Consider the following 72089-nt stretch of genomic DNA (forward strand, 5'->3'; position numbering starts at 1 on the left):
TCACCTTAGGGCGCACCGGTCTTGTTTGTCCGAAAGAAGGATGGATTCTTGCGTATGTGTATAGACTACCGCTAGTTGAACAAGGTCACCATTAAAAATAAGTATCCTCTTCCCAGAATAGACGACCTATTTGATCAACTTCAGGGTGCTCAGTGTTATTCCAAGATTGACCTCAGATCAGGCTACCATCAGTTAAAGGTTAAGGAAGTTGACATTCCGAAGACCGCTTTCAGAACCCGTTATGGTCATTTTGAATTTCTTGTCATGTCGTTTGGGTTGACGAATGCACCAGCAGCTTTCATGGATCTTATGAACAGAGTATTAAAGCCTTATCTTGATTTATTCGTCATTGTGTTTATTGATGACATATTGGTGTATTCCTGTAGTGAGACAGATCATGCAGAGCATCTCAAAATAGTGTTGCAGACTCTCAAGGATCGTGAGCTTTATGCAAAATTCTCAAAGTGCGAGTTTTGGCTCAAATCAGTGGCCTTTCTAGGCCATGTAATATCAGGTGAAGGTGTTAAGGTGGACCTTCAGAAAATTGATGCTGTCAAGAATTGGCCTAGACCCACCTCAGCATCAGACATCAGAAGTTTCTTGGGTCTGGCAGGTTATTATAGGCGTTTTGTTGAGGGATTTTCCTCTATCTCAGCTCCGCTGACTAAGCTGACTCAGAAGAAAGTCAAATTCCAATGGTCAGAGGTATGTGAGCAGAGTTTCGAAGAGTTGAAGAAGAGATTAACTTCTGCTCCAGTTTTGATGCTGCCGGAGGGAACTGAAGGGTTCGTGGTTTATTGCGATGCTTCAGGAGTTGGTCTCGGATGTGTTTTAATAGAGCATGGTAAGGTTGTTGCTTATGCGTCCAGACAGCTTAAGACTCATGAGAAGAATTATCCAACCCATGACTTAGAGTTAGCAGCTGTGGTTTTTGCACTCAAGATATGGCGGCACTACTTATATGGAGTGCATGTGGATATTTTCACCGATCATAAAAGCCTGCAATATATTTTCAAGCAAAGAGAGTTGAATCTTAGGCAAAGGAGATGGCTTGAATTGCTTAAGGATTATGATGTGGATATTCTCTATCATCCGGGGAAAGCGAATGTTGTAGCTGATGCTCTTAGTCGGCTTTCCATGGGAAGTTTAGCCCACGTGGACGTAGGTAAGAGAGTTTTGATAAAGGAAGTACACCGTTTGGCCAATCTTGGAGTTCGACTGTTGGACTCCGAGGATGGGGGTGTAGTTGTCCAGAATAGAGTTCTTTCCTCTTTAGTCGTGGAAGTCAAGGAGAAACAGTTTAATGATCCCTACTTGTTGCATCTAAAAGAGAGAATCCACAAGCATAAGACAACGGCTTTCGAACAAGGGGGAGATGATGGTACCTTGAGGTACCGAGGTAGATTGTGTGTTCCAGATGTAGATGGGCTCAGAGAGCGAATCATGTCAGAAGCTCACAATTCCAGGTATTACATTCACCCAGGTTCCACTAAGATGTATCATGATCTTAAGGAGATTTACTGGTGGAACGATATGAAGAAGAATGTGGCAGATTTTGTAGCTAAGTGCCCGAATTGTCAGCAAGTGAAAGCCGAACACCAGAGGCCTGGTGGCTTAGCTCAGAACATTGATATTCCTGTCTGGAAATGGGAAATGATCAATATGGATTTTGTGTCAGGTTTACCTCGTTCAGCTAGGAGACATGACTCTATTTGGGTGATCGTTGACAGGCTTACTAAGTCAGCGCACTTTCTGCCAGTCAAGACCACAGATTCAGCAGAAGATTATGCCGAGCTATATGTTAACGAGATTGTCAGATTGCATGGGACACCAGTGTCCATTATTTCAGATCGTGGTGCTCAGTTTACAGCGAACTTCTGGAAATCCTTTCAAAAATGATTGGGTACCAAGGTGAACCTCAGCACAGCTTTCCATCCACAAACAGATGGTCAGGCAGAGCGCACTATTCAGACCCTTGAGGACATGTTGAGAGCATGTGTCCTAGATTTCAAGGGTAATTGGGATGACCATTTACCTCTCATCGAGTTTTCCTATAATAACAGTTATCATGCTAGCATTGGAATGGCACCGTTTGAAGCTCTATTTGGGCGAAGGTGCAGATCACCAATTGGTTGGTTCGAAGTAGGTGAAGCAGAGTTGTTAGGACCAGACTTGGTTTACCAGGCTATGGAGAAAGTCAAGTTAATACAGGAGCGTTTGAAAACTGCTCAGAGTCGCCAGAAGTCTTATACAGATGTGAGACGAAGGGACTTAGAATTTTCAGTTGACGATTGGGTGTTCCTTAAAGTTTCACCTATGAAGGGTGTTATGCGATTTGGCAAGAAAGGGAAGCTCAGTCCCAGATATATTGGACCTTACATAATTTTACGAAAGGTCGGTCTAGTAGCTTATGAACTTGAGTTGCCACAAGAGTTAGCTGCTGTTCATCCAGTGTTTCATGTATCCATGTTGAAGAAGTGTGTGGGAGACCCTTCGTTGGTTGTTCCTGCTGATGCTATAACAGTTAAAGATGGCCTTACCTATGAGGAGATCCCTGTAGCCATTCTTGATCGTCAAGTTCGCAAGTTGAGAACTAAGGAAGTAGCCTCAGTGAAAGTCCTGTGGAGGAGTCATAAAGTTGAGGAAGCTACATGGGAAGCCGAGGAGGATATGAAATCTAGGTACCCGCACTTGTTTCAGCCTGCAGAAGAGATTTATGATGAAGCACCAAGATTTTGAGGTATGTAAGCTTTATTTTCATGCTATTGGTCGTGTGTGGCCAATTTATAATGCTATTGTGATGTAGCCCTGTGAGGCAATGATATTATGGGTTGTTGTGACAGGTTGGTAGTGCCTTATTACAGGGGAAACTCTGGCGAAATTTTTGTAGAATCCCGAATGGTTATCATTCGAGGACGAATGATCCCAAGGGGGAGATATTTTAACACCTCGTAACGTCGGACGAAAGTTTGACTCATAAGATGATAATATAATGGAACCAATATGAGGGTTATAGGAAGTGTTTTGAAAACCAATTAAGTCATAAGAAATGTCTTTGGGCAAAGAAAAGTTGGAAGCCACTCTACGGGGCATGTTTGCAAGTGAGTTTATGGAAGGTCTTACTTCCAACGGCCATAACCCCTCAATTAATTTGGATTTTGGGAAAACTTCCTTGATGAATGTTGTATCCCCTTGAAATAGCTTTCCAACGGTATATTATGGGCCTCAAACGGACATCTGTGCAAAGAGTTATGCCCATTATACGACAGACTTTCCGAGCAGAAGAATTTTGACGGACCATTTGACGGTCCGTAGAACATTTTGACGGTCCGTAAAACATTTATACGGTCCGTCAAATGGTCACAGAGAATCATATTTTGTTGGTCAGTTTTACGGTTCATTTTGACGGTCCGTAAAACAATTATACGGTCCGTCAAATTGACTCAAGCCTGCGTAAAATGGTCACAGAAACTCAATTTTTGCTGGGTAGTTTTACGGACCATTTTGACGGTCCGTCAAACAGTTTGACGGTCCGTAAAAATGGGCGTAGAATGTCCCGATGGGTCAGATTTTAAGATATTAATAAGAGACCCAAACTCATTTTTTTCATTCCCATTTCTCCTACACGACTCAAGGGTTCTCTAAAGCCATCCAAACACTTCATATGCAAGAATCCAAGTGAAACTAAAGATCCACTTCATCAATCCACAAAACTAAGTGTGAGAAACACATCAAACCCATTCAAGTCAAGAAATTCCATGGAAGGTGGAACTAGAGTTTTGTTCAAGTGAAGCATTTCAACTCAAGGCTTATTCCTACAATAACTAAGGTAAGTTTTATGATGTTTCATGATGATTAAAGTGTTGATAAGTTCTTGGGAGAATAGTAACTGGGTTTGATAAAGAGAATTATATGAACTATGCTAGGGTTTTTGGATTGTTGACTTGGGATTGTTGTATTCATATGGGTGATGGAGAATGATGTTAATTACATCTAATTAAGATTGTAGAATCACCTAGGAGTAATAGAATGGGAATTGGGTGAAGAAATCACCATTAATGGAGACTGTGGAGCTTCATGCCCACTAAGTGTTTGATAAAATGCTTAGATGACCAAAGCATGAATATTATTGCTAATATAGAATCCCTTTGACTTGTATTGATATAGATCAAAGTTGAAAGGGTTGACGAACATTGTATTACGCTCAAAAGCTGGAGTTAAGGTATGTGAGGTTAACTATCTACGCTAGGGAATATTCATGATTCTCCCTACGCCTCATTCTTCATACTTGTCCGCAATTTGACTCGAATATAGTTTAGCCCTAGTTTCATGATATGATATAGAACTGTTATCTTCTAGGGTTGCAGTTACAGAATTCGTTCATGGTTGTCACTTTGAACATCATGAACTCAGCACGTAATCATTATAGACTTATGCATTGTTATCACATGAGTCTCAGTCAGTGTATCACCAGTTATTTGCATAAGTCCTATAATCAGAAACAATTATCATGCTATCAGCTATAGCCAGTCTCAGTCTTGGAAATTGTTAATGTTGAACACCTGTATCTGTATTTTTGGGCCCTAGGCCATAGTTTATGCATACGTATTGCTTGGGCCAGAGGCCACAGTTTTTGTGCACATTATTTGGGCCCCAGGCCACAGTTATATTTACAGTTTTACAGGTGATTCTTCATCCAGAATAGGGAGTACTTCAGCTTCTTGCTTTCCTGTTTAGTTCAGTTTCAGTTTCAGTTCCAGTATTTTATTGCTTTAGTTGCTTTATATACCAGTACAATTCAAATGTACTGATGTCCCTTTTTATTGCTTGGGGGCCTGCATCTCGCGATGCAGGTAACGATACACAGGTTGACGACTCAGCTAATTAGGAGTGCACGTATCAGCTACTGGTGAGCCCCACATTCCTTCGGGGCGTTGTCAGCTATCCGGTTATTTCAGTTTATAGACAGCTCTATTATTCAGTACTCTTAGAGGCTTCATAGACACAGTTCAGACAGTCAGACATTTATTATGTTAACCTTGTTGGCAGTTGTTCAATCGTTTTGGTTTAGCCGTGTTGGCTACAGTCAGATATATTTCAGATTGTCTAAGTATTTCCGCATTATGATTTCAGCCAGACCTTTAGTATATCATCATGTGTTTAGTTGTTTCCATATTCAGTCATGTTTTGATATCACATGTTGATTCAGTCAGCCAGTTGGTTCGCTCGGTCACATGCAGTCAGGCACCGGGTGCCGTGTTACGTCCAGGCCCAGGTTCGGGGCGTGACAAGTAAATTGTGTAAGAACTATTAGGTAAGAACTATTCTCAATCACAATTTGCGGGTTTTGTCCAATCACGTTGCTATTGTAACCTCTATAAAAACCAAAACTAGCTAAAATGGAAAATGGGATCTGAATGGGTTGTCTATGATTTATTAAGGGACAAGACTAATTAAGTGAGATCTAGAGTTGAAATCCCTTTTGTGAACCGTGGGCCCCACCCCACTAGCAATTACTTTCCAAAAGAAACATTTCTATACTAGCTGTAGGTGTCATTACAAGATATATATATATATATATATATATATATATATATTAGTCACTTGTTGCTGAAATTCCAAGGATCCAAGTGGATTGTGCTTACATAGTATCTTCCCATATAAAATCCTTGATTAAATATTAGTAAATGAAAAATATCTCATAATGATTTCATAAATATTGAGATATGTAGAAATTATATTTTATCAAATTCTAATTTTCTCTTATATCAAGAGGATAAATTTTTGTACTATTAATTTTCACAACGAAAGAAAATAACTCTTTTTATGAATAAACTATTCACACACATTAAATACATATATTCTAAAATTTACTCGTCAATTAAATAACCGAATCACCCATTATCGCAAGCTATAGACACCAAAATTAGACCACGAAAAAGGTGTTTTAGGGATATTAGGCAAAAAAAGTGCTAAACGACCAAATGGGTCGTTACAATTACTTTGCTTGGAAAAGAAAGTAGAGGTTAGGAAAAGAGTTAATAGCAACAATTTGGGTCATTAAATTAATCTAATAGCTTGAGCTACGAATAGGAAAGCTAGTTGAGGCTACATGGGAGTTCTCTTAAAGGAAACATTCTAGGGCTTGGAAAAGCCTAGGATGAAATTTGCTGATTTGGTTGAAAAACTTTTGGCAAGAATCACGTAACCTTTGGCTTAACGCACCTAGGCATATAAATAAGTTGAATTGATACCCAATCGTATTACTTTCCATTTGAACCACAACCTTAGTCCCATTTACCAATTGTTTACATTCTATAATCATTCTCAGTTTTTAATGAACAAACTACACTCAAACTTTTATTATATTTCCCTTCCCCTGAAAATATAGACTAACAGTCGGGTGTCACACTTATTACGTATTCTTCTTCATCGTATTCTCTGTGGGATTCGACCCCAAGCTTGTTGGGTTCTATATTTGACAACGACCGCTTACTCCTGATATTAAAGGTGTAATTTGGGTGTATCAGAGACATACCTTAATTCGTTAAACAAGGTTTAACAAATCACTTTTCTAATAAAGAACACCCAAACCCTAGCATGAATCACTTTGGGAAGAATTATGTTTCAAACCCTAAGTTTTGGTCACAAAAATCATGTTAAGAATCATGGGCTTGATGTTAGAATGAATTAGTAATGCTAAGGATGCCCTTACCTTTGATTTGAAGACTTGGGGGAATGATTTTAGTCCTTAGGGTTGTTTAGGAAGTGGAGGAATAAACAAAACAAGTGTCCTATTTATATTTTTCTGGTGAAAACGGGCCAAAGGACGCCCCCGAAGGACGGACCGTCCTTTAGTTAAAATTTCCAGAGAGTTACGGTATTTTTTGACACGTTACGGTGCCATGTTACGGTCTGTAACACGTGTTACGGTACGTAACGTCTCACCGTAACACAGGACAAATTTCCAGCGAAGACAGGCTTCAATAAAACGGGCATAACTTTTTGTACGTAACTTTTCTTGGGCTGGGCGACCTACCGTTGGAAGCTATTTCAAAGAGATACAACTTTCATGAAGGAAGTTTTTCCAAATTCGCAACACATTTTCATGAAAATCGCCCAGAAGACAGACCAACCAAAACTTAAGCGAATTTAAGAGGCCTTAAGAACTTCACCAGCTGGTTTGAGTTCAAAACGACCATCTTCCACTCGAATTCATCAAGAATGGATTCATATAGATATAATATCATCTTAATACTAGATTTTTACAAATTCACACCTAGTTCAAGTTTACAGGGTGTTACACCTTGTCTTTATTGTGGAGGACCACACTCATGGCAAAATTGTTTGAATTCTCCCGAGGGCGGATTGTGCTCACAATCCCAAACCTATGAGTGGAGTATTTGTGATAGGTGTGGTGGTCAAAATGGTCATTGGGATAATTGTGCTTATTTGTCCTTCCCTTCCCCGAACCCCCACTATGACTATTCTAGTTTTGATTTTGATGATAGTAGAGATATGGAAGTGGAAGAAGCCTCAAATGCTCAAAATGAGAGGATAATGTTCATGTTGGAGACCATCCTTGAAAAAGTGGAAAAACATAACTTAGCGGTTAAGGACTTGAGGCAACCACTTGATGACTTGAGGCAAGCAATTAATTGCAATGACAAAGTTATTCACACCTTGGAGGATCAAATGAGATTATTGGTTCAGACTCATAATGCTCAACAACTTGAAGGTGTTGAAAGTAGACAAGAAAGTGGCAAAACGTGAATTTCTCCAAGGGTGGATTTTTACAAGCTTTGAATGACTCTCAACTTGAAGAAGGCCTTGACAAAGTGGAAATTGTGAGCCAAGATTGGCTTACTCAACAACTTTCAGCCTATGGGGATCATCGTGAAGGCATTTCAAGGATGATGGAAGAATTTTTAAAAATCTATGTTGAGCAAAGTCAAGAGTTGAAGAAACTTGAAATTTCTATCCGTGACTTGAAAGCCGAATTGAATGCAAAAGTTGAGGTATGCAATACTCAACATCAAATAGTCATGGATAGTAGTTTTAAGTTGGGTTCCAATGAAAAAGTGGTCAAGATTGATTTTCAAGAGCTAATGATGAATTGCCAACCGACCAACCCAAAAATAATGCAAGATGCCGAAGTTGAAGAAATGATACTAGAGTTGAATAAAAAGATTCACAAAATAATTTTTGAGGACTCTAGTTCATTTGTGGGTGAGGATGTCAAAAATGGAGCGAATTTGAAAATGGAGTGCCTTAGACCACATTCCAACCATTTTTCAACATTATGCTTGGTTAGTGAAATGGAAGTTGAACTAACCGAGCCTATGGAGAATTTTAGAGATGAAGAAGAAAGCGTTTTCATTTTGAAGTTTGCTATGCCAAGAAGACAAAATGGCATGCCTCACTTACGGGCCAAGAAGTGTAAAATGCGACACCCGAGAGTTGGCCTCTTTGCTTTTCTACCACCGCCCCATGAGCGTCATCATAATCTTGATTCAAAGTTGGGGCAAAAATTCATATCCTCCAAGTGGAGGGAAAAGTGGTAAAGGTAACCGTCGTGCCGCGACGTTAACTTAAGAGCTTGGTGGGAGGCAACCCATCGTTTTCAAAATTTTAAGTCGTTTTTTTAATATATATTTTTTAGAATAGCTTAGTAGATTATTTTTGACTAATCCACAAAGTTTTAGAATTTTTGGAGTTGTTTTGAGCAGGTCGGGTTTTTAGAGCAGCCCCAAACCAGTAGATGCTGCTAAAAAAGGTTTTCAGGTGACATCACCTGCAATTCACAGGTCATGCCTGCGTTTCGTAAGTGCTGACAGTAAAAAAGAAAATTAGGTGACATCACCTGCGAACCGCAGGTCATGCCTGCGAGTCGCAGGTGCTGAAAAAAAAATTATTTGCCCTCAAACTATTTTATGTTTTGTTTTGATTATGTGTTGTGAGGACACTGCAATGTTTGTAGTTGGGGGTGGCATGTGGTAGCACATTATATTTTGGTTATGCATAAATTGTGCCTTTGCCGGGCTTTTGTCTTATATATGGATATTGTGTGCCCTTGTCGGGTTTGTTTTGTGACTGTTGGTGTGGCTGTGGATAGACGTTGTTGCAAATGGAACTTGCTCAAATTTTTGAAGATTTTGTTTTGTTGACGTGTTGTGGATTAGTTACTTTTATTATTTTATTTTCTTTCTTAGCTTCTTTAATTAGTCTTGTAGTTTAGGTGTAGGTGATCCTTTGAGGAAAAATTGTGGAAACTCTTGACTTGTTTGGTACTAATAGAGTTAGTCTCTTGCATGTGAAGCGTTTAATTGAACATACCCCTCCAAGTGGAATTTTAAGTGAAAAGAGAAGCAAGATGCATAGAAGGAATGATCTTTGTGACAACTTTTTGGCTCATTTTGTGACTCTTTACCTACTAGATGAGTTTTACTTGGGATGATGAGATATTGCTCTATTTGTTCTTGCTTAAGAAGTAAAATTGATCCATCTTGACTAGTTCATATGCCATGCGTGGTGAGTGTTTGTTGAATAATTCTTGTGTGTACTTTTATCATCTAGAACTTGCCCGGTTAGTCTTTCAATGCTAATTTTGATTATGTTGGTTGGAGAGATGACCTTGGGCTATCTTTGTGATTTTTGAAAAAGTCTCTTTAGCCTTTCTAGCCTATCATTGCATAAATAATATCACTAATAATCCCATTTGAGCCTATGACCTTTTCTTTGATTGGCACATTACAAGTCTTTACCCTTTTTGATGAAAAGTCTCTCTTTTGAACCTTTCCCTCCTTGAACATGAAATTGTGAATTTGAGGCCAAAAGCCTAAGTTGGGGGTGTTAGTGTTGCTTGAGAAGTGGTGAAGTTTGGTGTAGTGGAAAAGTCAAAAGAAAGGAAGAAAGTTTGAAAAATACAAAAAGGTTGCAAACTTTTTGTGCCAAAAAAAATAATAATTTAGAAATCAAGAAAATGGTTGCACAAAAAGAAGTTGGAATAATTGGGTAAATTAGTATGCAAAGGAAGGAGTGATGTTTTGAAATGAAGAGGAAAGTGGACAAAAGGTATTGTGTGGTGTTCAAGGAGGGCGTAGTCACTTGTATCCCAAATACTTATCTTACCCTTCCCTAAGCCTACATTACAAGCTTAAAAAGTACCTATGTGATCTCCAACCAAATGTTCTTGAGTTAGTGATGATTGAAAATAAGGGCAAGCTTATGGTGTGACATTTGTTAGCACTAGAATTTCTTTGTTGAGTGCGAGTGACTTTATGTATATGTCCCTTGTGTTGTTGTTGTTGTGAATATAGTGATTTTGGGACTTTCTTTCTTGTGAGGGCATATGGATTACGATAGATTGGTGATGTTCAAAAATTCCAAGTTGAGTTAAATGAGCATATCTAGTAAGCTAGTGGTTTTGAGTCACTTATTGAGACTTGAGTGTTGTCGCTTGATTGTTTTGAAACTCCATTGCATTCTTGAAATTGTATTTTGAAATGAGGGAGTTATATGGTTGAAGTTTCACATGCTTGTAGCTTAATTATTTGTACCAATCAAAGTCATGTTTTTGTGCTTAAAGTGGATCCTCATTGAGATTTTGGTTTTGATTTTCTTGAGGACAAGCAAATACTTTAAGTTGGGGGTGTTGATGTGCCGCGAAATTACGGGATATTCGATGCTAATTCCTTAAGCTTTTGTGACTCTTCAATCACTTTTGTTGTTACTTTTTGTGTAGTTATGTTGTTTTGTAGGATAAGATGCCCGGAGAGCATAACGGAGCAAAACGGAGCAAAATATAACAAGAAGCACTTTCTGGCAGCACATGCTAGTAGCACTTCCTACAGCATGTTGTGCATGCGAGCAACATCTTGTGCATGTGAGCAGCACTTGCTGCAGCATGTGCTGACAGAGATATTTACAACATGCTACGGTTTGGCACAACATGCGACTGGCATGTTGCACATGCGACCCAAGATGCGAGTAGCATGTTGTGCACGCAGGGCATTTTTGTCCAGATTTTGTTCCCGTTTTGGCACTTCTATAAATAGAATGCTAGGGTTTGTAAAACTCATCTTTGGCAGTTTTTTACAAGTTTTGGAGACTAGGTTCCTATACCACACTTTGGGGTTGAAGATTTGAAGATTTGGTTCAGCATTTCTTAAACCTTTACTTCCTTTCTTCAATTCCTTGCTTTGTATTGTATATCTAAGTGTGTAGAATTTTATTCCATAACTTTAATCTTGTTTATGAAAATATTCATTTGCAAAGTTGGATGAAACCTCTTGTTATGCTTATGTATTGAATGATTGTTATTTCTAATGAAGTGGGTTTATTGTTTCTCTATTTAACTCTTCAAGCTTTAATGTCATTTAATGGTGTACAACATTATTTGTGCCTAAATACCCATACTTTGCTTGGAAAAGAAAGTAGAGGTTAGGAAAAGAGTTAATAGCAAGAATTTGGGTCATTAAACCCATCTAATAATTTAAGCTCGGAAGAGGATAGTTACTTGAGGTTAAATTGATTGTGCCTAATATCACACTCTAAGGCTTGGAAAAGCTTAGAGTGAAATTCATTGATTTGGTTGGAAGCCTTTCAATGAGATTTTAGAAATTATTATCTATTAACATAAACCCGTTCTTAGTTGTAAAATCGTGAAATACATTGGATCGTTACTTGAGTGTAATTTCCTTTGTATCCAAACTTGTGGCCATTGATCATTTTACTCGCTTTCTAGGTTAGTTTTATCTTTGTTAGTTTTTTAATCAAAAACCAAATATTGAAAAAGTGTTTGGCTTAGCTTAGTTGGTGATAATTCCTTACTTGTTTAAATCGCCTGGTATATTGTTCCCTGTGGGATCGACCCCGACTCATAGTTGGGTAAATTATATTGCATACGACCGTGTACACTTTCTCTTTGAGGAGTGAATTTGGACGTTATCAGCCACTCAAAATGTCCCTGTAAGAACTAATATCTCCATACGTGTTAACTTGACTAGGTTGTTCTTGCGGGACCTCTCGGGGTATCTTGTCAACATACATCTCAAGAACATTAAGTACGACTAAATATTTTAATTCTTCTGGCGCATTCAAATAATCCCTCAAAGAATAATCATCATTGATATAATGCCTACCATAAAGCACTATACCATGGGAAACTAATTGTGGATATCTGCCTGTTATAGAGATTTTCACACTTATCTGGACTAACCTTCATTTTTTCATATATGTAAGTGACTAGTGATTCATAAGACATTTCAAGTGGATATTTAACATGAACATTTGGTCTTTTATTGTAACGAACTGTACTATTGTCATCAAGGATAATACCATCCCAATGTATTGAAACCTTAACTGGTGGAATATCTTAAGCCATTTTTTGTAGGAAGTTTGATTTTTTTTTTTTTGAATGACTTAAGAGAGGTTTTTTTTGAATGACTTAAGAGACTTAAACTTATGAAATGGATGAGTTTTTACCTCGTCCAACATTCTTCTTAAATAGATTCATATTGACCCCTATTGCGCATTGAAATGTTGCGTAATATGAATTTAATTCAAATAAACAGTCAAAAAATGCAGCATTGTATTGTCAAATCGATCCTTTATGTGTCATAAAAAAAGCTGAAATTGAAATGCATGATGTGTTGTCAAATCATGTTCTATTGCGCATTGAAATGTTGCGTAATATGAATTAAATTCAAATAAACGGTCAAAAAATGCAGCATTGTAGTGTCAAATCGGTCCTTTATGCGTCATAAAAAAGCTGAAATTGGCATGCATGATGTGTTGTCAAATCATGTTCTATTGCGCATTGAAATGTTGTGTAATATGAATTAAATTCAAATAAACAGTCAAAAAATGCAACATTGTATTGTCAAATCGGTCCTTTATGTGTCATAAAAAGGCTGAAATTAGCATGCATGATGTGTTGTCAAATCATATTCTATTGCGCATTGAAATGTTGGGTAATATGAATTAAATTCAAATAAACGGTCAAAAAATGCAGCATTGTATTGTCAAATCGGTCCTTTATGTGTCATAAAAAAGCTGAAATTGGCATGCATGATGTGTTGTCAAATCATATTCTATTGCGCATTGAAATGTTGTGTAATATGAATTAAATTCAAATAAACGGTCAAAAAATGCAGTACTATATATAACATGATTGACAAGCAACTAGTATTCACTTTAAAACGAGTTATCATGACATTCTACACCCAATTTGGTAATCTTGATTCTATTGCATGTTTTACCCCAGCAAACATATTTGAAGCAATGGGTAGGACATGGGAACTAGATGATGATGATTTTCATTACTCAAATAACCCTAATAAAGATTCAGTAGAGAATACAATAAATCAATGAGAGAGGAGTGAAATTGGCTTATTATGGAGGCTGAAGCACTGGAGCAAAAGTTAGTTTCGGTAGGGCTTAAACGCCCAAAATAACGTGTTATGTCAATGCCTCGTGGAACTCCACAAGAGTTTAATTTTGCTCTTAATCGTTTTCGCGAAGAGAACAATCAGATGCAAATACATTACCATAAGGTAGAATATGGTATACATGGTAGCACAAGATTTAGATCCAAGTGGGATTCGGACTATGAAATGTCCGATGAAGATTAATATTTTTCTTATAATAAGATAAGTAGGTAGGGTCATAAAGACCCCCCCCCCCCTCCCCGATGGTACTTGGGGGTTTGCAACTATATAAGTAGACTTTTTTTTGTTATTAGACTACAACGTATTCAATGTCGAGTAGTAGAAACTCAGCTTGGTCTTTACTCCTTCCAAAAGAACCAAATAGCAGTGATGATGAGAGTTCAAATCATAGCAATTTTTCGAGTGTACCAATGATTTCAAACTAGACGAGCTAAATCCCCACCTTCTTATAGAGCGTAATGATGATTTCTGCAGTGTGAAATATTCAGATCTGCGAGAATATTATTGCGGTTTACGCCGAGAATGGTCACATCGGATTGCCGAATCAGAACGTCTTGTTCGTGACTTGGAAAATCTCAATGCTCCAATCCTAACAAGGTACTCAATAATCATACCTCAAGTAGGTCCAGAAACTTTGCCGTACAAAGGATTAGAAAAGAAAACAACAGAATGCTGGCAAGACGTTGCAGATTTTACATGCTAAAGTTGGCCAAAGAACAAGCATCATCAACCGGTAAAGAACTAACATCTCCTGAAAAAAGATGTGTGTTAAGAGACCGCCAATATCGTTCTGAGGACGATATTGAGGACTTCTATTCTAATGACGATTAGGGTCTATTTAGGCTCATTGTCTTAGATTATGGGTCATTTAAGTTTCGGACTAAGGCTGTTAATTTGTATTTTTATTTTATGATGAAATCATCAATTTGAATTAGTTTGGCATATTTTTAATTTTCTTTTATTGTTAAAGTCTATTATTAATTGACAATTTAACAAAGAAACACAAATAAATTAGTACATAAAGGGTGCGGATTACATTATAGGAGAATAGGTACAACTAGTAAAAAACATAATCCATAGAAATATTAAATTTAATAAACAAAATACATATAAATAATGAACAACAACAAGATAGCACAAATAATCTTCCACAATTTAAGTTTTTCTTTCAAAGATATTTTCTCGTGTTGAGCGTCTCTAAGTTTAGCCTTTAGCAAAATTCGTTTTTTTTGGGAACCGGTGAGCAAGACCTCCAAAAGTTCAATTTTTTCTTCAGCTTCCACAAGCTTAAATTGCGAGTCCAACTTAGCGGTATCTCTAGAGATATGTGAAGTCGCGGTATCTCTATCAAAAAGTGAATTTTTAAACTTCGCCGCCACCGTTTTATCCACGTGAATGCTATCTTCCCACCGAAAGTGTTTGCAACCGCCCATATCCTATAAACATTATAAGAAAATCGTTTTTTAAAGTAAAATATGTGGATAACGTGAAAAAAAAAATACTAAAAAATGTAAAAACACTTACTTCAGGCACTTTACAACGCCAAAAACGACGACCCGGATTATCTTGGGTCTTTGATGTTTTTAGTTTACTGTAATAACCGCATTCACAAATATCGGGTTATATAGCAAACTTTGAAGTTTCAAAACTTTGAGACATGTTTTTGGGAGTGCAAAAGTGTGTTGAAAGGGTGAAAATAGAGGAAATGAAAGAGAAGAGTATGCTGGAAATGGGAGGGGTTTTTTTTAGGGGTTTCACGCACAGAATTTGTGCGTGAAAGGACCAAAGTGTAAATGTACACTTTGGCCCTTTCACACAGATTCTGTGCGTGAAGCCTACTTTGTTTTTTTTTTTTTTTAACGAGTTAGTTTGGTTCCATTTTTTTTTTTTTGGGGTTACAAAAGTGCCGGGCTCTAAAAAACATTGTTTACTTTGCATTATATTTTCCACAACGCTAACATATTGTATATGTATATATTATTTCCACATATGTGTCTCACTTTTCCCTTTTAAAATTCGCTTAAAATACCTTTCTAAGAGGGGTAAAATAAAAAAAATAGTCCCAAAGGATCACCAATAACTTTCCATATCATCAAGTAACCTCTATTCCATCTATTTGATCCTTTTTTTAAAGTCAGGTATATCGGAACGTACTGATAAGACTAATTCAGATTCGCATCGCGCAAAGGCGATAAAAAATGAAGCATTTTATACCAGAGGTTTTTCCTTTCTTAAAACTCGAATCCGAAATCTCTACTTAAAGATGGTGGGATCACATCTATCCCACTACACTCCTGGATAGTGATCCTTCCACTTCAAGGATCTTATGTTTGAATTTCCAATACAAATAATATAATATGAATCTTCTAAATTATTGTGGTCATTATCAACTAATAACTCTAGCAAGCCTACGGCGGGACAGGTTTGTGTCCGATGTTTGATTATGAAAAGTATGTTAAATAGTAATTAATTTTGATTATGCCATAGCTTGATTTTAGAGAAATAAGTTATATGCCAAAAAAAAATTGTGAGAGAATGATGATTTTATTAAATGCTCTTGTTAGTAAGGTATGTAATAAAATTATAATGTAGAATAATAAGTTTCTAAACAAAATGGTCTTTTAAGTTGCAGGGTTTGTTTATCTTCATTCTAATGTTTAAAATTTGGAAAAACTACGTGTATATATATATGTTAAGAAAAAATATTTACGAAACGTGACGATAGTTTTCCTTATTTACAAAACATAATAATATTTTACAAAACATGACGGATTTTCATATATTTTTCATTTTTTAATTTTATTTTCATAAAATAATTTTTTTTTTTTTAAAAAATATATTTAAAAAAACAATTTAATCTTTAAAAAATATATATATTTTTTAAAAAATATTTTTTTTGCTCAAAGGCTTAAAAAATTACCTCAATTTTTTGTGTATGAAAACTGTATGAAATATGTATGTGTAAGCGAAAATTTTAATATAGTTTTTCATACACAAAATGTGAATGAAATTCTAAGTCTTGAGCGAGATATACACATTTCATACCATTCTCATATATAAAATTTTGAGTGTAATGTTTAAGCCTTGATCGAGATATACACATTTCATACACAAAATTTGAGCGAATTTTTTAACCCTTGAGCAAGATATACACATTTTATACACAAAAATTTAAGCGATTATTTTAAATCTTGAATATTGTATCAAAGTTGTATACAATGTTGTTGTAGTTGTATTAATTGTAGAGAAATCTAACATGAACTTTATACACGAAAATGTGAGCGAAATTCTAAGCCTTGAGCGAGATACAAATTTCATACCGTTTTCATACATACAATTTTAAGGTGATTTTTTAAGTCTTGAACGAGATATACACGTTTCATACAGTTTTCATACACTAAATTTTGAGCGAACTTTTTAAGCTTTGAGCGAAATATACACATTTCATACATAAAATTTTGAGCAAACAAAAATTTAAAATATTTTTTTAAAATAAAAAATATATATATATATATATATATATTTTTAAAAAGTATGTTTGTTATAGAATTTGTAATGTTATGTTTTGTAAATAGAAAACTATCGTCACGTTTCGTAAATATTTCTTCTTAATATGTATATATACGTAATTCACTCTTAAAATTTAGCATACTAAATTTATAATTTTGGTCCAAGTTTGTGACTGAGACAAACGGAATTTCCCAAACTTAATTACACGTTGCCAACCAAATAGTGTATAAAATATATAAATCAGATTACTTACAAAATAGTTACCGCTAAAATCTGTATGAATATTAGTAGTACTTGACAATAACCTGATAAACTATAACTAACCAGTTGTTGCATAAGTGCTGAACTACACCAATAGTATTTGCTGTGTATATAACTTAAATACTTAAATCCGATGTTGATTATGTATTTATGGGATTTTTTTTTTATTATTAATAATCTGCTGGACACTTCTAATTCCTTCATGGTAGTAAATTTGTCGAACATTGAAATTCCTAATTTAAAGGATACTGATAGTCTAAAAGCGATCTGTTTTTTTATTTTATTTTTTCTTGAGCATCGTTTACTCTTCTTTAAAAGTAGAGTCTCCTATTACTTAGTAGCAGCATATCAAATACATTAAACTTCTAGATGAAAAAGGAATTATACTCCATGAATAACTAGTGCTTCTAAGAAGTCTCTGCTATGTAGTGTAGGACATCACACATAAAATAGATAAGTACTCATTTGCACCCTATTTAAATACCAAGATATTAATTTTAGTATTTAAAAATTAAAGTGAAAATGCGTATTATTTAATCATAATTAAGTAGTAAATATTTATATGAAATACACATATTTTGCATTATTCGCTTGGTATAAATATCGTCCCAAATTAAGTTTTTACTTCATGAATAGATTTGATACTTATCGACATCCAATGTTTACACCAGTTGCATATTTCTGTGGACATAAACTTCTATAATTTAACTATGGCTAATTATTATATATCTTGATCACTTCCTTAAATCATTTAACAGTGCTGAATTAATATGGTTCGATGTAAATATTGGATGAGCAATGTAAGTGTAAGTATTTAAGTATTCATCGAATAAACTAAATGCTCCTAAAATTCATTAAATTGATATATTCTATATCTATATCTATATCTATATATTATTAAAAAGAAGATAGTTTGTCCTAGGATTTTGACAAATGTCTGCGTAGGATCATGACACGTGGTAGTTTTAGTACAACAAATAGTTAATTAGTTAATAATTAGTTATTAGACATTGTTTTTGAATTTAAAAGTAATTAAGACAATGTTAAAATAATTTTAAAAAGGAAAACAGTTATTGAATATTTAGGTAACAATAAAATTTGATTAATAAAATCAGTTGTTTTGTTGTTAAGAGTTCCGTAAAATTTGCACCATTTTGTCCCCTATTCGTAGAGTTGTCCGATCTTTAAGCAGAGGCGGATCCAGGATTTGAAGTTTCCGGGTGCCATGCGTCATTCAATCAATTTGAGCTTCGGGTCGGATTATTCGTCTTTTCGAACTTTGATTCGGGTTATTCGTCTTTTCCGATGAAACATTTATTTATAGCAATATACAAGAAAAATTACAACTTTTATACATAAATGTACAAAACCCACAATCAAGATTACAACTTTTATACGTAAATGTACAAAACCCACAAGCAAAATGACAACTTTTATACATAAATGTACAAAATTCACAAGCAAGATTACAATTTTAACACAAAAAAGCATTTTTGTAAGAAAAAAAAAACTCAAAAGAAATCAAGAAAGAAAGACGAAAAGATCCTTACAATGGGTCAATGGAGGAAGCAGCCGAATGGGATTTTGGCTTTGGAGCAATGAAGAGGGTTTGTTTAGTTGATGAGAATTGAGAAGAGAGGGTTTGTTTCTTTGATGAGAATTGAGAAGAGAGAGGGTTGTGTCTTTTTTTAAATAAGAAGGAAGAGAGGGAAAGTTCTATTCTTAACTTTAAGAAATAAAAAAGTCAAAGATTAATAAATTAAATTAAGTCAACAAAGATTGCTACTGCTCATTGTTGTATGTTGAGCAGCAAGGGTTAAAAAAAAAGAATTTTGTGCAGCCGCTGGGGCTTGATCCCGCGATCAGAGAGCAGGAATCAAAGCCTCTGTCCACTGGCACCAGCAGGTTACTTTGTAGTGAGGGTGCCACTTTAAATATTTGTACATAGCTTCTGTATATATACATATATATACACAGGGTTTCGGGTGAGGCTTGCGGGTGGCGTGGCACCCCCCGACCCTTAATAGATCCGCCCCTGTCTTTAAGGTTTTAAATTTTTAAAAATTCTATAAAACATGCTTTTTTGGCTCCTTCTTTTTAGCAAAGGTATTTCCAGAAAAATATAGACAACAGATAACACGTTATGTGGCTCCTTCTTTGTAGCAACTAAAACCCAAGTTTTTGTTTTTTCTTTTCTTTTTACTTTATCTTTTAAATAATATGTACTAATCCAAATCAACTCAAAGCAGTTTAGTTTTTTGAATTTGAATTAATTACACCTGTTCTGAAAATTTATAATTATAAAGATATGACCTCAAATTTAGGGACGGGGTCTTCCTCCCATTTTTAACAATATAAAGAGTTTTGTAGTACTTAGTTATATTGTAACTATTTGGTTGGCTTGCCAACTAAAATTACTTGATCTTCCAAATATATGCCCTTGTATTTGTTATTTATGACTTCAATATCAAAGTATGTCTCCAATAACTCAATATATTTTAAACCCTTTTTGGTAATTCATGACCTCTTAACCAACTTTTTGGATATGAAGTGTGTACCATGACTATTTCTATGTCTTATTTTGCCCCTACTTTATTTCTTTTTTACGTAGGTTGACACATCCAACTTAGTAAATATAATAAACTTGGAGTCCTTTGAAAATGTTTGAAAAGTTGTTGATGGGGTTGATATCATCTAATAGAAATAGTTATGCACAAAGATAATTTAAAATGGTGATTTTGGAGAACTCATTTGGTACTGGCAGAGTACTCCGTTGAGCATATTTTCTTAGTAATTCTAAAATTACAATTAAATTCTCCTGATCTAATTTTTAATAAAAAATTTATTTTGAATATATTAATAGGTTTAATGATCTAACATAATTATACAGTAGAAAATAGATTTTAAAATGGATCCTTCGAATAAATATTAGTAAGAAGGACCAAAATTATTAGATACATCGTTGCACTGAGATATAATTTAATTATTTAAATTTAGCTAATTCTAATTTGCTTAGGCTGTAGCATAGTTATTATACCATAAATTTAAAAAATATTCCACTTGGATTAAGAAAAATGAAAGAAAATATCATTTCACATTTTTTGAAAGGAGAAAAAAATAATTAATTTTTCATATATCTTTTAAGTATTTTGAATTGTCAAGTATTGAGATTTATAGTACTTTTTATATAGTTTTTAAATATGTAAATTTTATTCCCAAAAAACTTATTAAAAATCTATGCCTAAGTTCACGATCAAAATTAAACTGTTTGACTTTGGAAATTCAAATCTTGTTACATAAATTGGTACTAAGAGAGTACTTTGTTACCTAGATCTTGAGCCCGGGCTCAGCACGGACTTCTTGAGACTAGTATATATATATATATATATATATATATATATTAAACCTATTTTATTTTTATTTTTATTTTAACTTCTTAATGGAAAAAAATAATGGGACAGTTTTAAAATCAGCAAATTGAAAGATAAATGCAGAGAAACCTACTGATAATGGGTCATGCTCGTTCTATTTGATAGAGTAGTTACAGTTTGAGTTTATCCCTTTTTTAATCTATTTAAATTTGAAAGGAGATATAAAAAAAAATTAAACAAAGAAAACTTAGAAACCATTTTCAATAACCTACACGTCTGGAGCAACAGTGGTGGTTGCATTATTGTTGCACCACGTCCCCATTTCCCTTTGCACGATCACACACACATCATTCTCTACACAAACACACACACATATGAGCAACACGCATGCACAACACACAAATGCAATTTTTTTTTTCTTTTTCATTTGTTGCCTTTTTTCCTTCCGATCTTTTTACTTAACCTATGTTTAAAAGCCAAGCTTTTATAGAGTTGTTTACTATTCAAAAATCTCCAATTTATTGTTGATTTATGTTGTAGAAATTGAAGAAGACTTCTTCAAAAGGCCGGTTTGTCAACGTAGCTATAGAAATGGAGAAATAAGATCATGATGGAAGAAGGAGATGTGCAAGATTAGAGCAGAAAATTGATCGAACGGGGTAAGCCAACAACACCTACACATGAAAGCAACAAGTTTTTAAATCATTTACTCTAATTTCTACTATCAAAATTGACCTTTTCTTTCTTTTTTACTGGAAAGTTTATAGATTTCTTGCCACCTTTGAAGGTGCTTTTGGTTTTGGAGGAACAATGAAACATGCAAGCCTGATCAGTGCGTGAGTGAGTTTTTTATTTCTCTATGTGAAGAAGCCAAATATAACTGCTTAACTTCTAACTTTTTGTACATACGGTATTTTTGCAATATTATTAATTTTTCAAAGTCTTTGGATATATGAAATATTTGCAACATCAAAATTTCCCGTCTTAGATCATGACATTTTTTCCATTGCAATGAGTTCTTACGCATTACTTCAAGTCTTTAATCCAATATCTTGATACGAGATTTACATGACAAGTTGGATTACCTATATCTTAACCTATTAAATTGACAATCATAAGGCTAAGATTGTTTTTAAAAATTAATGAAATCTTACAAGATAAGAGTATATTTTGTAAATACTAAAGAATTACACGCAGGGGCGGAGCCAAGTGTAACCGAGGGGGTTCCGAACCCCCTCGGCAGAAAATTACAGTGTATATTGAAGGTTAAAATTATTTTTGTATGTATATATGGTAGGTGTTGAACCCCCTTGGCTTCTTCGTATGTTTACCTCTTCATATTTTTGAACCCCTTACTGAAAATCCTGGTTCCGCCACTGATTACACGATATGATATTTAAAAATAAATAACTCAAAATAACTTAAGATGTGTGTTAATATATGGTTTAAAAACATAGCTATAAAAATGGAGAAATAAGATTTATTATGGAAGAATGAAATGTGAAAGATTAGAGCAAGAACTTGAACAGGGTAAGCCTACAACACCTACACATGAAAGCAACAAGTTTTTAAATTATTTACTCTGATTTTTACTATTACAACTGACTTAGGTGCTTTACGTTTTAGAGCAAGAATGAAATATGCAAGCCTGATCAGTGCGTGAATGATTTTTTTTATCTCTCTATGTGAAGAAGCCAAGTAAATCAGGTTAACTTCTAACTTTTAGTACATACGGTCTTTTTGCAATATTATTGGTTTTCCGAAGTCTTTGAATATATGAAATATTTGCGACATCAAAATTTCCCATCTTAGATCATGACGTTTTTTTCATTGCAATGAGTTTTTACGCATTACTTCAAGTCTTTCATTCAATATCTTGATACGATATTAACATGAGAAGTTGGATTACCTATATCTTAGCCTATTAAATTGATTATCATAAGGCTAAGAATTTTTTTGTAAAAATAAATGAAATCTTACAAGATAAGAGTATATTTTTTAAATACTAAAGAATTACACGATATGATATTTAAAAATAAATAACTTAAGATGTGTGTTAATATATGGTTTAAAAACAAATAAAATCAATTATGATGTGTACAAAAAGAACTTAAAGGTAGGTCTGTGTTACATACTTAATACTTTAAAACATAAATAATTTTAAGCATAGAACAGATTTCTCAAAAAAGCAAGTAAACTATATATGTGGTTACACTTAAAAAGTTGTTAACCATTGTAGATTAAATAAATGGGATTTAAATGTTGATTTTTGTTGTTCACTTTGTCAAATGCAGGATGAATACATGAAACAATTATTTGTTCAATGTGAATTTACAAAGAGGGTATGGCTAAACTGGTGGTATTGCTTCACAAACAAAATGTATGAGCTGCAAATTGGGAGCAGTATTTGCAATGTTCCATCAGTTGTGTTTGGATTGAGAAAAACTTTAGAATTTTGAAAAAAAAAAAGAGTAGACATTGGGAATGTATAGCAAAAGAGATAGTTTATGTTTGAGCCTCACCAAGTATAAGAACCCAAATGCAAAGACTTAGGTTCTAGGTGAGAAGTTACGATATGAGGTTTTCTAATCTTTCGTTGGTGCTCTATTTTAGATAGTTGGCTTTGATGGCCTTGCTATGGATTTGTAACTAATCCAATGGTGATTATACAACATGTTATATATATATATTATTAAAAGGGGAATAATACGCAAGAATGTTAAGTTCCATGATAAGCTAACAATAATCTGTCCATATTTATGTTATCTATATAAAGTTAGCTATAGTTAAAATGCACTTTCAAAAATCAAATTACTTATTTCTTTTTTTCATTTTTTGCTTTTTTCAGACCAAAAAATGTGATAAGCTAATAAAAACTCACACGTTAATGTAACAAAACTACATAATGAATAATGCAATAACCATGAATTTTGAACAAAATGATGAAACAATAAAAAAAAAAAATCAGGGTAATAATATAAAAAGATAAAGAAATTTGAATTTGAGATAAAAGAGAAAGAAAAATAAATACTAATTATACGGAATACTAATAATAATAATTATTAAATCAAAATAACGGTACATTTTATAACAATCACTTCACCAATTATTATTAGTATAATTGAACACCAAAAACTTATTAAGTTTACACAACTAAAAAGATAAATATAAATGTTTTTCATAATTTAATTTGAGTGATTATTAAACATATATTCTCTTAATTATAATGTATTTTTATTTGTTTTGAATCATGTTCTATATATGTTCGAGTTATTTGTATGAAAAAATATATATGCTCAGATTTACATGTGAACAGAATTAGAAAGAACTTGGACAATATATTTTTGGGATTTCTATTATCACTCTCCACTCTTTTTTTTTTTTTAAAACATCCGCGCAATGCGCGGGTACGTATACTAATTTGGTAAAATGTAGATAATTAGCATTCATGCCTATCATTAATTACGATATTTTATCCAAATTAAATATCTTTTTCCAAGACTCCTTAAACTCAAAAACTACTTCAACTTTATCCTTTATCCAATAACCGAATCATAACGCTTATAAGTATTTTATTCTTAGTAGAACTACATCCTATACAAAATCCCCATAAATAAATCCTCGATATCACTCAGATCACCATACTTTTAACACTTGATCAAATTTTTTTCTCCTAGCAAATATGGCTGATTTTGAACCATGCAATTTCATTTTGCAATTCCTTCGTGGACGTTGGTTCATGATGTTTGCTTCATTCTTGATCATGGCTGGTGCAGGTGCAACATATTTATTTGGTGTATATTCCAAAACTATAAAATCAACCCTTGGATATGACCAATCTACCCTCAATCTTCTTGGTACTTGCAAAGATTTGGGTGCTAATGTTGGTGTCCTTTCTGGTCTTTTAGCCGAGGTAACGCCAACTTGGTTCGTCCTTTTAGTTGGGTCAGTGATGAATTTTGCTGGGTATTTTCTTATTTGGCTAGCCGTGACAAAAAAAATTGCAACACCTAAAGTATGGCAAATGTGCATTTACATATGTATTGGTGCCAATTCACAGAATTTTGCTAATACTGGTTCACTTGTTACATGTGTTAAAAATTTCCCAGAAAGTAGAGGGATGATGTTGGGGTTGATGAAGGGTTTTGTAGGGTTAAGTGGTGCAATTTTCACACAACTTTATTTGGCTATTTATGGCAATGATTCTAAGTCTTTAATTCTTCTTATTGCTTGGCTCCCTGCATTGCTATCAATTCTTTTCATCTTTAACATTAGGGAGATGAAATGTTCTAGGCATCCTAATGAGATTAAAGTCTTTTATGAGAATCTTGTTATATCAATTACATTGGCTTTGTTGTTGATGGGGATAACAATTGCACAAAAGTACCTTCACTTCTCACACAATGCTTATGTTGCATGTGCCACTATAGTTTGTGTGGTGTTATTTTTGCCATGCTTAGTTGCAATAAGGGAGGAGTATTCATGTTATAAGTTGAAACAGAGAGAATTTTTGAAAAGCCCTTCTAAGGTTATTGTTGAAGAACCCCCTTTTCCGGAATCAAAGCCATCGGCCGGTCAACCGGTGTCGGAAATCGTGGAGTTGCCGGAATATTCTTCCATGGCAAAAACACAAGAAAAGAAGGAAGTTGGATGCTTTAGCGATATATTCAAGAAGCCAAAAAGGGGTGAGGATTATACCATACTACAAGCCCTATTGAGTATAGACATGTTGATTCTTTTTGTGGCAACTTTTTGTGGGCTAGGGTGCAGCTTAACAGCAATAGACAATTTGGGACAAATTGGTGAGTCCTTAGGGTATCCAGAACACACCATTAGCACGTTTGTGTCACTAGTGAGCATATGGAACTATTTCGGTAGAGTTTTCTCAGGGTTCGTCTCTGAAAAACTTCTCTTGAAGTGGAAAGTCCCTCGCACACTGATGATGACCTTTGCTCTCATCTTGCCAGCCATTGGCGATCTCCTCATTGCATTCCCATTCCCCTATTCAGTTTATGTGGCATCGTTGCTAATAGGCTTCTCGTTTGGCATTCAATTGACGCTTCTTTTCATCATAATATCAGAGCTCTTTGGACTGAAGTATTACTCAACATTATTCAATTGTGGACAGTTGGCTAGTCCTATTGGATCATACATTTTGAACGTGAAAATTGTGGGAAAACTTTATGATAATGAGGCATTGAAGCAACTAGCAAGCAAAGGGTTGACAAGATCAATGGTGAAAGAATTGATTTGCATTGGGAAGCAATGTTATAGGAGTTCTTTTATCATACTTGCTTGTGTGAATGCATTTGGAGCTCTTGTTTCTTTGATTTTGGTAATGAGGACTAAGGATTACTACAAGTGTGACATTTATAAAAGGTTTAGGGATGATATGGAAGCAAACGAGAAGGAGATGAAGATGGTTGCTGAAAGATGAGTAGGGGTTGTCTTGTGAAATTCAAGAATGATTTATAGCTTGGAAATTTCTCAAAAATTAGTTTTTTCTTTGTTCTTGTCAAATTAATTTTTAATTTGCTTTTGTTTGATTTCTAATGGTAGAATTATATATATATATATATGCTACAGTATCAAAGTTCTTGAATCCCACTGCATCCTCTAAATTTGTTTCTCTAACGTTTCTTCTTTGCAATTTTATTTAGGAGTATATAAAGAAAAAGTTACAATATTTGTAAATAATGTTTTTTTTAAGAAAAACACGAGAATGCAACAATATTTGATAACTGATGTACCATATCGGGCATTCACTGCCAGTCACTCCTAAATCTATTTGGTATGGACTGCTAAATCGATTCCTCTTGGCTTGAAACAAAAATCCTCTCAGAAGCCCGTGTATATTAGTCAAAGATGTGACTTTCACAGGGCCGATTTTTCGAGTTTTACGAGTTCTGATTTTATAAATTCTTATTATATAGTTATCTACTTTAATTTATATTGAGAGTCATCAGTACAATTGGCAAAACGAGGAGGATCAAGTTCAAGTTATTAATTAACACAAATTATTAAGTTTGCAGTACTTCATATATATGTAAACATGTCGGAAAAATTCAAGAGTTTAAGTTATATACACTAATTAATTTATGATTTTTTTTATACCGTTAGGTTATTTTTCACATATTTTAAGAAAATTTACGTGTAGATATCCTTTGGGTGATTGATAGTGTAAAAATTCTTACACAATGTGCATATAACTTAAACTCTTGAGAGAATTGATATTTCAATTTATAAAAATCTAAAATTGTGTTAATTTGTACTGAATAAACTGTTGTTTGGTGGTTTCCTTTTTCTGGAAATAATAACCAAGATAGCTGCTGCCTCGGTGTCTCTATCACAACATGAATTGTCAATGCATTACTTAATAGTTCAATATTGTTGGACTAGTACAAAGACGCAGCAATTTACCAATGAAACTATGAAATTACTCTATTTGGATTCTCCTCAGATGTATACATTTTTTACCTTTGAAGTATCGCTATCAATGTTTTCAACCTGGTTTCAGTAATTTGTGAAGTTTTTATCAATTATTCCATTAATGGACAGTTGAAATTCGACATGGTGTCAAATAATATATGATAAAAAATTATCCGCACTTAGCTTGGTGTTTACCTCAAATTAATGAATGTGTTTGTTTTGCATACATACTCATCACTTATTCATTTAAAATGTTAAAATTAAATTTATTGTATGTAAACACTCAATGAGGATATTATAGGATTTAACGCTTAGAATTACCGAAATTACCCAACCTCATTGTTTCAACTTTCAACCATTCAATGTACCGGCAAAAGGATTAAATTCACAAATGGCCTCATAAGGGGTTTTTTCAGGCAAAACTTTTGTTGCCCAACGGGCATAAGTTATGGACATAAATTAATTTTGTCTGTAAGGCAAATGTACAGGATATTTTAAAACAATGAACCTGTTTAATTGACCACAAGTTTTGCCTTTGAGTCAAAAGCTAGAACTTATGGCTGATGGGTAACAGAGGCAAAGCTTTTGTTGCCCATCAGGCATACGTTTTAACTTTTGCCTATAAGGCAGAAGTTAAGAATATTTCAAGTCAGTAAACCTGGTTAACCGACCTCAAGTTCTGTCTTAGAGACAAGAACTAGAATTTATGCTTGTTGCCTGCTGGGTAACTTAAGTTCTTCCCAGTTGAAATGTTTTCAAGTTAAAATCATTTTTTAAAATTTTTTATTAAGCGGAGCAAAAATTCAAGACCAAACATTTTAGGGGCATCACGCGTCATTTCCTGAAAATAAAATATCACCAACCAAACAACCCCTCATAGGCTATTTTAACTTTTTCCTCCCCTGCTGGCCCCAATTAAAAGTGCTGGGGAGTATCGAAACGTCTCATTTCAGTGATTTCGTCCTCCACTCTCTTCTCATACACTCTCTCTCTCATGCTGTGGAAGCAAAAGATGGGTAAAAAAGAGATTATGATTGACAAAATTATAATATAAGAATAAAATAACAATAGGATTATAATATGCGAATTAAATAAGAACGAAATTATTTAGTGGATATATTTTTATGATTCATTAAATTAAAAAAATGGACAGGAGATATAGCATAAAATACATCTTTGGTTTAAACGAAATAAATTGGAGTAAAACTCTTATTTCAAATGTTAACAGTATCTTTCTTAATTTTTTTTAAAGAAGGGCAAATATAGTATACAAATTTGTGATATAAATAATTTCAAATTAAATAAAATTATACACCAAATATAAATAAAATAAGGGCAAAAGTGTAAATATACCCCTTAACTTTATGGCTTAGAGCAGATATACCCCTCGTTAAAAAAATGGCGCATATATACCGATGCCGTTACACAAATGGTGTAAATATACCACTGTCGTTACACAACTGCCGAAAAATCATTTAGCTTATCTTTTAATTAAGAAAATACCACGTGCCTTTAAGAAAATAATAAGAAAATGTCACGTGGATTTAAGAAAAATAATAAGAAAATGTCACGTGACTTTAAGAAAATAAGTCTACCCATTTCTTTTAGTAGACTAATTTTTCAAAGGCGCGACACAATTTCTTTTTTTTTTAGTGGGTTATCTCATTCGTTTAAATAGAATATCTCCTTGGCTTTAAAAAATAAGTTTATCCATTTTTTAAGTGAACCAGACCCAAGCCACTCAGAAGAAAAATTAGCACGTTACTTTAAAAAAATAAGTCTATTAAAAAAATAGTTAGACTTATTTTTTTAAAGCCACATGACATTTTTTAATTAAAAAATAAGCTAAATGATTTGAAAAAAAAATTCTATCAATGAAAAGAATATTGTTGCATCATTTGTATAATGGCAGGAGAGAACGTATGCACTACTTTTTTAACCAAAGATATAATTGCTCTAACTCACAAAATTAATGGGTATATTTGCACATTTTCCCATAAAATAATTCTCAAATTATCTCATCTCACCAGCCAAACAAACCTTACGGGCTAAGCCCCAAATAAAAAGGTGTTGGGGGAATATCAAACGTGTCATTTTCATCGATACACTCACACTCTCTCTGTGACATGCTGTAGAGAACCAACAATGGGTAGAAAATCGGTGTTACCAAAAGGTAAAGATAAAGTTACCGACGGTAAATCCTCGTCGTCGGCAGGTAAAAGAAAACGTAACGACGATTACGATGAGGATAAAACCGGTGGTCGCAAAAGAAAAGATCGTAGCGTACTTCAGTTCGTTGATGACGTGGCTTACGATGTCGACGACGATGATGACGACGACGACGATTTCAACTTTAGCGACGACTCTGATTTCTTCGATGAAGGTATAAATAAATGCGTTACAGCTGTCACTCACTCAGTTTCCTTTAATTTTTGTTTGAAATTTTGAATGTTGACTGAGAAATTAGGGTATACGGACCTGCATTGTTGTAGATTGTTTTGACTATTTATTTGCATGTTTGAGAAATAGAGTTTTTTTTTTTTTTTGTTGAAGGATTAACCGTAAATTTTGAATTTCTACCGAAATTAGGGTTTGTATAATGAGCTATACAGGTCTGCATTGTTGTAGATTTTTCGATTACTTATTTGCATGTTTGAGATTTAAATAAAGGTTTTTAAGAATCGAGGTTTTTGAAGGATTAGCCGTAAAAAGTTGTTTGAAGGTATATGAGAATCCTTTTAGTTTTGTTTCAAATTTTGAATTTCTACCGAAATTGACTGAGAAATTAGGGTTAGTGTAATAACCTATACATTGTTGTAGATTATTTGACTACTTATTTGCATTTTTGAGGTTTAAATATCGAGGTTTATGAATGATTAGCCATAAACCTAATTCGGTTTTGCTTTGTTCTATATATTTGCGTTTCGGATAATTCAGAAAATTGACTGAGAAAAATTAGGGTTTTTGGGGTGTGTAATAGTCTATACCGGTCTGCATTGTTGTAGATTTTTTGACTACTTATTTGCATATTTGCATAGCCGTAAAACGTTGTTTGAAAAGTTATAGCTAATTCCTTTGTGCTTTGTTCTATATATTTGTGATTCGGATAAATGCGAAAATTGACCGAGAAATTAGGGTTTTTGGTAAATCTGTTTGTGTAATAGGCTATACCGGTCTGCATTGTCGTATAGTTTTTGACTACTTATTTGCATGTTTGAGAATCGAGGTTTTTGAAGGATTAACCGTAAAAAGTTGTTTGAAGGTGTACGAGACAGCGGTCACCTAAATTCCTTTTTGCTCTGTTCTATATATTCGGTTTGACTGAGAAATTATGGTTTTTGGTGAATCTGTTTCTGTAATAAGCTATTCTGGTCTGCATTGTTGTATTATTTTTGACTACTTATTTGCATTTTTGAGGTTTAAACAATAATGGTCTTAGGAATTGAGGCTTTTGAAGGATTAGCCGTAAAAAGTAGTTTGAAAAGGTATACGAGATAGCAGTCACGTGAATTCCTTTTTTGCTTTGTTCTATATTTTCGCGTTTTGGATAATTCGTTGTTGTTGAGAAATTAGGGTTTTTGGTTAGTCTGTTTGTGGTCGTTTGGTACGCAGACAAAATTATCCCAGGATTATAATCCTGGGACTAATTTATCCCATCTCTTGGCACTAATTTATCCCATCTAGGAGATGGGATAAAATAATCCCAGGATTAATGGGATAAGATGGGATATCCCATCTTTATGTTTGGGATGCACTTTATACTTTGTTTGGTACAAGGTATAAATTTATACCTTCTACCAAACATGGTACAAATTTAATCCCACAGTTAGTGCTGGGATATCCCAGCTAATACCGTGCACCAAATGACCCCTTTGTGTATTAGGCTAAGCCGGTATTTATTTTCACGGAAATGTGGTTTTCTTGCATATTTGAGGATTATATAAACTTTTTGAGAACTCAGGCTTTTAAAGCTAAAATTAGCTGCTGAAAAGTTGTTCTGAAATTGCAGCCATTGGTGTAATATTTTTGTTTGTGTAATAAGCTATACCGGTCTGCATTGTTGTAGATTTTTCGAGTACTTATTTGCATGTTTGAGGTTTAAATAAAGGTTTTAGTATCGAGGCTTTTGAAGGATTAGCCGTAAAATGTTGTTTGAAAAGGTATACGAGACAGCAGTCACCTAAATTCCATTTTGTTTTGTTCTATATATTTGCGATTTGGACAGTTCTGAAAATTGACGGAGAAATTAGGGGTTTTGGTGAATCTGTTTGTGTCATAGGCTATGCAGGTATTCATTTTCACATAAATGTGGTTTTCTTTTGCATGTTTAAGGTTTATATAATCTTTTTGAGTACTCAGGCTTTAAATTAAAATTTGTGTAATTTTTTGTTTTTGTTTTGCCAATTGGCTTAGCATGGGAGGTTTTGTATAAAATTTTCTTATTTTTTTTTACCTAATAGCAAATGAACAAAGAAGAAAGAATATATGTGGGGTTTCATTATGCAAACTTGGAAGTTATTTATTTTAACGGGATTCACTTTTCTGTAATAAATTTGGGTTTTAAAAGCTGAGGTTAAGCAAAACCAAAGTAGTACTGATTCTGGTTTGTATCCCTTTTAATTTGTACCTTTTTGATTGCAAGTCATTTTATGTTTCTCAGTGACTGTTGTATAGACGTTACCCTACATTTAATGGAAAAACTATACTTTGACGAATCTATTTGTATTTTACATTCCTTGAAAATGTTTGGTCTAAGGCGTGGTGAATCTGATTTCTTCTTGTCCTGCTGCTGCAACTCCTACCTTCCTTCTAGATTAAACAAACTACAAGCTGCTTATCTTATCAGAAAAAAGAAAAAAAAAAAAACTACAAGCAGTTTAAGCCTAATACATAGCAAATAAAAACATGTTTAACTCTGGTGCCGTGTTTATCTTACTGCTCTCGTAGTTGTGATTGCCTAAAAATGCAAGTTATGTGCTCCTATGTATATGCGTTTATATATGTATATATTATTTCAAGGCGGGATCGCGGAAAGGGAAAGGGGTTAGTGAGAATTGAATACATACGTATGTGTGGTAGACCCCCACTGATGTCACCAGACTATAAGCCTTTAGTGGTAGATATTCTGTATAATATTTACTATCCCAGAGTTATTTTATTTAATTATCTATTTTCCTGATAAGTACACTATGCCAGAGTTACTTTGACTTTGGATTATCTAATCATTGTGGTTCCTTTGGTGCAAAACAGATTTGCTTGAAGAGGAATTTGGAAGTAATGTTGAAATCAAGAATGAACCTGCGAGAACACCCCAACTCCCAGTGGTCAAAGAGGAGGAAATGGATGGAGAAGAGCTAGAGCAAATGTTAAGGGAGCGTTATAGACCAGGTTCTAGTTTTGTTTCCTATGCAGAAGATAATGATGAGAGGAAGAGACAATTTGAGCAGGACACAATTGTGCCTACTCTGAAGGATCCAACTATATGGAAAGTTAAATGCACGGTAAACAAATTGACAACAAAATGAAAAGTCATGGATGCATATATGTCAGATTGTTGTCATTAAATTCTTTCCTGCTGCCTTTCCAGTTTTACGGCTTATGTTTTCTTTTTTTTATTTGCATTGTGCTATAGGTTGGAAGAGAAAAGCACTCAGCTTTCTGTCTTATGCAGAAGTACATAGACTTGCTTGCTCTAGGAACAAAGCTGCAAATAATTTCCGCTTTTGCACTTGATCATGTGAAGGGAGCTATTTATATTGAGGCTGACAAACAATTTGATGTCTACGAGGTTCTACTTCCTTTTTTGTTGTTTTATTATGACATTCTTAGGTCTTGAACTTGCCTTGATGCTTCTGTGGAAGTCTGAGCATTCTTTGATGACATTTTCTTTTTGATGAAAGCATTCTTTAATGACTTCTTACACTCACTAAGCCAAACTCCTTGTATAGGCATGTAAAGGACTTTGTAGTATATATTCAAGTAGAGTGGCACCCGTTCCCATGAATGAAGTCGCTCATTTGATTGCCGTCCGGAAAAAGTCTAGTGGGATTTCTGAGGGCATGTGGGCACGTGTCAAAAGTGGAATATATAAGGGCGATCTGGCACAGGTGCTTTTTATTCCATCAGCTGGCTGCTATTAAATCTCTATTATCATACGTGTCAATGCAGTATAAATATTTCTGCTGGTTAATGCTGCTTATTGGCCTCGCTTTACTTGTCTAAGAAAGTAAACAACAATAGTAAATCGCCTTCTTTTTAGTGCTTGCTAACTGTTTCAACATGGTCATGTAGGTTGTGGCAGTGAATGATGCACGGAAGAAAGTTACGGTGAAGCTGATTCCAAGAATAGACTTACAAGCCATTGCCGACAAATTTGTAATAATTTATATTCGATTTTCAGAATTGTTTTGTGTTTTTGTTAAGGTGAATAACTCTGTAAATATGAAGATATGAAGCATAACACCCTACTCACTTCTTCTTTTCACTTCCCCATCGTGAAAAAAGAAAAAAAAAACACCGAAGTAAAAGGAAGAGCAAAAACCTATGTCAGGGAGAGAGGGAGGGAGGGACGGTGCTGCCTATGATTTCTGGATCATTGTGCTTTGGGTTATTTTGACCTCAAATTTATTAGAGTAAGAAATCCACATCTGTTTAGAGTTGTTAGTCTTGTGCATTTGTACGTAATTGGTGGTTGTGATTTAGTATTTCCTGCACTGCACGATGTAGGTTCTTTTAGTTGTTTATCTAATATTACAATTTAGATCAAAGCACTGTACTTTCTCCTCTTTGTTTTAAATTTTTGCTCCTATGCTCTATCAGTAGTTATGCTTGATTTTTGGCTAATATGCACTTAGCAATCCATGTTTAACATCTTATTAATCTACTTTCATCTAATTTAGGCTTATATACTTCTGCAGTCCACTGCAGAAATGCTGGTTATCATCCTCGCTGATAAAAAATGCGGGTTATAAACCTCAATACAACTGTAATATGACTAGTCTTCTTAGAATGCATTTTTTCAAGGGCTATGGATTTCCTCTTTGCAAGAGCTCAACATCTTTTTGATGTAGTAACATATTTCATTACTGGCATCAAGGAGATGCAAAATTACAGAAGTAGCAGATGTTAGCTCCAATACAATGCATTTCTATTCAGGCCAGGGAGCTAAACAAAAAAACAAAAATTATGGGGTTAAGCTAAAGTAAGTAAACTGATAACGTCATAAGGTTGGGGACAACATTATGTACAGGGGTGAGATCTCTCCAACTAGAGAGACACAGTAGGATTTTAGCTTTCAGAAAGTGGGTAGGAGCTGAAATGCCATCAAAACATTGTTATTCCTCTCTTGCCAAAGACACCAAAAAATGCATGCAGGGCTCACCTTCCAGACTTTCTTGATGGCTTGTCAACTTTCCACTTGCTCCATCCTTCAACTGCTTCCTTGGGTGCGCACTGGGTAAACCCTGCTTTTGTGCAACAGCTCGCAAACCACACAGGAGAGATAACCCGCACTAGGCAAGCTCCGTGCGACGAGCTCGACTCATAAGGCAAATCCCCTGCTGTTGTAGGCAAGGGGTTTCGAACCTGAGACCCTCATTATGGAAGCCCCAGGTGAGTCCAGCCTATTCCCAGAATAGGTAGAAACATAGATCTCATAGTCATGCCAGCAGCTACTGGGCAGTGAAGGAATAGGTGGTTGATAGACTCAGCTTTGCTGACACATATAACATCTCTACTAGCTGGAAATTCCTCTTAGAAAAGTTGTCTTGAGTTAGCTCTTCTGATAGCATGTGAAGGTCTCAAACGTCAGAGTGCAAAAATGCAGGGATATTATAGGGTTGATATCAGCGTCGTCTGCTCTAGCGGGGAATTGTTGTAATCACATTTCACCTGGGTTTATGGTTTTTATTTGACGAGGGGAGATTTCAATTCCTAATTTTTAGTCACGGTTTAAGTTTATCCTAAAACAACTCTATACTTGAGTATTCATAGACTTCTAAAGTTGTACAGTCATTTGTTTGAGACCTTTCAAAGAATATTGAACTGACTATTCGCATGCTGATCTATCCATACCTTTCCATTTTTTTTTCCCTTACAACTTACTCAGATAGCTGAATTTTAAAATCACTTGTAGGGTGGAGGAGTTGCTGCCAAGAAGGGAGTTATTCCAGCACCAAGACTAATTAGCTCTACAGAGCTTGAGTAATATGTTTACTCCATTTGTTACGATTCTTATATAATAGGTTACAAGTACGTGATTTTCTTCCTTTAATTAAACTGCAGAGACTTTCGGCCTCTCATCCAATACCGGAAGGATCGGGATACGAACCTAATGTTTGAAATTCTTGACGGAAAGATGCTGAAGGATGGTTATTTATACAAAAAAGTGGGGACTGATTCATTGAGCTATTGGGGTGTAGTGCCTACTGAAGCTGAACTCCTAAAGTTTGAACCTTCTAGTAATGATGAACCCCAGGATGTAGAGTGGCTTACCCAGCTTTACGGTAATCGGAAGAAAAAGAAAATCACAAATGATTTCAAGGTTGGTCAGAAAGGAGGTGAGAAAGGAGAGTGTTCTTCAAGCTCTAGCATGGAAAACAATTTTGAAGTGGATGATCTTGTATTTTTTGGGTAGGTTTGTCTCTTACTGTTTACCAATGTGGAATTTGCACCCTGTATTTGTCATTCTTGCTTAATCGTTCTTATATGCTATTACAGTAGGAATGATTTTGGCATTATTATTGGCAAGGAGAAAGATGATAGCTTTAAGGTATATGCGTTTCTATTGGCTTTGTTTTGCTTTGGGTGAATGATATCTTATATAAAGTGATTATTTCTCAGATCATGAAATATGGTTCAGATAGACCTGTGGTAGTGAGCATTCAACTGCGTGAGTTGAAGCGTGCATCTTTTGATAAGAAGCTATTCACTGTGAAAGATCAGCTAACTAATGCCATTTCAATCGGTGATGTGGTTAAAGTTTTGGATGGTTCCTTGAAGGTTTGACTGTTTTTCATCTTTTGTTTTTATCTTTTGATGATTATGGTAGTGTCTGGGTCAGCTTTTGTGTACCTTAACTAATTCACAGCTTACTTGCTATCTCCCCAACTGCCCACTAAATGTTAGGTAGATAAGAATAATTCACTAGTGCTACTACAGGCATTCGAAACCTTGGGTCCAAGGCTGTTACTAGGTTACCCCTTGGAAAGGTTACCCCTTTGTTATTAGTCTTCTGAAATGATGCAATGGAGGGTTAATAAATGCAGGATAGACAAGGAACTGTGAAGCAGATCTACAAAGGTGTCGTCTTTCTATATGACCAAAGTGAACAGGATAATAATGGTTATCTCTGTGTCAAAGGTCAGATTTGTGAAAGAATTACAGGAAGTGGTGGTGTATTGAATGAAAAGGTTTGTACATTTGGGGCTTATTCGAGCTAATCGTATTTATATGTTACCCATATTTGTTCCCTAACTTTTTTGTGCATATTTTATTTAATCAGGGAAGTGAGCCTGGTTCCTCAGGTTTTGCAGATTTCTCATCATCCCCTAAATCCCCTCTTTCGCCTGAGAAATCTTGGAGAGTGAAGGATGATAACAACAGCTGTATGTTTTTTATGAGTCTGCTCTTTTTCTATTTGATGCCTCGAATCAACGGACTGGCTCCCAATTAAAATATTGATTCCTTTAACTTCTTTTTTTTTTCTCTCAACAGTCAAGCGCGAGGATACAAATGAAATGTTTTCAGTTGGGCAGGCACTGAGAATCCGAGTGGGGCCTCTGAAGGGATATCTTTGTCGTGTAATAGCCATACGACGTTCTGATGTTACAGTAAAGCTTGATTCCCAGCAAAAAATTCTTACAGGTTTATACATTTCCTTACTTCTACTTCTAATATTATATGGGAAAATGTCGCTAAACTTTCTGTCTTTGTAGTCAAATCCGAACATCTTGCTGAAGTTCAAGGAAATAGATCTGTCATGTCTCTTGGGTACAATTTCTTTACCTGAACAAATTCGAGGAGAAACTTTTCATTTACTTTTTGACACTTTGATTTCTTTTTACACTCTCTTTACTTTCTACAATAGGGGCGATGGTGATGCGGCAAAACCTTTTGACCTGCTTGGAACACAGGATGGTTCTCAAGGTAGGAAGCATTTTGCTCCTTTTCTTGGATGAGTAAAAGTGCTTTTTTATTCCAGATAAAAAGCACCAAATAGGTGCAGCTACATATAAAAAAGGCTCTATCAAAGAGTTGAACATCATACATCTGTCATCTTATACCAAAAGCCAAAAGATATAAGCATGAGTATCTAAGTTTGTGTATAGAGTTAACTAAGCCTTCAAAGTATCTTTATTCCTTTTCCACCCAACTGGTCCAAAAAATGCATGCTGGGATGGTCATCCATGTTCTCCTATTCTGTTCTGCAATTCTCTTTCTTCGTGCAAGCAGATCCTCCACTGTCTTTGGCATTGCCCATTTTAGATTGTATAAGCTGAGAAACATGCACTACAGATTTGTGGCTGTCTGCCAGTGTACAAAGAGGTGATTCACTTCTTCCTCATTTTCCTCACACTTGAGCTTCTGCTACACAACGGTATTCCCATCCCTTGTAACTTTGATTTTGTCAAACACGCTTCATTTGCAGTTATCCAACAAAAACTAGCAACCTTAACTGGTGCTTTGGCTTCCAGCTTATCTTCCAAGGCCACTGTGTGATAGTAATCTTCATGTTGCACAAAGTTCTGTACCCAGACTTAACAGTGTATTTCTTATTCTTTTGATGTTCTGGCCCCTTCTAATTATCCAGAAGATTAGTGACTCCCCTAATTTCCCGGTCTTCACAGTTTCTCCTAAAAGATAATTCCCGGTATCTTTGTGATGTTGTGCTGCTGTTGCTTTAGATTTACTTCCAAATTATATTGGGGGGATATCTCCTGCCAAAATATGTCCGCATGTTACCCATTGAGAAGTGTGTGGTTTTTTATATAATCATCTCTGAGTTTTCAGATGTTCTTCAACATGCCCACGTCATGACGTACTGTGACGGTTTTACAGGACCAACTGTCCCGCCCATGTCTGGCAATTATAACCTGTTTCTGCGTGCGGAATTTATTACTGCCTTTGAACATATCTTTCTACATGGATGTATCTGACTGCAGAGCCTTCTTTTGTTTGTTTATTTGTATTTTTGCCGTTTATTTTTCTTTCTTAGCTTTTGGTTGTCTTGTCTCGTTATTTGATGTCAAATTTTCTATATATCCGTACTTCTCCTTTGATAAGTATAGTCTGTACTTTTATCCTTTTTCTTTCTTTTCTTCGTTGCAGTTACTCTTTACTTAAAAGACAGTACTAGCTAACAAATTTATCAAGGTTTCTAACTTATCGTGTATGTATTTGCTGGTTCTTTCTTTTATCTTTTTGGCAGATTGGATGGTTCAAGGGGCCACAGCCACTGAGGGTAGCACCGGAAATGCAGGAGCATCATCCTCTGCTGAAAGGTTAAATTTTTTTGCTAATATTTATTGTTTGTTACCTGTTCATACATCTCAAAGTAGTATCTATGTGGACAGGTATTTTTATTTCTTTCTTATGTAAACGTTGATTCATGTATCTGCTGGTCATATGTGGAAAGGTTTTTTTATTTCTTGCTTATATAAAAGTTGATTCATGTATCTGCTAGTCACTATGTGGTAAAGGGCCTGCAGATGGAGATGCTTGCATCTGCTTTCCATACTTGAAACAAAAAAGGAGCTCAAATAATGCCTTTTTTTTTTTTTTGAGGAAGAGTTAATTGTCTAAGTATTTTTCTTGATATGATAAAAGAGTTGTTATGAAAAGATCTAGTTCAAAGTTTAAAAGTCGTTGCTAATGTTTACTGTCTGTAATGAAAGGTTTAAAGTTTTTGCTAACATTTACTTTTTGTTTTCTTGCTCATACATCTCTCGGTAGTATCTATGTAGAATGGTATATCTATTTCTTGCATTTCTAAATCTTGATTCATGTTGTTCACCCCTGGGTAAAGTGTGTAAAGATTGAAATGCTTGCATCTGTTTTCCATACTTGTAATAAAATTAAAAGAAGCTAAAATCATGTGTGATTTTGAGAAGGAATTATTTGCTGCCGCTTCTTCTTCTTACGCTAAAAGAGTTGTTATGAAGAGATTGACTTTAAATCTTCTCTAGTTTCTGTCCAATGAAATTCTTAAACTATCTTTTGTCTACTTATGTTCAAAGTTTGGAAGTTGGAACTGACCTGCTAAGGAGCTGATGTTTTCTCTCACTTTGTAAAACTTTTGCAAACTCATATTTATCAGTTCACATACTTTTGAACATACTCACAGGACAGGGCTTGATAGGTTTCGGATTTCTTTGCTTTGGGGGAGGGGAGGGATTGAGGTTAGGAAGGAATGGGGGAAGAGATATAAGACTAACTAAGAAATAGGCATAAGAGGCTTGAGTATGAGTGAAGGCACTAATATCAAAGGATGAAATTACACAGTTACTTGGATATCCAAATTTACAATACTAGTTTTAAACTTGCCTCTGCGATTTTTGGTTAAAACTGTATGTCTTCTGTTCAACTATCTCCATTCGGCTTCTTAAGAAAAGTTTTAATTCATGCGGTTTTACATATTATGCAACTAATCTTCAGACTTTTACACGACATTCGCGGTATGAATTTTAGTGATTCGTTGTTGCTTTTAAGGCACTATAGATTTTACTTAATTTGATTTCATTTGACACTGAGAAGATGGAGCTTTTCCCTTTTTTCCCTCTACATTATTATTCGCGGTATGAATTTTGTTGATTCGTTGTTGTTTTTAAGGTACTATAGATTTTACTTGGTTTGATTTCATTTGACACTGAGAAGATGGAGCTTTTCCTTTTTTTCCCTCTGCATTATTATTGAAAATCAATGATATTTAATATGAACTGATAAAGGCAGAGCCTTTGTGCAGGAGTTCTTGGCCTGCCTTTCCTTCTTCAAGCTTATCGGTCAGTATGCAATCTCTTCTTGAAAATGCCCAAGTCTGGACCTCGGTCTTATGACTGTTGTTATGTCCCATTTTTCTGCCATGAGCTCACATCAGAATCTACTGGATTATTGCAGGTTCAGCTGGATTCTGCTGATGATTCAAAAACTGGTATGATAATTGTGTCATATTGTGAAGGTTACGAGCCAGGCAAATGCTGCCTTAGCCCTTGTCTTCTGGATTTTCTTTTACTAATAATGAGGAGCAGTCTCAGCTTTAGTATATGCTGACAAGCTGGTTGTACTTTTTGTCAGTCTCCCTGCAATAGCCCTTGTCTTCTGGCTTTGGTTGGACTATAACCAGGAGCCATCTCAGCTGTGGTATATGCTGACCAGTTGGTCTTCTAAGAAGTTGGCTTGTTTAGTATTCTAGTATTGAAGGACAAACCCTTTCTCTTTGCTATAGGACTCCTCTTTTCACAGAGTCACTGCACGTTCATGAGCTCATGACTTCCTGGTGATTCATATAAGTTAATTCAGGCCTGCAATATTTCTCTCTTTTGACTTTTTAAACAGAACTACAAAATTCGACGAAATCAAAATAGATTTTCCTGAAATGGCAGATAGTAGGTTAGAAGTGCATCTTATGCATCAGTCTGTAAAAAGTCTAGAAAGCTATGGAAGTAAGTGGTCAAGAATTGTATTAGCTTGAGGATTTGTAGTTTTCCCGTCGGTTGGTAGTTTTTTCTTTGGACAGTCATAATTGAATCCAGTTGCCTTTTACTTGTTTATTTTGGACCTTACTTTGACTTACTTCAGGTTATCCAGAGAAGTGGATGCTTTTCTTTGTTTTTTGAGCTTAAAGTGAAGCTCTGTCATGCAATAGTGAACTGCCAACTGAAATTACTTTTCCTGTGTGCATTATGTTTTCTTTCAAATTAATGCTTCTCATACCATATATGTAGGTAATTCGATATGGGAGACTAAAGCAACTCAAACTCAGAATACATCATGGGGTGCATCTGGAGTCAGTGAAGGAACTGTTGCTGGCTCTGGGCAAGATGATGGTTGGGCGAAAGCTACTTCTACTGCTGGTGCCACTAGTGGTGCGTCCGATGGCTGGGGCAAAAAGGTTGAATCACATCAAGAGAGCACCAAGAAGGTTATGGATAATTCCTGGGGCAGATCTGTGCAAAAACAAGGGAATAATGATGATTCTGGCAAAACCTCATGGGGCAAGCAGGATGGTGGATCTTCTTGGGGTAAGCAGTCTGATGCTAATACAGAATCTGACTGGAAAAAACAAGATGGTGGATCGGACAAGACAGATAAAACCTCGTGGAGCCAGCAGGGTGCCGGATCTTCTTGGAATAAAAGTGATGGTAGATCGTCTTGGAGTAAGCAAGCGGGTGGATCTTCTTGGGGTAAGCAATCTGATGCAAATGCAGAAACTGGATGGAAAAAGCAAGACGGTGGATCAAATAAGACAGAGAGCAAAACCTCTTGGAGTCAGCAGGATGGTGGATCTTCTTGGAAGAAGAGTGAAGGTGAAGGTGGATCCTCCTGGGGTAAGCAATCTGATGCAAAGGCAGAGAATAGCTGGAAAAAGCAAGATGGTGGATCTAGCTGGAGTAAGCCAGACAACAAAACCTCTTCTAGCCAGCAGGACTCTGGATCCTCTTGGAATAAAAACAATGGTGGATCTTCTTGGGGTAAGCAATCTGATGCAAATGCGGAGACTGACGGGAAAAAACAAGATGGTGGATCTAGTTGGAGCAAGCCTGACGACAGCAAAACCTCTTGGAGCAAGCAGGATGATGGTTCTTCTTGGAACAAAAAGGAGGATGTATCATTCACCAAGCAAGCTGGAGGTACTTCATGGGACAAGGGAAGTGGTGGATCTGCTTGGATCAAGAAGGAAGCCGAATCTGGTGGGGGCAAAAAGGATGGTGGGTCTTCTTGGGGTAAACAAGCTGCAGGGGGATCGTCTTGGAAAAGAGGTCATGATAAAAATCTTGATGAAGACACCGGTGTTCCAGTTAATCAGTCTTCTGATTCTCAGAGCGGTGGTGGTTGGAATGCTTCCAAACGGTCAAATGATGGATGGTCTTCTAGTTGGAATAAAAATTCTGCCACAAAGGAGGTAGGAGGTTCTAGTGGAAATCAGTCTGATTGGGACAAAAAATCTGGTCAAGTGGGTGGAGCCGCTGGTTGGGACAACAAGATCACTCATAAAGAGTCAGAAGGAAACTCCTCTGCATGGAATAGCAAATCTGCAGTCGAACAAGATGGAAATGGAAAAAATCAAAATGATCCATGGAGTGCCAAAAAGACTTCTGATGGAGGTTCATCTACAGGATGGGGTCAAAGTAATTCGTGGAAGAGTGGAACGAATGATGCAGTTGGACAAGATTCTTGGAGCAGCAAAAGTAACTGGAATTCTGGAAGTGACTTTGGTGGCAACAACCAGCAGTCTGATTCTTACAGTGACAGGGGAAGAGGTGGTGGTTGGAGGGGAGGCCGTGGTGGATCAGATAGGGGTGAATATGGAGGTGGGGGTGGTTCAGATCGTGGTGGCTTTGGAGGCAGGGGAGGTTTTCGAGGTAGAGGGGACAGAGGAGGTTCTAGAGGTAGAGGATCAGAAGGAGGAGGCAGCAGCTGTTTCAAGTGTGGCGAGTCTGGACACTTTGCTAGGGACTGTGACCAGGGTGGAAGCGGCGGTGGTGGTGGCGGTAGATATTCTGGTGGTGGAGGTGGCGGCGGCGGTTGCTACAAGTGTGGGGAGGACGGTCACTTTGCCCGTGAATGCCCCAGCAGTGGTGGAGGAGGTGGTGGCGGTGGCGGCAGCGGCGGCGGTTGCTACAAGTGTGGGGAGAACGGTCACTTTGCCCGTGAATGCCCCAGCGGTGGCGGAGGCAGTAAGTTTTCTGCTGGTGGAGGTGGCGGCGGCGGTTGCTACAAGTGTGGGGAGGATGGTCACTTTGCCCGTGAATGCCCCAGCGGTGGCGGAGGCGGTAAGTCTTCTGGTGGTGGAGGTGGCGGCGGCGGTTGCTACAAGTGTGGGGAGGACGGTCACTTTGCCCGTGAATGCCCCAGCGGTGGCGGAGGCGGTAAGTATTCTGGTGGTGGAGGTGGCGGCGGCAGCAGTTGCTACAAGTGTGGGGAGGCGGGTCACTTTGCCCGTGAATGCCCCAGCAGTGGCATGGGAACTGGTTCAGGAAACGCAAGCACAGCTTGGACTGCAAACAAATTCAACACTGAGGATTGGAACAAATCAAAAGAAACAAGTGACGGACCGAGTGATACGTGGGGTAAAACATCCAGCTCTTGGGGCAAAGGAAATAGTTCTGGCAGCCAGGGAGGCACAGCTTGGACTGCAAACAAATCCAACACTCAGGATTGGAACAAATCAAAAGAAACAAGTGACGGACCGAGTGATGCGTGGGGTAAAACAACCAGCTCTTGGGGCAAAGGAAACAGTTCTGGCAGCCAGGGAGGTACAGCTTGGACTGCAAACAAATCCAACACTGAGGATGTGAACAAATCAAAAGAAACAAGTGACGGACCGAGTGATGCGTGGGGTAAAACAACCAGCTCTTGGGGCAATGGAAACAGTTCTAGCAGCCAGGGAGGCTGGTGACAGCTTTGAATGGTAATTATATGTACATAAACTTGGTTGATTTTTATATCCTGCTCATCTAGGTCTTTATACTCTAGAAATTTGCGCTATACGATGCACAGATTCTACTTGCAAATATCTGGGATGACAGTCTCAATATTTTATTCAAGATGAACTATTTGAAACTTCATAAATTATTACATGCTTAGTTGATTTTGTTATGTTATACATTTTGCTTTTCTGTTTATCTTTACTTTTTCTTTGGATTCTGAACCAGCTCCTGTGCAAATTGATCTGTTTAATTTGAAACAGGCAAATTTTTTAAATGTATAGGTCATTTTGTTGCATACTTGCTGCTCCCATTTCCACCAACTTTTCTTGTTGAACATTGTAGTAATAGTTTTGTCCTAAATATCTGCAGGTTATTTTGCTATGGAAGGTCGATTGAGCTATCCGTCTAATTATCTGGTTTTTAGTTTGTAAAAAGAACAAAGGACAGACTTTCTTGGGGAGCATGAATTGGGACTTTAGATGCTAAGATTTGTCGTAAGTTATTACTCTTGAATTGCAGAACATAAACTATTTGAATGTTGGATATTTGTGCTTGCTTTATTTTCACTTCGGAGACTGATATTTGTGTGGTGCTTGCTTTTGTAATGACTTTAACATGTGGCTTTGGCATATAGATTAGTGCTAACCAAGGATAAAGCTGAAAATAATTTTATTCAAGGATAGACGTATAACCTAGGCACGTCGGTTATCAGGTTGTGTTTTAGTCAACTGCTTATCTTGTCCAGTTGTGTTTACATTTTGTTTATACATATTTTGTGGTGTCTTCATAATAAAATTACCTTTATGTAAGTGCATGAATGCTTAGAGCCTAATCTGCAGAGAGCAAAAACATGTTATGAATTGGACCTGAAAGTAGCAATCTTCATTTACTTGAACTTTTAGGAAGTCAACCTTCAGTAACTGGGGTGTTTTAGCAATAGAGGATTATGTTTTCACGGACTTGCAAACTTTGTTTGTTTTTGAAAATATAAGGATTCTTAATAAATATTGAAAATGTAATGCTCTGGCATAATTAAGTTTTAACCCCAGCTAGCTCTTATAGTGCTTATATGGATTTTCTCTTTATTCAGGTCTTTTTTCCAATTTCTGTGATCCACTTTTGTTCTAAGAAAACTCATCTCTTTATATTTAAAATAGTTTAACTTTAAAATTGTGTTTCTCTTAATGAGATGATTTATAGGCTAGGTACATGAATATTGAAGGTTTGTTTTATATTACAAGTTCCAGAAAATTTTCTTTTAAATGGTGCCAAATAAATTGACACGAAGCTTATAACTGCATACATATTCTAGTAATTATGTATGAGTAGAGTAGAGATTAGAGATAGCAAAGTCTCATACAATTTTTAACTGTGAGAGGAGGAAATGTATGTAAACTTTTGACAACTTGAGGTGAATTGGTTCTCTTAAAGGACTATTCTTGCCCATCTCGCGATTCACAAAAGCCTACCAAAAGTCTACCTTCAAACCCTCAAGTCAAAAGTAACTTATCAAAATTTAAACACAAACACGTGACCTTGTATTCTCAAGTTTGGGTACATCTAACTGTACGAAGAAAGCTAGATTTATGAAGAAATACACACTTCTAATGTAATATATATTCATGGAGAATTCTGAGTAATGATGGCTGCATAATCAAAGTTGGAGGCTTTAGATTAGACGTTATGTTGATATTTGATGGGGCTACTTGGAAGTGACGCCTCTTGTAATCTTTGTCTCTTCATTAGGTAATATATTTGGCATGTGACCAACACTTAGTTTAATGCCCCCAACAATTGAAATGATAGAAGATGTGGATGTCTTTGAAAGTAATTAGAAAGCCTATTACTGAGGTGGAGGGTTCAAAACTCATTAGCGGCGTATTGTTCTTTTTCAAATTTCCACCCCGTCTCTTGATGATTTTTTTTTTTTTTTTTTAAATATGAAATGACTAAACATGTAAAGGAAAATTTCACAAGTAGCCACTTCTCAGCTCCTATAGATGAAAAATAGCACTCTCTTGGAATTTTAAAATTCACAAAGAAAACTCCAGCATAATAATGTGGAGCCTAATTTGTGCAATTTGAAGCTTTAGGACAATGACTTCTTTTAAAGACTGGTCTGAAATATTGGCCATAAGTATTATTTTTACGTTTTTTTTTTCCTATGGGACGTCTGGTTATGACTCTTTTTTACTGATTGCTTTCTCCTATTCATCAATGTCACTTTTTCTTAATTTGTTGATCGCGAAACCAAACCCCAAAATTCATGGTGGAGCAACAAGTAAAATGTATCTTGCATTATTAACTTGAAATTTTGAATTATAGTGAAAGAGAGCTTTAAAATTTCCTCAAATCACTCGCACATGGAGATCAATTCTCTTGAAATAGAGTAGACGATCCCATTTTAGTGATGCAATTATTAGGCCTAGAAAACAAAGAACATATCGTATCAAAGCGTTTGTTGAATGGGAAAAGGCTAAAAAGTCACATAGGCTCCGAAATTGATGTATGATCCAAAACATGAAACCATGGCCAACCATACCCTATCTTTTTAGAGATTTAATAGATTTTCCACACTTTAATTCATCATCATCGAACACAAAAAGTCAAAATATCACACAGACGCCAATTCCAAGTCATATTCAAGAACCCCACGAGACGAAAAAATAAGTGAAAAACAAAGTGCTGACGCAATTGTTAACAACTCATAATTCCTCTTAGACATTCCTATCAATGAATTATGTATTCCCTCCATCTCAATTTATATGGCATTATTTGATTGAACATAAATTCTTTTAAAACGGATTTTCTTGAAATTTATATTTAAAACAAGTTTTAGATATTTGCCTAAATTTCTCGTGGAGTACATCCTGCATCCAATCAAATCTTTGACCAAGGAATGAGGGAATTCCTACTATTGCTGGCAGGCTAGCCTGGCTGTGAGCGCGATGGGAACATACTTCCCAAGAAGCTTGCTGTTCTTCAGTAGATCCCTCTTAGTTCTGTTTAGTCCCCCTTCATTTCGAAAGCAGCTTCTATTCCTACGTCTCTTTCTTCTTCACTTTCCATTGTTTCTTCTGTTTTGGAGCTTCTTTTAATTTCTTAGTAAGAATGGGTGAGAATATTCTGCCTAAATCTTGTCATTAAGTTAGAATTGAAATTTAAAAAATTAAGTTATTTTTAAATATAAAAAAAACATACTCTTTTTAGAACAAATTAAAAAAGGAAAATAAGCTACATAAATTGTACAAAATAAAATAATAAATAAGTGAAAACAAAGTGCTGACACAATATTTAACAGCCAATAAATACCTCTTTGACATTCCTATCAATCAATTATGTACAAAGAAAAATTGGGACCCTTGTGATTGAACTTTGTCAAATTGCAAATTTTTCTTATACTTTTGATTTCTTTCTTGAATAAATATAACAATATTCTTCTCTCTTAAAAAAATAATGCTATAGTAAGAGTAATAATAATTGCAATGAAAATTGCCCACCATGGTTGGTGGTAATGTACAAAACAAAAATAATTAAAAGAGACAATAACATAGTAGTGGTTGGTGATAATTTCGGTGATGCGCCGTTCCCAAATATCATTCCAAAGAAGTCACTATCATCTCTGCCGCCACCGCCTCCGCTCCCGCTACCTCCGGTGGTGGTCCCTCCTCCATATGATATGCTGATACCATTATCCCTGTTTTTTTTTTTTTTAAATTTATTTTTTTATATAATGAAATACATAATAAGACGCGGATGTAGTATTAATAATGAGTTCAATTGAATCTAATACTTTGGACATGGAAAATATACATATACAACAACAATAACATGCCCAGAATATTCCAACACATGGAGAGAAAATAGACAGATAGACGTGAAGAAATCACTAAAATTTTGACATATATATAAAGAGATGGATTTAAGATTTGAAATTTATGGCATTTGGATTTTAGTTCTTTTGAGTTATTGAGTTCTAAATTAATAATTTGTACATATTAAAGAAGTTTGTGACGACAAATATAGGATTTGGCCTAAAGTCATTGGTTTCTGACCTACATGTACCTTCTACTCTACCTCTGCCTCTATATGTGTATGTGTGTGTGTTGTGTTTGTTAAAATCTGTCTATAGCCAACCCTTAGGACCAAACAGCGCCATAGACATTCAGGAATAATAAGTATGTCACTGTATCTTTCTCCTCTTAAATATAGGTTTAGTATGCATAACGCAAAGACTCATAATAATGACTTACGCCACAAGTCCCTCAATCAGTCACATGAACTAAAACTCACCAATTTAACAAATACTAAACTTAAATATTGAACCCATATTTCATGCCATTCAGTAATTTCATTCTTTAAATAAAGGGACTAAGAGAGACGGATACCTAAAATAATGGCTTTTTATTTTGTAATAGAAAATATAATAGTTTCTTGGAGTCTTGGAGAAAATGCCTGTGGGCAAATAGTGGATCTTTACAAACAGCTTTAACTTTACTTCCATTACAAAAGCTTTCTGAAAGACTTTCAAACACGTTAATAAGCTGTTCATATCACAGACGAGTCAGCATGATAAAAGGCCCATAATGGATCTCATTTTTCTTGGATAATGACAAGATCAAAATTATTTCATGAAACAGTGAGAGGGTGAGATTTTTCTAATACTGTAGTAATTAATCGATTCTAATAGGTTAAAGAATTGGATAGGTCTTTTTGACCTGACATTTTCTAGGAGTGTTTTATGTCCAAAAAAAAAAAAAAAGGAAATTTGTTCATTTAAACAAGGAATTATATTATCTATATTTTTGCCTATTACAAGTATAAAAATGAATTATATGCCTACATTGAACAATAGACCTTTCACATTTATGTGTAAAATGATTAATGTATAAATTGACAAATCTAACTTATGCAATCACAAGAAGAGTAAGTCTAATATGTACTAGTACTTGCATTTTTTCTATTACTTCAACACTATGCTACTCCTACTACGGAAAAAAAGAAACTTAGGATAGGAATATGGGCCCGTTCTACTACCTTTCTTCACTTAAATATAAATTTTTCTAGTGTAATAAGATTTAAGCTCATAATGTGGGCCTAACACCCATATTTTATGTTGTGTTCTTATCACTAAACTAAATCCTCGGAGCTTAAATGGTGGACCCACCTTGTACCTCTCATATTTAAATTTTTATTAAGTGTTTCGCATGATCAAACTTTAGTACGGTGACCCCTTACCAATTCTTCTTATTCTTTTCACTTACACCTACCAACTAAATATCTAGTCCAAAATCAAGTTGCTCACTCTTGGGGGTGAAGATTTACGTGATAGAATATCCATTCATGAAGACCTCATGTGATGTGAGGGTGGAAATGGTAATGGCTAATAAATACAAATAAGAGAGAGAAGGGATGTATGGACAAAAAATATTAAAGTCATACACATTGTCGGTGTAAAGAACTTTTTATACTATCAGGTTTTTAAAAAATATGTATACGTAAAAAAATTTTAAATGTGAGATTTATAATTTTGAAAATGAGACAGATTAACTGTCATAATAAATTAAAGTGGCTCGATGGTCTAAAAAGATCATTATATTAACAATATATATAATATAACTTAGACTCATTACAAAAAAGATTTAACTTACAGAAAATGCATTTGGGCAAATAGTGGATCTTTACAAAGAGCTTTAACTTTAGTTCCATTACATACGCTTTCTGGAAGACTTTCGAACACGTTAATAAGCTGTTCATATCACAGACGAGTCAGCAGAAAAAAAGGCCCATAATGGGTCTCATTTTTCTCCGATAATAACAAGATCAAAATTATTTAATGAAACAGTGAGTGGGTGAGATATTTTTAGAAAAAATAATGAATTAATTAACCGATTCTGATAGGTAATAGGTCTTTTTGACATGACATTTTCTAGAAGTCTAAGAACCCGTTTGATCATAAAAATTATTCACTTTTTTCCGGAGTATTTTTTCACTTTTAAAACTTTAGTACTGTGACCCATTACCAGTTCTTCTCATTCTTTTCACTTACACCTACCAACTATAAATCTAGTCCAAAATCAAGTTGCTCACTCTTGGGGGTGAACATTTACGTGATAGAATATCCATATCTCATGAAGACTTCATGTGAGAGTGGAAATGGTATTGGTTAATAAGTACAAATAAGAGAGAGAAGGGATGTATGGACAAAAAATATTAAAGTTATATATTTGTTGGTGTAAAGAACTTTTTACACTATCAGGTTTTTAAAAAGTATGTATAGATAAAAAAATTTAAAAATGTGAGATTTGTAATTTTGAAAATGAGACAGGTTAACTGTCATAATAAATAAAAGTGGCTCTATGGTGTAAAAAAATCATTATACTAACATTATATATAACTTAAAGATTCATTAAAAAAAAGATTTAACTTACATATAAATTTGGCAGTGTACATAATTTTACACATTCGGTGCGTTTTAAGCAATTTGTAGCTAATAACCTATCCTATTTATTTGGTTAACAATTTCACTTTTTGGGAATGGTTACATAAAAATTCTTTTACACATTCAATGTATAAAGCATTATTAAGTCTAACTAAAATCTCACTTAACTTCAGTTTTTGAGATGAAACACATAATAAAGTTGATCGGTCAGTTACTACTTACTCCTCGTCCTATATTACTTGTCTATTTTGCCATTTACACGCCCTTTAAGAATTTATTAATAAAAATGTATTTTTACTACATTACCCTTATCTCTCTCTAATTAATTGCACTCTAATCAATATTGGTTACTTAAAAAAATAATTAATGTTAAGGACAAAGTAAAAAAAAAAAAAAAATTCTATTTTGATTTTATAAATAGATAAATATTTTGAAATGAATATTTATAGTAATTTGGACAATTAATATGAGACGGAGAGAGTACTAAACATGGAGGCTGCAACCCATAGATTTACCTAATAGGGAAAATCTTGAATACCAAATTGAGCAGCTAGGCCATATGGGCCCTACCTTTGTCTTAAGTAAAAGTAGCCCAAAACCCAGTTAAATATCAGAAGTGGGGTCCAAAATCTTTAAAGCATTTTGGGCCCCATGTTTTTCATGGGCTGGAAAGCATGAACAAGAGAATCTAAACTTCACATCTCACACGCTCTCACATTAAATAAACGGAAGAGGGCCAGCTATGCCACTGTACTGTTAAAAAATGGCTAAATATACCCTATGTTATGCTTTGGGTTCAAATATATCCTTATTGTTATATTTTGAATTCAAATATAACCTCCTCCGTTAAAATTGTCCAAGGTCTATTCCAAATCTGACGTGACACTAATAACTCAGTGAGGTGGATACTACGTAGCATGCCACCTCACCACCCAACTCATTTACCCTTCTCTTCTCCTTCTTTCACCTGCCACTACCATCTCCTCTCCCTTCACAATCACTGCCGCCGTTAGCACCACCACATCAGCGTCTCCGCCTACAACGATGCGAAAAAGCTTTGCAACCATTTTGAAACTGTGGAATATTAGAATAACTCTGTTTTCCATTTTCTAATCAGTACCAAAATCGAAAGCATCCATTTGAAGAGCAATGAAAATAAGCTCTATTGAAGGCTGATTTTTCTGGGAAAATTCAAAAAGGAAATATATGTAGAGGAAGCAGTGACTATTTGGCTTATTAGTGAGAGGAGAAAAGCACTGAGGAATTTGGATTTAATGCAGCAATTGAACCGGTGTGGTGGTGCTAACGGCGGCAGTGGTTGTGAAGGGAGAGGAGGTGACAGTGGTTGTGAAGGGAGAGGAGATGGTATTGGTTGGTGAAGAAGGGGAAGAATGAGTTGGGTGGTAAGGTAACATGGCACGTGGTGTCTATCTCACTGAATTGTTAGTGTCACGTTAGATTTGGTGTCCACCTTGAACAATTTTAACGGAAGAGGGTATATTTAAACCCAAAGTATAACAATAGGGGTATATTTGGACCTAAAGTATAACGAAGGGTATATTTAGCCCTTTTTCAATAGTACAGGGGTATATTTGGCCGTTTTCCGTTAAATAAACACCTCACATGACCTAATATTCCCTTTTTGCCCTTCCCTACAATTAATTAATTGTTACGAATAAATTATATAAAGATAAAATACAAAAATTCTAGACGAGTTAATTAATTATGTAAATTGGATAACAATAAAATAAAAAGATTCTAGCCGCATCCAACTTATTAGTTACAAAGTTATTCACCGTCAAGAACTCATGACCCATACTTAGAACGGAAAAGGGTCAAAATTACCCCTGAACTTTGGATTGGGTCCGTATCACTTTGACTGGAAAAAAAAATCAGGTCGGTTTGGATTATTTTAGTGGGTAAAAAATTATTTGAGGGGAAAATAATTTTGAAGGGCTGGAATGATGTCACGTGGCAGCTGTTAGACATAAGGGTATAATTGACCCCATAGTATAACGGTAAGTGTATAATTGACCCTAAAGTATAACGAAAGATATGAATGAACTATTTCCTAAAGTTCGGGGGTAATTTTGGCCCTTTTTCGTACTTAGAACAATTCCACTCCAAGGACAATCAACCCTATGGATTAATTATGATTACTTATATTTTATTTTCGCTCAAATTTATCGATTCTTAAGATTAATTATTATTAATGAAATATAAATATTAGATGCGAGTAAGTATTAATCAACGTAACTGTCACCAAGGAGATTAGCTATATAAACTCGCTGCATAAAGTATATTACTAAAAAGTGACTTTAATTAAATCTATGAGCACTCAACTAGAGAAAGATAACGCAAAGCCTACACAAGGCTCTATTTTGCGGTTGCGCTTAGCTTTTAGGTGCTCAATGTCCGTATGATCACATGGATCTATGTATGATGTATCATAGCGTTGTACTTATTCTACCCTTTCTACTAAAGTACACATTCTTTAGTCTTTAACAAATCCACCCTACCTTCTATTATTCTTTAGGCAATAGAAAGAACAAAGAGAAGCAAGTGGGTTCGATAGAAAGATGAATAAGAAGTTTAAAGATGATAAAAGCCCTCGTGATTCTTTTTCTTTAGAGACAAATAGTGGTATTCGATCCAATCTCAATTATTTTGTCGATGTGAAAATTGCATAAAATGTCACATACACACACCCTCCCCCTTTAGAAACTCAATGTTCTTGCTGAGGTTCAATGATGTGAGATTTCGCCTAAAATTAATTAATTGAACCTAAGTTAGTCCTACTGCGGCCGATGTGATACTCGAAGCAGCTTTAGTACCACCTATAACAACCCAATACCCTAATAATATATTTCACTTTGTGTTTAGCTCTGCACGACTTCAAAATACACCATTAGGGTCGTATCTATGCTTTGTTTCCTTATACACTCAACATCCCTTTCATATTTCGTCGATGAGGGATTTTTCCTAGGGTATCATAGTATAGATGTCAGATAACCTTGCCATCTAAAACATAAGCAAATGAGAAAAAATCACCTGACATTTTTTATGTTCACTAATCTCCTATTTTCACCTATTTAGACCACTTGGTCACTTAATTTGTTTCATTAGTACTCTACTTGTACATACACTTGTCTCAATCTTTTTTATTTCAATATTTTCGACAGAAAAAAAAAAGGTTCAATTGATTTTTCTTTTCTTTTCGTGTAATGTTTAATCATCAAAGTGTTGAGCATCTTAAAATTATGAAAATATCTAGACAATGTGGGATTAAAAAGTGACAATATATGAGAAATGTCAGGGGGTGTGCACCTTGGGGCACCAAAAACACCAGCATTAAGAGTAAGTTGGTCAATAATAACAGCGGATTTGGGCTCCACGCTCGAGGCTTTCGCGTATTGGCTGCTCAATCCTTGACCTGATGGCACAAAAAATGCTCCATTTACCATTACATCCCCATCTGTTCTCCAGTTCCACCCACTCCACTCACCCTCGTCTGTATCCACGCGCTTTGTTACCTATTAAATAGACAAACAAATTTCACCAATATTAGTATTTGAAGATGTCAATGTTATAATCAAGTATCCTAATTATGGATAATTTTGCATTCTGACAACAGTATTGTAAGCTAATACACAACCAAGTATTAAGGGCGTGACCTTCAATCAAATGAATCATTTAGCCTTCTTATAGTATGCGTTCCATCAGATAAAATTATACACAATTTAAAAAATACATACATAAAATACCTAATTTTACAAAGTGATCATGGATTCACGTGCTCCAAAATTAGTACACAAATTTGCCCATGACTACAGGGACACTCAAATATGAATGTGACACTGAAGCTTTGTATAATTAGTCATGTATTTAGTCTTTTCTTTACTATAGCAATGTATGGGTCAATTTGTGCGCATCTTGATTAATTTTACGGAGTACAAGCACCGACTAACTCTTTACGAAGTAAAAAAAATTACCTAATATTTTTACCTTCACTGAAATTTAAAACGACTTCCTTTTTTATTTGTTACCAAAAAATGATAATATTTTCTATTTAAAAATTTATTCTTAATAAAAATGTTCATTGACAAGGAAAATGGAAAGACATCTTCACATCAAACATTATTGGAAAGGCATCCAGCTGACAAATTAAAACCAGTAGAACTGGCAGGGCGTCTCACCCACGAGCAGCTGTCGCGTGATTCTATCAAGTCAAATTTCGGGGGACATTGGTCCAATAAGTTTACTAGATTCGTAAAGAAGAAGCTCCAACATCATTAACCCAATGATTTTCCATGTTTACCAAAATAACACAAAAAATAAACTAAACATAATATCCCACTAATTCTAAACCATCTTGATTTGTTTGGGGGGGTGGGGGGGGGGGTGGGGGGGAGGAGTCTATCTGCCAGATACTCAAATTAATCAAACTAGTAAATTGTGAATATCAAATGTCTAAAGCTTTCAATGAAAGAAAAGAAATTTGAGTCTTCTGAAAATTAACCTTTTAATAGGGAGCGTTCTACCTGCTTAGTGAATCTTTTTGATGGATATTCAAATTAATTGAATGAATGTCAAATATCTAAAGTTAAAAAGAGAGTGAGAGAAATACCTCTTTTGCATTTGCATCAACTGGCGCAGTATAGCGATTGCCTTGACTGTTAATAGTAGGATTAGCACTTCCTCCAATTGCATACATTTGCCATTCTGTAAAATCATTGTTCACTACATGTATGTAACCTCTTCTACACCTTGGCATTCTCTGTACTAACCCTACTCCAAAATGATTGAATGCTATTGTCACCTATTTTTTCCACAAATTACAAATCAAACCCCCAAAACTTTAATATTCCTCAAAATGAGCGAAATAGTACAGTAAAAGAAAAATTCTTTTTCTACCATACAAAGTCCTCTGTTTATCCGAAAAAGTCATATTTTAATATTTAAATATAATTTAACGTTAAATTCTCATTTTACCCTTAATTAGAAAAAAAAAATTGTAACCACAGGAATGTTCCCGACTTGTTTAGCCAATAATTTCCAAAAGTATTTATTTCTTTCTTAAATTCCGACCTTTCAAACACTGCCATACAAATTGGAACTGAGGGAGTCTATATACTTTATCCCCTATTATATTTTTGACTCATTCATATCATGAACTAGTTGAAGTATAAAGAATGGTTTTGTCGGAGCATATTGACGCCTGAACTTTATTAGGGTCAGGAATAAATACGAGACGATTTGCTAACAATGATCCCAAAATAAAGGAGAGGATAAATTAAGATATTTCGTTGAAAATATGAACATTGTCTAACCTGCATTCCGGTGTCAGGCGTGTATTTATCATCATGTCCCAAGAGCATAACTTCATCATGATGAGTAAAATAACTATTCGAAATAGTAATAGCCGTAGATCCCATTATAGCATCAATTAAGCCATCAGTACAGTGAGACAAAGCACAATGATCAATCCATATATTCCTTGAATCAAATATCGATATCCCATCACCGTCCGATATTCCTCTATGTCCAACATGTGTTGGACTAGACCGTATCTCAGTATTCCCCGAAGGCTTACAATCGTATATATGAATATTATGTATGATCACGTTACTAATAGACTGCAACGTTATACAACCGTTACCAGTAATATGAACTTTTGCTCCACGACCATCAATTGTTTTGTAACTATTTACTATAAGTTCGTGTTTTAATGTAATGGACATGTCTGCTGCAAATATGATCCAAAGTGGTTCTTCTTGGATAACAGCGTGTCTGAGGGTGCCTGGAGTGGGGTCCACAGTGTCTCGGTCCGAGGAATCCGTTACGACGTAGTACTTTCCATTTTTACCCCCGATTGCGCCCTGGCCAAAGCCTATGGCGCAATCTGCTAGGCTCTGTCGATTTTTTGACCAATTTGGGTCGCAGCGCCAGCAATCGTCTATCGGGTTGCCTGTTTGACATTGTGCATTTGTGGTGGTGTCTAAGAGTTCTCTTCTTGAAATCGATTCGTTCACCTTCCTGCAAACATACAAAGCAGAATTGGTTATATGAATATCACTAGCTGCATAATTTAGGACGGAATCGTACCAGCACTAACGTATCGAATTCTATCATAACTTTAAATGAAGCGTGTTTGGACACAGAGTCCTAGAATGGATTAATGTGACAGTTTTTAAGTATTATGGTGAGTTGATTTATCAAATGATTACTCAACTAAATAGTTATTATCTCAGAAAACCACTTTTGTTCTTGATTTTAATTTTTTGGAGAGTATACTAGGATGGATATGAGTATGTGACAGTTTTAACTATTTTGAGCTGTAACCTGACAAATTCGGAGCTTAATTGGAAAAAATTAAGATTGTGATGGTGACTTTTGTGGTGAAATCTAACTGTTTCAAGACATTGTAATTGTAGCAGGAAGGAATTAAATTAGAAGGAGAAAATACAGAACTAAATCAAAAAGCTTGTTGTGATAAGCTATTGATAGAAGGGATTGTGAAGCATTTTGTCAAAAAAAAAAATGTACAAACAGAAAAGTGCCAATTCAAGAACGGTCCAAATTTGATATGAGCTTAACCCAGATGAGGTTACCACGTAAGTACTCTTTCATTCTTAATCATAAATCTCGAGTTCGAGCCCTCATTATTGAGTCGCCTTTGGTAGATAGTTTTACCGCCAATGTAGGACTTCCTAGTGTGAAGTCGAATTAGTCGAGCCCAAAAACGGATAAAAAACATCTGGACAGAAACAAAAAAACAAAAAAAACAAATGGGGTTTATGGATTTCTTTGGAAAACAGAGGAACCCAGATGAGCATATGTAATAATGAGTTAAGCCCAGATGGGGTTTTGTGGATTTTCTTGCAAAAACAGATATTACCAATATGAGCAAAATAAGAATATGAGGTAATGTTATGCATAAAGTTAGAATTACCTTTGTACTTCTTGAACCACAGCTTCAGGGTAAGGATGTTGATGAGGAAGTGTGAGATTAAGGGTAGCTGTAATTAGTGGGGAAATAGTGATTAAGAGACAAACTAAGAGAATGCTGATGACAGAAAGCATCTTTGTAAGTGTAACAAAAATTGTTGAATGAGTTATATTCCTTGTAGTTATTGTTCTGTTTCTTGGCTAAAAGGAACTCTCTCAAGGGAGGGAAGAGATTTCTTGTTCTTGAAATATTTTGGAAAATATAATGTTCGTTATATAATACTTGAACACTAGTATCAAGAATGAATATAATAATTCGTAAAAAAAGACTATTGAATTGGGTTTGTATAAGGTTTTTGGACTTTGTGAAGAGGTTTTGTACTAGGCTAATTTTTGTTTGAAGAAGAAGGAAGAAATTTTTTGTGGATGGTGGCTACGATGTTGATATGAGCCAAAAACCAATTCTCACATGAGGAAACTTTAGGTTTGAGAGAGAAAGAGGCTCTTGTTATTTTTCTCTCCTTTCGTAGCCTTTTTCAGCCACTTACATTCCTGGCTTGGTTCTTAATTATATTCTATATATAAAATTGATGTCTTCAATATATATATTAAATTATATGGCAGTCGGGTGCATAAAGCGTCCTGCTTAGCAGAGTCTGAGCAAGGTTAGTACCCTATGGGTGTGATGTAGATAGTTTATCCTAATGCAAGCATTAGTGACGGCTTTGACAGCTCAAACTCGTGACTTATAGATCACATGAAGACAATTTTACCGTTACTCTAAAGCTCCCGTTCTTAAATATATATTAAATTGAAAACAAAAAATCGAAATTTCAAGTGGCTTATCTAAAATATATCAGCAACTTCCTAGTGGTAGTGGGGACAGGGGAGGTGGGATTTTTCTATTTTATGCAGCTGGAGATTCTTTTTCTTTTCTTTGTTTTCCATCCATCTTATATGCTAGTTCATTATGGTATAATATTCGGCGTAATGTTTACTTTCTTGATCTGGGCAAGGGGTGGAACCTTTTCTAATACACTTTTCATATAATGGTTAAAAAAGGATGTGATTTGTGAATGTTAAGATTTTATACTAAACTAGTTAAATTAGCTATATAGCCTTTTGAAGTCCATAATTGGAATAATAAGATGGTAAGTCAGAGCCATTTTCCCCCCATTTTTTATTATATTACATCAAAATTTCTATTCCTCTGTCCCATAATAAGTGTCATCTTACCCAAAAACACACATATTAAGAAACCAGTGATGAAGTGTGAAGTTTACCAAATTACCCTTATGCGAGAAAAAATATATTTTCCTCTTGATGATTAGAGCATGCACAAGTAATTCATCTTTTGACATTGGGAATTCAACTATCATCATTTAGAGTACTACTACTTCTTTTGCCTCTTACTAATCCTATCTTCCATAGGCCAGAACTTTTATTTTCATGTAAAAACCAAAATTTGATATTGTGAAATCAACTTTTAGCCTTGAATAAAAAAACTTGTCATTTTTTGATCAAGGCTGGAGATGGAAAAAACTAGTCAATATATGCATTGGTATCCTAAGGTGACACTTATTATGGGATAAATTTTTGTGACTAAAGTGACACTTATTATAGGACGGAGGGAGTAGTAAACTATGAGAAAAGGTGATTAGTAATTTGTTTTACTCTCTTCTTACGTCTCGGAAATTGTGAGAGAATTTGGAAAGACCTAGTCCTTTGAGTTTCCTTGAATATTCAGGTTGTGTACATGACATTGTAAATTTAAGGTTGCTTGTCATTGCCTTTTATGGGTAATATTTTCACACTACTTGTATATAGAATTTAAGGGGCCATTTGATTGCCGGTTAAAGTTATGTAAGTATTAATAATGTAGGGATTAATATTAATTATTTCATTTTTGATCTTGCATAAAATAATACGTAGATTCCTTCATAATTGATAAATGTATCAGTCATGTGAAAAAGAAAAACATGAACCAACATTATACTAGCATTGTAAGTTTTATGCGGAAAGAAAAAAAGCCAACCAGGCATTGTATAACTTATGCTAGACTCTGTGTAGGTATTAATTTTCTTCTTATTTTTGTAACCAAACAACGACAAAATTATGGTAGTTTTAATACATGAATAACTCCGCTCTAACCAACAACAGCAACAACAATAACAAGCTCAGTGTGATCCCACAAGTGGGGTTTGGGGAGGGTAGAATCTACACAGACCTCACCCTTATCTTTGTGAGGTAGAAAGACTGTTTCCGGTAGATCCTCAGCTCAAAAGAAAAATATGTAACGCAAAATTGTAAGAAAAGAGACAGCAATATAGCAGAGACAAAACAAATGGTGCACATATATTAATCAACAACCAAACGACCCCTAAATTCATTTTTTTCCCCTTGTTTTATCTATACTTGGGCAAAGTTAAAGCGAGGCAGGCGAGCTTAACTGAATTCCATTCACCGAAAAATTGTGCTACCAAAAATAGGACAAATAACTTTTTTAGATTATATATAACTTATTGAATTCCCGACACAAGGATATATTCTAGTAAAATGATAATAGGAGATATGTGAACATATAAAATTCAAATTCCATCAAGTGAAAACAACAGGCCTGATAAAGGCTTATTTATGCAAATGACGATTTGTAGGTCATTTTTTAGTTTTTTTCCATATTTCTTAAAGTTGTATAGATATAGGCTTTAGAAAATTATCCTTTAGGACAATATTAGACTCGGGATTTAATGTTTCCGCATTCAAAGAGGCAAACAAAGTCGCACATGAGCTAGGTGACCAGGGAAAAAGGCTGCAAACCGAAATTTGGGAGAATATGTATTTTAGAATACCCCCTTATCCTTTTTACACCAGCTCTTGAATAATGACTCTGATAGTTTCAAGTGCACTCATGTTTTAATGATTGTCAAACTGATTCAGAACCAAATAAAGACCTGGTCTGTGATTTGCTCTCTGTGCATCATGCACGGCAAGCAGAGACAGCTGTAAAGCCAAGATACTCACTGCACATAAGTACAACAGCTGAGTTGGCCCATGCTTTAGGTCAAATATTGAATGAAGTGGTCTCTATTCACCCCACATGCTTCCACTATATATACAACATGATGGCAATATATTTGGTAGACTTGAAAACCTAATCTAAGTCGTGCAAAGCTGTCGACACAAGTTCTCAAGAACAAAGTTACTTTTAACCTGAAGAATCAGATCTTGATATGAGTTTACTCTATGTTCTTTAGGTTGTTATAAATCTTTGTTCATTTGTGCTTAAACTGAAAACCTACTCTTCTTGTTTGGAAGCTGTTTGTGGGTACCTTATATTCTCAAAGTGTGCTTGTTGGAAGTGTGTTTCCTCAAGCTGTTGAGTGGTACATTAGGCTAGGATTAGTCTGAGTGTATTAGTGGTCCTTGGCTAGAGTTAGTCAAGTGGAGGTGCTTGTAATCGGAGTATTGCAAGGGTGGAGGGACTACAGGGGTTAGTTCCTAAGTTACATAAGCGTCCTTGTAAGGGTAAGGGATTACGGGAGTTAGTTCCTAGCTTACGATAGAGTTGTAACCTAAAGTTTCTCGGTGTAGTGGAGTTGAAATCCTACTGGGGTAAATCGTGGCTTTTAATCCCTTGGGTAAGGAATTTTGATGTGCCGTGAATTTCGACACATTTTATGCCTTTGTAACTAGAAGTGTTGCTTGTTTTTAAGTGTTTTTACATTGTTTCTTATGTTATTTTTGTGTTTTATAGGGTTGGTTAACTAAGGATCGGAAATGAGATGAAATGCTGAAAAACGGACAAATTGGAGCTAAATGACGGTCCGTAAAGTTACGGACCGTAACTGGATCCGTAACTCATGTTACGGTCCGTAACGCATGTTACGGTCCGTAACGCATGTTACGGTCCGTAACATGGAACCGTAACACAGGTTACGGTCCGTCGCATGGTGGTCGTAACAACAAGTGGACAAATGACGAAATGAAGGACGGACCGTAACTTGAGTTACAGTCCGTAACGATGCGGCGTAAGGGCATTTTTGTCCAGAAACTTGGCGCGATTTTTGGCTCTATAAATACTTAATGTAGGGTTTTAATTCAGCAACCAGATATATTTTTTAGAGCATAAACTCTAGGTTTTTCATATTAGAAGTTTTTGGAGCATTTAAGGCAACTACTTCACTTCCATTCCACCTTGTAATTGCATTGTAAGTATATTATGTCAACTTTTAAGCTTTCTTTGCTAGTCAAGATTATGAGTAGCTAATTTCAAAGCTAAGGTTGTGAGTCCCATGATGGATATTATGTAAATGGGTTTCTATTATTGATATATGCATAATGGTTGTTGGTATTCATTCAGTTTTTGTGATTTAGCGTTGGGTGATGATTGCAAGCATCATCCTAAGCCATTATATTAACTTTTCTTGGGAAAGAAAGTTAGTATTGGTAAGATTGAATGACAATGACTCGAGGCGTTAACCCTCGTTTAATAGACTAACTTAGGGATGAGAACAAGTCTAAATTGGCATTTTTGGTCATTCTTCGATTGCAACTCTTTTACATTCGGAAGAATCATAAAGAGGAAATACGCCTTAACTGTTGGAAAACATTAAGAAGTTCTTAAGAGACCAAGTGCATATTCACAGAACAACCATTAGAAATATATTACATTGAAACCTGAAGCATAATATCTAATCAAATTGGGGAACACAGCCTTAGTCTCTATTTCGCATTAAATACAATTTCATTCAAAATACTTAATTACATTATTCAACAACTATTTCAAACTATCAGGAATAGGATTAAAGCCTTTAAAGACTAGTATTGCATACGATTAGTACTATTTTCTCTCCATATTCCCTGTGGGATTCGACCCCAACCTTGTTGGGTTACTATATTTGACAACGTCCGCTTTACATCATTAATAGGTGTAATTTGAGCGTATCAAATTTTCCACGGTAATGTCTTGCCTTCTGTACTTATTGGATTATATAAGGGAATTGGTACTTAACCAGGTCCCTCATATATTGTGTTCGGAGGACCACAGCCTGCATCAATTAGTATCAGGCCAGGTTCTTTCTAAAAGGTTAACACCTAGAAAGGATCCTCTTCATGGCTAGCTTATCAAACCAAACAAAAGGTGAGTGTATCTCAAAACCACCAAGATTCAGTGCAGAACACTATGACTGGTGGAAGGCTAAAATGGAAGAATTCATCATCGCTGAACACCCAGAGCTATGAGACATTATCTCAGATGGCCTTCTTACTCCTGCACAAGATAGATATACCCTGCACAAGGATTAAAAAAGCTAAAAGGATTCTTCTTCAAAGCATTGGATCAGGTCAATACAACTTAGTTGCATTTTATAAGACAGCAAAGGATATCTGGGAGGCTCTCAAAAGTATACACAATGGATTTGACGAGTTCAGTACAAAGTTCAAACTTCTCAAGATAAAAAATGACGAAACCGTACAAGATCTAGAAAGGAGAAAGTTGAAAGTAGAAGAGAGTTTGAACCACAAGGCAGCTGCTGAAATTAAATCAAGTCAGGAGGAGTTTGACCCGGACTGTTATATCAAGGACGCAAAAAGACAGCTCAAAGGAATAGTCAGTCTCGAAAAGAAAACTTAGAAAAATCAAGAGAACAAAGCTACTGTTTCAAGTGTGGGAAACCTGGCCATGTTATTAGAACTTGTCCTTCTCACGAGCAGAGTGCCTGGAAGTATATCTTCAGCAGATCTAAAGATGGGAACGTCCAGAGCAAAGCGCTAATGATATATGACAATGAGGCTTCTGAAAATGAATCAACGTGTGCACTCATGACCAGATCTGACTCGGACAGTGAAGATGAAGATGTTGAGGTAAATTTCTTTGAAGTTCAGAAGAACTTAAAAAATTACTCTCAAATAAAGTTGATATCCTTGGAAATTGCTCTAATCGATGCCTTTCATAGTCTTGTTAAAGAAAAGAGCTTTCTCTATGAGGAAATCAATGAGTTGGATCTTGAAAGAGACGATATGGGAGCATCCATTACAGATCTCAAAAATCAAATTGCTGAAGCAACAAGAGAAAACTCTCTATTAAAGAATCAGAAGAAGCAATGGATAAATACTCCAAAAGAAAAGGAAGAAGCCTGTGAGGATCAACCTAAATTGGAAAATGAGCTTCATAAATTTAAAGTGAAGTTCACCTCTGAGCTAGAAAAGAACAGATAACTACTTGAGGATCTAAAAGGGATTAGTATTTCTTTGGAAAAATCTCTTAATTGGTTCTGGTCAATGAATGAGCTTTCTCCCACAGTCATGATTGAGTGTGAAGTCAAGAAGAAAATTTATGTTCAGGACGATAAAACTCCTAACAATCCTGTTAAAAAAATTGATGCTAAGAGTGGAAATCGTCTGAATACACACAATGCTTGGAGAAATTGCCGCAAGGATGCCTTCAGAATTAGACATCAGTATCTTCAGGAAAAAAGAATACCATCAAATGGAAACTCAAAATTGAGGGACCTGGTCTTTGGGCAAAGAAGAAGGTGCTGCTTGCATGGATATAAAAGAATCTGATTCATCCATTTTATCATGATAAAGGACACAGATTAGTTTGGGTTCCTAAGTCTGATAAATAATTCTGCCGAAAGGCTTGAGTGAGAGGAGGTAGTCAAAAGGGATACTCAGTGTGGCTTAAACATTAGACTGCGCCGAACAAAAATAAATCAAGTTCTTGTTCTCACTCAAGACCTACCAAATGAGAGTGTATCCTTTGGATTGTGGCAAAACTGGCTCTACACTCTCCCATATATAAGAAACTTGTTGTGCTCCCCCAAAGGTTCTTCTACATGATTGGCGATGACAAGAGTAAAGGTATACACACAGGGAAAAACTAGGATGATTGAAGTATTGAAGAATTTGCTTTTTGTGGAGTTCATACTGGTTCTCATTTGTCGAAGAACCTGGTTTCCTACACTCAGGTTAGTAGTTCTTCAGTACTGATATGTCTTTAAATTGCAAAAGGGTGACATGTCATTAATAGCCTGTTTGACCAAGCTTCTAAAAACATCTTATTTTTTAAAAAAACTTTTTCAAAAGTACTTGTGGCTAAAATCAGTTTGTGTTTGGTCAATTAATTTACAAAGTACTTTTGAGCAGCAATTAGTGTTTGGCCAAGCTTTTAAAAAGTGTTTCTATGTGTATTTTTTTCTAAAGTACTTTTGGGCAAAAACTATTTTTTTTAGTTTCTGAAAAATTGTTTCTGCTACTCCCCAAAAGCACTTATTTTCTCCCAAAATCTTGGCCAAGCACCTCACTTTTTTAAAATAAGCACTTATTGAAAAAATAAGTACTTTTGGGGGAAAAATAAGTTTGGCCAAACAGGCTATAAACTTTTTTCTTATATCAAACCTGCTGATCCAAAACACCTCATCTATCTGAACTAACCCAGTTGATAAAGAAAAGTTCTCCCAACCAATCAAAATTGGTTCGTCGCTAACTTTCCTTTACTAAAAGGCTCTTTTCCCAACTCTCTCTTGAACTCTCCAACTATTCTCTCTCGGTTCGACCATGCCTGAAATAAAGATTGCTCTCTCACCCTCTAAAAGCTTAATCTTATCAGACCCAGAACCTCAATCCTGTCCCCCAAAAATCCATATTTCGTCAAATCAAGATGCTTCTATCACTCCCTCGAATCCCAAAATTCCGGACTCCTCCAGGACTCGCAAGAGTCAGATTCCCAAAAAAATTGGATCCTTTTCTAGAAAATCTCCTTCCAAACCTACTGAGACTGTCGTGGAAGCTCTTCAATACATTGAGGACTTCGAAGAAAATGCAGAAAATGTTGAGGACACATAGGATCAAGTCAGTGCAAAGGAACATGTCTCTGCTGATGGAAATGAAATCTCTGAGGAAAACTTAAAGACACGTGGAATGGCGGAGAAGGGAGTAGTGAGTGGGATGTGGTGTGATGACGTTGTTCAATTGGTGGAAAAAGGCAACGGTGGAAGTCAGAAAGAAAAATTGTCAAGAGGAAAGTTTGTAGAGGAATCTGGTCCCTGTACTCAAGAGAAGTCAAAGAATTCTGGAGGGAAAAAGAGAACAATGCTGTTGAGAAAAAGGCTCATCGATGAGGAAATTGATCTACCGGATAATATCGTAATTTCCAAAGTCGAGAGAGAGAAAGAGAAAAATCCTACTCAAGAGAAAAGAAATTCCAAGGAAAAAAATGAAAAGGAGAAAGCATCTGAGGAGAGGGATGCACATTCCAAAGAAAAGGGGAGATTCTCATCTTCTAGCAAAAGAAAAGTCAGTTCAAAAAGATTACATGATTACTCTGTAAAAAGACGAAGGCTCAGAAAATCAAAATTGCCGAGACAAGAGAATTTGAGGAAGCAAAAAAGTGCTACTTGGGATAGTGTTTGATGAAAAGATCACTGAGTACAATGGAATGAATGAATTAGTTGATATCGTCGAGTTTTAACAGTGGAGTCATCTTTTTGTTGCTGCGGGACCAAGAGTTTTTGGCAGAGAAGTAAAGGAATTTTATGCAAAATTCTGTTGTTCTGATAACTACACCACCTTGATCTCTTATGTGAATGGATCAGAGATTAAATTGGATGAAGTAAGGCTGAGCAATATCCTTGAATAAAGTCTGTGGAGAGAAAAGCCATTCAAGCCTTCAAGGCTTGATTGTCAAGCTCGCAGGCACAGCCACCGGAGAATGACTCTTCAAAAACCAACTCAAACCTGAATATCAGCTTTTGTTCGAGCTTGTTAACAAAGTGTTGCTGCCAAGAACTGCGGGGAGAAGCAAAGTTTTTATCACCGACCTATATCTCCTTGAAGCTCTAGCAAATTATCAATTCGTTAGCCTGCCGTCTCTAATGATCAAGCACATGATTAAGTTTGTACATACCAACAAGGGTAGACATGGTCTTCCTTATGGTTTCTTCTTAACAAAGATCTTTGAACACTTTAGAGTGACAACTGGCAAGGCTACAAAAGGAACCCAGAAATGGATGGTCACAATAACCACATCCGAGGAGTGTGAGTGTATACACAAGAGGGGTGGGGTTGGACTTACTTCGAATATTTCAAGTCTAATTGATGCTTAAGAAAAAATAACTGCTGAAATTGATAGGCTATGAGCTGAAAATGTTCTCTTGAAGACTCAGTTGCTTGAGGAACCCGGGGAAATTGATAGTTTCAAGTGCATTTGTATTTTGATGATTGTCCAATTGATTTAGAACCAGATAGAGACCCGGTCTGTGGTCTGCTCTCTATGCATCTTGCACAGCAAGCAGAAACAGCTGTAAAGCTGAGCTACTCACTGCACATAAGTACAACAGTTGAGCTGGCCCATGCTTTAGGTCAAATATTGAATGAAGTGGTCTTTATTCACCCCATATGCTCCCACTATATATACAACATGATGACAACATATTTGGTAGACTTGAAAACCTAATCCAAATCGTGCAAAGCTGCCGACACAAGTTCTCAAGAACATAGTTACTTTTAAGCTGAAGAACCAAATCCTGATATGAGTTTAGTCTATCTTCTTTAGGTTCTTGTAAATCTTTGTTCATTTGTGCTTAAACTGAAAACCTAGTCTTCTTCTTTAGAAGCTATTTGTGGGTATTTTAAATTCTCAAAGTGTGCTTGTTGGAAGTGTGTTTCCTCAAGCTGTTAAGTGGTATATTAGGCTAGGATCAACCTGTTGAGTGGCATATTAGGCTAGGATTAATCTAAGTGTATTAGTGGTCCTTGGCTAGAGTTAGTCAAGTGGAGGTGCTTGCAATCGAAGTATTGCAAGGGTGGAGGGACTACGGGGGTTAGTTCCTAGGTTACATAAGCGTAAGGGGTAGGTCGTGGTTTTTATTCCCTTAAGCAAGAAATTTTAATATCTTACCTTCTGTTATTACTGCACTACTTAAGAGAACTGGTACTTAACCAGGTCCCTCATATATTGTGTTTGGAGGATGCACAACCTGCATTAGACTCTTTAGGAACAGCATCATCTAGATTTATTCCATGTAATTAATGCACGCACTTCTTTAGGGATAGAATCGTGCAGATCTATCTCAAGTACTTTCTTTCAGTTATTTCCTTTCAAGTATTGAAATTTCCTTTCTTAAACAAAAAAAAAATAGACTGTTATCTAACAGTTGCAATAGCTTACAAAGTTTTATACTGTTATTTTTCTCATAAGATTTTTGGTTTTACTCAAAAAAGGTCTTTAAATCATGTCTAAAATATCTATAAATTGCAAAAAAAAAAAAAAAAACAACCATGCTAAAAAGAATCATTTACTAAATAACTATCGGTGACAAACAACCAAAATTTCACTTGATAAAGTCTCTCTTAGCAACCGGCTTGTTAGAAAACTAGACGGCCTATGCCCGTGCTGCCCACGGGCCCAACACTTTATATTATAGTGCATCTATATGTATGTAGTTGTATTTGAATAGTGATTATATATATATATATATATATATATATATATATATATATATATATATATATATATATATATATATATATATATATATATATATATATATATTATGTTCAAAACACGATTAATATAACATTGTAGTTTGTGCTCCGTATCTAAAACTTTATTATATTAATGTTTGCTATGAATACAAAATCGGCAAATTTATTAATATTTTTTAAAAGAGAAGACTTGTTTAAAAGGAAATTATTTTTCTCTCTTTGAGATAAAACAATAGCAATATTTAAGCATCAGTTGATACTTTCAATTTTAATTCGGTTAATTTAAAGGTGTAAAATATTTATTATTTTTTATCAAATTTTAATTTAGATAATTCTAATTCAAATTATTAAATTAATTTTACATGTTTAAAACGAAACAAAGTAGAAATTGATTTTCTATTTAAACGAAGAAATACTATTTTTTAATTTTTGGTAGATATTCTCGGTTTAGCTCATTTTACTTGTCATGTTGTCTTTTGCATGGTTTTTAAGAAAACGTCGATTAGAATTATAATTTGACTAATTTACCTTATTCGTTATTTGATCTCAATTTGATATATTTTTTTGTACGACATTAATTTCTTTTCATATTTATTAGAGTAAGAATAGAAATAAAAAAGTAATTAAATTCTATCTTATTTTAAAATATAAATATTTTAAGTATATTTATTTTAGTAAACATAACAAATAAATGACATGACGGAATAGCAAATACAACAGTTTAATATCTAGATTAGATCTCAGGCTAATATAAAAAAAAAATTGTATGATTTGACTACTTAACCTTTTGAAGAAAAGCAATTTCATTTGCTCCCACTAATGGATTGATACGCACGCGGCAATGAATCCATCATTATTGACTTAATGAGATACTTTGGAAATTACATGAATATTGTTTGATTTTTTAATATGGGGTGCACTTTTTTTTTGACATTATTAATTTGCACTATTTTTATGTATATATACATATATATATATATATATATATATATATATATATATATACTATGTTCAAAACACGATTAATATAACATTGTAGTTTGTACTCCGTATCTAAAACTTTATTATATTAGTGTTTACTACGAATACAAAGTCTGTACTTTTTTTTTTTTGTCATTAGTTTTTTAATATGGGGTTCACTTTTTTTTTATATTGCTTGATTTTGTTAATATGAGGTCCACTTTTTTTTACCGTGAGTTTGGAGATGGTGGGTTCCACTTTTTTTTTTTTTATATTGCTTGATGTTGTTTAGTATGGGGTCCACCCTTTATGGGGTGCATTTTTTTTTTTGACATTATTAGTTTGCACTATTTTTATGCATATAATATATATACATATACTATGTTCAAAACATGATTAATATAATATTGTAGTTTGTGCTTCGTATCTAAAACTTTATTATATTAGTGTTTGTTACGAATACAAAGATGCACTTTTTTTTAACATTATATTTTTTTTTAATATGGGTTCACTTTTTTTTTTTTTTTGATATTGCTTGATTTTATTAATATGGGGTCCACTTTTTTTTCCCCATGAGTTTGGAGATGGTGAGTTTCACTTTTTTTTCTTCCTTTTTTTTTTATTGCTCCGTGTTATTTAGTATGGGCCCCTCCCCCCTTTTTTTTAAGGGACAACGGACTACAAAGCATGGGTCTAAACCCATGCTTTATATAATTATTATTTTTTTATATTGCTTGGTGTTGTTTAGTATGGGGCCCACCCTTTTGGACATTATTAGTTTACACTATTTTTATGCATAATATATATATATATACTATGTTCAAAACACGAGTAATATAACATTGTAGTTTGTGCTCCGTATCTAAAACTTTATTATATTAGTGTTTGCTACGAATACAAAGTATGCACTTTATTTTTGACATTTTTTTTTTTTAATATGGGATTCACTTTTTTTTATATATATATTGCTTGATTTTGTCAATATGGGATACTATGTTCAAAACACGATTAATATAACATTGTAATTTGTGCTCCATATCTAAAAATTTATTATATTAGTGTTTGCTATGAATACAAAGTCTGCCCTTTTTTTTTTTTGACATTGTTTGTTTTTTTAATATGGGATTCACTTTTTTTTATATTGTTTGATTTTATTAATATGGGGTCCACTTTTTTTTCCCGTGAGTTTGGAGATGGTGGGTTCCACTTTTTTTACTTTTTTTTTTTTTTAAATATTGGTTGGTGTTTTTTTTTTTTTTTAATATTGGGATGCACTTTTTTTTGACATTGTTTGTTTTTTTAATACGGGATTCATTTTTTTTTATATTGCTTGATTTTGTTTTTACATGTTTAAAATGAAATAAAGTAGAAATTTGATTTTCTATTTAAATGAAGAACTACTATTTTTTAATTTTTGGTAAATATTTTTGGTTTAACTCATTTTACTTATCATGTTTTCTTTTGCACGGCTTTTTAAGGAAACGTCAATTATAATTATAATTTAACTAATTTACCTTATTAATTATTTGATCTCCATTTAATATTATTTTTTCTTTTATGACATTAATCTCTTTTCACATTTATTAGAGTAAGAAAAAAATGAAAAAGTAATTAAATTCTATCTTATTTTAATATATAAGTATTTTAAGTATGTTGTTGTACAATAATTTCATTTGCTCCCACTAATGGATTGATACGCATGTGGCAATGAATCCATCATTAATGATTTAATGAGATACTTTGAAAATTACATAAATATTGTTTGATTTTTTAATATGGGATGCACTTTTTTTTTTAACATTGTTTGTTTTTTTAATATGGGATTCATTTTTTTTTATATTGCTTGATTTTGTTAATATGGAGTCCACTTTTTTTTCTTGAGTTTGAAAATGGTGGGTTCTACTTTTTTTTTTTTTTTTTTTTTAATATTGGTCGGTGTTTAGTTGAGGCCCACACATTTTTTTAAAATATTGGTTGATGTTTAATTGGGGCCCACACCTTTTTTTTTTTAGTGGAAAACGGACGATGAAGAACTCATGCTTCTATATGGTTTAAATTTAAATACCTCAGGCTCATAGAGTTGAAAAAACGGTCCTGCAACTACAAAATGTTGCCTTCTATAGAAAAACCATTAAAATGAACAGCTGGAAAACATGAATAATGATTTAAAAATTTGCACTAATATGTCAACAAACACTACAATTATCACTGTTTCCATTGTCGACTAAGCAAGCATGTCAATTCCAAGACCAAGCAAACATCATGGAATTAAAAACCTTTGCATGCTTAACTCTTATGAATACTTTCATTGCATATGACGTTATCGAATTAGAAATATATAGTTAACTAAAAAGTTTTATTTCGCGAAAATATAGATATATCCCAAAACATCTCCCCCATCCTTCCATCTCTTTGCAATCCATTAGTTGACAGAATAATATGTAGCAAGATTTCCATGATATAATTAGCTCAAGCATATAAATATTTTTTGTTGGGCTAAATCAACCTAGCAAATACTTTTAAAATAGTATGATATTGATCATTTGGGTTGTACTCGTACGATTTTTTTCAAATGACCTCACATCATTAAGAGTGGATGAAAAGCGACAACTGGCCACTTTTCGAACCTGACTTTGAAAAATAGCCATTGTCATATAGTTTTAAATTATACTACTATTAAAACTCCATGACAACGTTATGGAGTTTCACATGTAGAATTTGAAACTCCATGGAAATGACTACTTTTTCAAGTACAAGGGCTGAAAAGTGATTATTTGTCAATTTACCCTTAAGAGTGTCCCATACCATATATTTAGTTTTCTTTTCATTTGAACTATTTATGCAAGAGTTTAGGGATATTCATGGTCCGGTTTGACTCGGTTTATGGTTAAAACCAAACCAAACCAAACCAATTAAGTCGGTTTTTTCTAATATTCAAACCAAACCATTAAAGTATAAATTCTATCGGTTTCGGTTTTGTCGGTTTTATCGATTTGGTTCTGTTTTTGCGGGTTTTTTCGGATTTTAAGAATGTATTAATACAAAGAACATTTGAATCAAATGGTAACTAAATACGGCTTTGACAGTGATCCATTCAAATCTAAGAATCTTCTTAATTAATTCATTAACTTTATTTAGATATAGTCCTATAGCTATGGGTATAAGAATTATAGAAGCATAACATTTACTTTTCATAATTATAGTTACCTGCTTATATATAGCCTTTTGATATTATGCAGCTTTTCGAAATTTTTGTTATCTAGATTCATCGTGTTTATGACGCATTGAGAAGAAAGCACAACAGTTAAAACAAAAAATGATAAATAGAAAGATAAAGTTATCTGCCAAATCTTTTTAAATTCCAATTGTGCCGTTTTCTTCCCTTTAATTTGTTACGGATAAAATGCTAGCTTATTAGTAGTAATTTAGATGCCATGTAAATGAGGGAACCGTAAAACTGAATAAGGGGGGAATTCTATTTTACCTTTAGTAATTTCTTTTTATTTTACCTTAAACTTAAATGGGCTACATTTTTCGTACTAATTATTTAATTGGACTTTATATATATATATATATATATATCGGT

The 72089-nt window shown here is 34.8% G+C and overlaps 3 protein-coding genes and 1 long non-coding RNA gene across 5 annotated transcripts; 3 read left to right on the forward strand and 1 right to left on the reverse strand.

Moving 5' to 3' along the window:
- The first annotated feature begins 20906 nt into the window (after positions 1–20906).
- Positions 20907–23256, forward strand: LOC132616140 (uncharacterized). Its single transcript, XR_009573023.1, has 3 exons — positions 20907–21252; positions 21354–21429; positions 22888–23256. It is a non-coding gene; the product is annotated as an uncharacterized LOC132616140 (long non-coding RNA).
- A 1011-nt stretch (positions 23257–24267) lies between these two features.
- LOC132615576 (protein NUCLEAR FUSION DEFECTIVE 4-like) lies at positions 24268–26093 on the forward strand. Its single transcript, XM_060330187.1, has one exon. It carries the CDS (start codon positions 24276–24278, stop codon positions 26028–26030), a length of 1755 nt encoding a protein of 584 aa, XP_060186170.1. The 5' UTR covers positions 24268–24275; the 3' UTR covers positions 26031–26093.
- A 3002-nt stretch (positions 26094–29095) lies between these two features.
- Positions 29096–44247, forward strand: LOC132613974 (protein RNA-directed DNA methylation 3). Its single transcript, XM_060328297.1, has 19 exons — positions 29096–29405; positions 32273–32523; positions 32655–32810; positions 32971–33129; positions 33314–33397; positions 35157–35224; positions 35306–35653; positions 35741–35792; positions 35864–36022; positions 36289–36432; positions 36525–36627; positions 36737–36886; positions 36958–37012; positions 37110–37168; positions 38451–38523; positions 39984–40020; positions 40136–40169; positions 40963–43649; positions 44038–44247. Exons 1-18 carry the CDS (start codon positions 29168–29170, stop codon positions 43635–43637), a joined length of 4845 nt encoding a protein of 1614 aa, XP_060184280.1. The 5' UTR covers positions 29096–29167; the 3' UTR covers positions 43638–43649; positions 44038–44247.
- A 2789-nt stretch (positions 44248–47036) lies between these two features.
- LOC132614355 (probable pectate lyase 13) lies at positions 47037–57611 on the reverse strand. 2 transcript variants are annotated; one of them, XM_060328781.1, is made up of 6 exons: positions 57063–57200; positions 56722–56867; positions 55441–56146; positions 54738–54929; positions 53438–53643; positions 47037–47365 (listed from the first exon to the last, which is right to left on the reverse strand). In XM_060328781.1, exons 2-6 carry the CDS (start codon positions 56865–56867, stop codon positions 47128–47130), a joined length of 1488 nt encoding a protein of 495 aa, XP_060184764.1. In that variant the 5' UTR covers positions 57063–57200; the 3' UTR covers positions 47037–47127. The 2 variants fall into 2 exon arrangements, with proteins under 2 accessions (XP_060184764.1, XP_060184765.1); XM_060328782.1 differs by lacking the exon at positions 56722–56867 and having other exon boundaries at positions 57063–57611.
- Between the last annotated feature and the right edge of the window lie 14478 nt (positions 57612–72089).

Source organism: Lycium barbarum, chromosome 10 (genome assembly GCF_019175385.1).
Source record: "Lycium barbarum isolate Lr01 chromosome 10, ASM1917538v2, whole genome shotgun sequence".
NCBI lineage: Eukaryota > Viridiplantae > Streptophyta > Magnoliopsida > Solanales > Solanaceae > Lycium > Lycium barbarum.

Bases quoted from the DNA above. Each gene is read 5' to 3' on its own strand.
- LOC132613974 (XM_060328297.1), top strand. From the start codon at position 29,168: ATGGGTAGAAAATCGGTGTTACCAAAAGGTAAAGATAAAGTTACCGAC. The intron at 35,225-35,305 runs GTAATATGTTTA...ATTAAACTGCAG, and splicing joins ATTAGCTCTACAGAGCTTGA to AGACTTTCGGCCTCTCATCC. The intron at 38,524-39,983 runs GTTAAATTTTTT...GCCTTTGTGCAG, and splicing joins GCATCATCCTCTGCTGAAAG to GAGTTCTTGGCCTGCCTTTC.
- LOC132614355 (XM_060328781.1), bottom strand. From the start codon at position 56,867: ATGTTTTTTATCCGTTTTTGGGCTCGACTAATTCGACTTCACACTAGG. The intron at 56,147-56,721 runs GTAACCTCATCT...GTATGTTTGCAG, and splicing joins AATGAAAGAGTACTTACGTG to GAAGGTGAACGAATCGATTT. The intron at 54,930-55,440 runs GTTAGACAATGT...TGGAAAAAATAG, and splicing joins CGCCTGACACCGGAATGCAG to GTGACAATAGCATTCAATCA.
- LOC132615576 (XM_060330187.1), top strand. From the start codon at position 24,276: ATGGCTGATTTTGAACCATGCAATTTCATTTTGCAATTCCTTCGTGGA.